The sequence below is a fragment of the Trifolium pratense genome, linkage group LG3 (genome assembly GCF_020283565.1).
Source record: "Trifolium pratense cultivar HEN17-A07 linkage group LG3, ARS_RC_1.1, whole genome shotgun sequence".
Lineage (NCBI taxonomy): Eukaryota > Viridiplantae > Streptophyta > Magnoliopsida > Fabales > Fabaceae > Trifolium > Trifolium pratense.
Window position 1 is genome coordinate 45,119,608 of NC_060061.1, and position 72,089 is coordinate 45,191,696.

Genomic DNA, 72,089 nt, shown 5'->3' on the forward strand with positions numbered 1-72,089 from the left:
GGAGGGTATCCCAAGAAGACACAAGGGGTGGAACGAGCTTGTAGTTTATTTATTGTGTTGGAGGGAAATAGAGGATAACATAGACATCCAAAAACTCGTAAGTGTGTGTAAGAGGGATTTTGTTTATAAAGAAAATGAGTTGGTGAAAGATTTGAGAGTAGTTTGCATGTGAGAATGTTTAAGAGGTATGTTGATGTTTGGAGGGCATGATGCCAAAGTGACGGGGGCATGGAGGAGTGAGCAAGAAGAGTTCTGATTAAGTTATTGATTGTTCTTATTTTACGTTCTGCTTTTCCATTTTGGGGAGATGTGTGAGGGCAAGAAAACCGAAATACCATGCCATTAAGTTGACAAAATTGCTTGAAAGATTCGTTATCAAATTCTTTTTCATTATCACACTGAAAACTTTTAATGTTTTGTTCAAATTGGGTTCGAATAAAAGCACTAAAGGACAAAAAAATGGAATAAACTTGGGATTTTCTTCCAATCGGGAATGTCCACAAAAAATTAGTGTAATCATCCAAAAGAACTAGATAATACTTATGACCTGCTGAACTTAAATTTGGTGATGTCCACAAATCACTATGTATTATATCAAAAGGCTTAGTAGTGTGAGATTTGGAAAGCGAAAATGGTAATTTAATATGTTTCCCAAAAATGCAAGATTGACAAATAGAACGACATGAAGATTGTTTATAATCAATAAACTTATTATTTCTAAGAAAACTTAAAACATGTGCTCCCGGGTGTCCCAAACGACCATGCCATAAGACGGAAGAGATAGCTGCAAATGTTGATGGAGAGGTGGAAGGATGTCCGGTGGTTTTTGTGATAGGATATAGATCTCCGGTGCTATTACATCTCATTAGTGGCATCCCTGTCTGAATATCCTTCACAGAAAAACCAAAAGGGTCAAACTTAATAGATACATTATTATCAATGGTGAAACGACGCACAGAGATTAAGTTTTTAATGAGTTTTGGGGCATGCATGACATTGTTTAGAGTTAAAGGTGGGTGAGGTGGGGAAAAACAAGTTTGTCTGTAACCATGAATTGGAATTTCCTGTCCACTACCAACAACAATATTTTTATTAGTGCTCATATTAAAATAAGATGAGAGAGTACCATGAGATGAGGTCATGTGTGAGGTTGCGCCAGTATCCATGTACCAATTGTCATCGGGAACATTGAGGGACATATTCTGCATCGCCGTATCAATGTCGGTAGGTGCATAATTTGGTGCTTGGGCACTGTATACCTGTGGTGGGCGATTGCTGGGATTCCCGGCTTGACGAGTAGGAGGTGGACGAGCCCATGGTGAGGTGGGGTAGGGACAAGGAGGAGCAGCCCATGTATGTTGTCCCCAATACTCCCACGGTGGGTAAGAAGCCCATGGATATGGTTTTTCTTGTTGTTGCCATGGATTTTGTTGTTGCTACCACGGACGATGTTGTCCACCATGTTGCGATCCTCTGCCGTGGTTGTTGCCTCCACGACCTCGTCCTCTGTTGTCGCCATTCTTTCCTCGATTACTGTTGCGGTTTTGGTTGCGTTTCTGTCCAGTGTTGCTGTGATTTGCTGAGATGGAATTATTTCCATAACTGGATGCATCAGTGTTGGTGGTGAGGAGGGCTGTGCCTGCGGCGTTTACGGCGATTGCTGCTTGTTTAGTTTTGCGGGTTTCTTCAGGTATTAACTTGGACCGTGCTTCGTAAAAGTGCGGCAAAGAATCATGCTGCTGAATGAGTGTAGCAACACCATCATAGTTCTCATTTAGACCTGCAATCAATTGAAGAACGAACCTGTGCTCTAAAACTGGTGAACCAACGCTGGCTAGTTGGTCGGCAAGCATTTTTACTTCTTGGCAATAAGCCGAGATGTTGGGAAAATCGTTCATATTGACGTTAGCGAATTGGTTTTCCAGGTACACAGCCCGAGAATTCTTATTATCCTGAAAAATGTTTTCCAATCGCTCCCAAGCTTGCTGTGCAGTGGAATTCGGTTCCAAGATGGTGTGCAAAAGATCGGTAGAGATCGTACCGTAAATCCATTGAAGGACAATCGCATCCAAGCGTAATATTGCTGCGTTTGAGAGCATTCATATGGCCATCCTTTGGGTCATGCATATGTAAACAAACTTGTTGTACATCATATGATATGTCTGGTCTCGTGAAGGTAAGATATTGCAATGCTCCTGCTAAACTGCGATAATGTGTAGGATCTTTGAATGGAGATCCACATGAGACACTTAATTTTGCTTTAGTATTCACATGTAGGTAATTTTTGGAGTGAATTGGACAAACAAATTTATTGTGCTTTGGTTTGATTGTGGATTTGCTTCACACATGGTTCTAGATTTGTTCTCGGTTGATTTTACTTTCGCTTAATAAGTTGTTTAGTTTGGTTGTCCTTTGTTATTTGTTCATATTTCTTGTTTGATTCACAACAAGAGTGTTTGAATTTAACACAAGTGGTGCCGTATAATCAAAACAAATCTTTCAAGTGAGTATCATAATTACTAAATGGAGAATTGAAGGTTGAATCGTTCTTATCTTAGTATGATTACTTGAAAATAGTAGTGGAGCAGTTTAGGATGCATGAAGTTAAGACCGTTAGTACTCTTTTGGTTTATCACACAAAGCTTATAGAAGCTCCTAAATCAAAAGAAGAGGAAGATGGAGAGTACTACTATGCTATTAGGGTATGAAACATCATATATGAAAGTATTTAGTCTAGTTGTTAAGATGTAAATTTTAGTTTGTTATCACTATATTGTCTATCGAAAGTTTTAAATGTATTTTTAGTGAGTATTTAGGTATTCATCTCTTACATTGAGTTGATGAAATTTACTTTTTTTTTTGACACAAGTTGATGAAATTTACTTAAAACCAAAATATTAGGGAAAAAAATGCCTTGGAGGCTCTAATTGGGTTTTAACCTAACAATGTCTTTCCTTTATCGATTGGAGAAAAGATCATCATATCATCTTGTCGTTGGGTTGCAGTCTCTTATGCAATTTGCAATGCATCACATGAAGCCATAAATCCATTTAGCCGCATGTCATCACTCACTATGAGGCAAATGTAATTGAGAAATTAATCAAATTTAACATGTAGATCACGTGTGGTCATGGATTCATATGGGTGTGACACATCATTGATTTGAAGGTGTTAATATCTTGCTACCTCAGCTAAGGTATTATATTAAACCATATCGGTCAGAGATCAGTGGGTTGCTTTTTGTGTATCCTATTCGTGGTTGGTGCTCTTAATCTTTGTTTCCATGCTTGCTTATAGATATGCATGTTTCAAAGTTTTAAGATTTGCTTCCATTGTGTCGGTGCCTTCTTATTATTTGTATCAAATCCTTGTGATTGATTTCAGATTATTTGCATGGAGTGGATGATACGTGAACATCTTTCTGTATTGACGGTCGATTTATTCATCATCCGGACCGAGATGACTTTATTTAGGGGTCGTTTTAGATTACATATATATATATATATATATATATATATATATTAATTTATAATCGAGCTGAGGATCGAATCCAGAATCTCTAGCATACTATTCAAACTCATCACCACTGGATCAATCCTCTAGCATACTATTCAAACCCATCACCACCAGATCAAACATAGTTTTTTTTTTTTTTCTCTTTTAAGGGTTAGGTTTGATCTCTCTCTTTCATTTTTTTTTAAAAAAATAAAAAATAAATGAACACACTCTTAGTTAAAAAAAAAAAAGAAGAATGAATTAAATTTTTTTTATCGTTAAAAAGAAAAGAAGAAAAAAGAAAGGGCTAAAAAAGTCTAAGCTTCGCCGACCTCAACGGCTAGTTGTTTGAATTCCCTACGCTGTCCCCACCCCTCAATAATGCTCTCTCTATAATTTCTCATGGAGCGTTTTACTTTTCATTTGTTGTTTTGTTCTTCTATTTATTATGACTAAGCAAGTAGTACTAATTTTAAAAAAGTTATTTTTAATTTGGAGTGGCGATTTTGAATTAAAAAAAGTTATTTTTATTTTGTAAAAAAAAATATTTTTATTTTCTTTCACATAAAAGAGAAAAGGCTCATGCACCTAAGCTAAAATAAGATTTAAATTGGTTTCTAGTCTTGCAAATATACTATTTTTTTTTTGTTAATACTATTTTTAAATTTTAATCCTTGTAAAAGTATTTTTTGTTTTGGTCCTTAATATTTTGTTTTAAAGGCAACATACAAAAATTAAGTACACAAATAAAAAAAATACATCTCATGAAATCATTCAAACAACCAATAATCAAATGTTCTACTCAACTAGGCAGTAGTGTATATTTAATTTGAGATTTTTTTTCTAACAAGAGAGAAATTTAGAATGTGAGATTATCTTTAAGTGTGTTTGATCAGCTAAAAAATGAGGGATTGAATATGATAATTTTACCTGTACTGTATTTGATTTTAAAATTGTCATAGGACTGAACAAACAGGAGGCCAAAAGATTGGACAAAAACAAAAATTATTGTCCTCAACTAAAGCATGAGACAATTTTTTTATCCTCTGCGCAAATTTTCTAAAATATCAAAATAACCTTTTGTCACCAAACTTCGTACAAGATAAAATTTGTTTAATATCGTAAATATTAGTCTTGTGTTTTCTCTCCTAGATTGTTCAATTCAGTACATAGATTTTGCACATCAAACATATCATTTATTTTTTTGTCAAATAGCCTAGTAACTAGAAATTTCACCCTTAAAGTGGAGAAGTGGAATGACCGGAATTCGAACCCCGACTCCCTGCATATATAATGCAATGTCCTGCCAAACTGAGCTAAGTTTACGGGACCATTTAAATACTAGTTTTTATTTTTTATGTGAAAATTTGCTTGTAATTTTTTTTTGAATTTTCATTTTTTTAAATTTATTTGGTCAAATTATCTAGTAACTATTTATTTATTTGGTAAAATAATTTAGTGACTATAATAAGGAGATTCAAACTCAAGTATTACGTTCCTACATCCAACCAACTAAGCCCACAATTTTTTTTATTAAATTTAATTTATTTGTGAGGAACAAAAACATTATCAAACTTCCTTCAAAAAAAAAAAAAAACATTATCAAACTTAGCTAAACTTTGTTTATTAAACTTTATTTTATGTATTTAGATAGAAACAATATTTATTTTTTGACTAAAAAAAGAACAAATTTAGAATTTCAAATAAAACTTTCATAACGTTCATCTCACTTCAACAGCTGCAAAAACACTCTTCTTCTTCCTCTTCCCTCTCTTTCCAACGTTTGAATCTCTCTCTCTCTCTCTCTCTCTCTCTCTCTCTCTCTCTCTCTCTCTCTCTAACAATGAACATGAAGCAAAAGAACAACAACAACGTAGATAATGGTTTCTTCGGAACCTTCACTTCCACTTCAATCAAAAACCTTCTTCCAATTTCATCCTTCCGCAAAACCATTTCTTCAAACCCAAAATCCAATCTTGAAAACATTCCCCCAATCAATTCAAACATACCCAAAATTCAACCAAACCCTAAAACCCCATTTTCTCATAACAACCCTCATGTCAAGGCAAGTTCAAATTTTTAGTTTCCAATTTAGTTTCATTTCAATTTTCAATGTCCAATTTATACTGATTTGTGTTGTTTTCGAACAGGTTGTGGTGAGAATTAGACCTAAAGAGGGTGATTGTGTAATTAACAAGGTTTCTTCTGATGCTTTGTGTGTTGGTGATAGACAGTTCAATTTTGATCAAGTTTTTTATGCTGACTCAAATCAGGTAGTAGATAGAGAACTTAGCTTAGATTTACAGTGTGTGTGTGTGTGTGTATAATTGAGATCTTCAATGATTTTTACATGATTTTGAGTAAAGGGCATGGTTATTAATTCGAGATTCAAATTGTGAATTCCGAATTGTGAATCGGATCTTATTATGAATAGTAAATTAACTTACTGATAAAAATGGCATTTTTCAGTAAGAAAAAACAATAGCAAACCTACAAGCTTCATTAGAATGAATCAATTGAGGAAAAATGCAGTTGGCTAGACTAAGTTTAGTTTGTGAATTCATCATAGTGAATCGGGATTCAAAATAAAGTTGATGTCCAAAATCGATACAACATAGAGATTGATATCAATCAGGTCCAATTTTGTATTGAATTGAGATAGGACTTAGATGTTTCGTAAGATATTGATAACCATGGTAAAGGGTAATTGGAAATTTATTGAATTTGCTGTTAAAATGAAGTAATAAGTAAATTGATTCATTTGGTTTAATTTTGTTGCTTCATATACATCAGAGAAGATCAACCATTAATGTGATTTATGGGCTGTTGTTTGTTCAGGAAGATGTTTTTCAGTCAGTGGGTGTTCCCTTGGTTCGAAATGCTTTAGCTGGTTACAATACTTCAATTCTGTCATATGGCCAGGTACATTTGATGCATTGCTTGATGTATTTTTGAATTTTCTAGTGAACAAATGGGTGGCATTTTTTATGAAATATTAAGGTTAATGGTTATCTCCCCCTCCACTTGTACCGTACTTTTTTGCTAGTCTGGAAGCGGAAAGACTTATACAATGTGGGGTCCGCCGAGTGCCATGGCTGAGGATCCTTCGCGTAATAGCCACGAGGGAATTGCTCCTCGGATCTTCCAATTGTTATTCTCTGAGCTTGAAAGAGTATGTAGTACTTCCTACATTAATTGTTAATGTTAGTAAATTTATTTATGCATTATGGTTTTTTAAATTTATTAATGCTTTTTGCTAAATTAGGAGAGACTTGTGTCGGACCAGAAGCAGTTCACATATAAATGCCGTTGTTCTTTTCTTGAGGTAAGTTTGAACTTGAATTTCATTACAAAGCTCCCAAATGTAGTAGTGAGCTTGTCCCTTAGAGTTGCTAATGCATATTTCTGCTCTTTTTTTCCCCTTGTTTTGTAACAGATATATAACGATCAAATTGGGAATTTACTCAATCCAAGTCAGAGGAATCTTGAGGTAGGTGTTTACTGCCATCTTTTGTGGTACAATTTTAATAAGTACCTTTGGCATTTTTCACATATATTAAGAAAAGTACCTTTGGTATTGGTCCGTATTGTATTGCAGATGAAGGATGACTCCAAAAATGGACTATATGTTGAGAATCTGATTGAGGAATATGTCACATGCTACGATGACGTGGCACAAATTCTGATTAAGGTAGAGAAGAATCCATGTATTTACTGTTGAAAGTCAGACTTCTCTGTGCTACTTATAAGAAGCTGAATACTTGTTTATGTTAGCTGATGTATTTTTCAACCAATTGTATGCATTTGCCTTTGTTTTTTTGTTTAATTTATTTGTTCAAATCTTGATCAGCTATATTGATTCGTGCTGCAGGGACTTTCAAGCAGAAAAATTGGAGCAACAAGCTTAAATTTTAATAGCTCTAGATCACATATCATTTTCACTTTTGTCATTGAGTCTTTGTGTAAGGTAATGCCATTTTTTATAACAATTCTACCTAACTATGGTTATGACGCTAAATATGATTTTCATCAACTGATGCTTCAGGGGACCACAAAGGGTTTCAGTAGTTTAAAAGCTAGCAGAATCAGCCTTATTGATCTTGCCGGATTGGATGTGGGTAGTGTTGACGATGGAAGAAGACATGTACAGAAATCATTATCTCAGCTTGGGTAAGATGCCATGACTAAATGACTTCTTAGTTTGTATTTATATATCTTCTACTACAACCTATTTCAATGGGTTTGTCAATAGGTTCAAACCTAGAAGTAATGCATTATCTTAGTTTACTATGTCAAACTGTTACTTGGCTAGTCATATATAAGTATCTTTTTTGTTCTTCTTTGAAATTGAAGAGTAGTGTCCTGCTACCTGTGAATTAGTTGCTTATATCACTACTCACTAGTTAATAACCATGTACATGACCATGATTGTTTTCTATTTGTAATGAGTGTTATATTTGATTGGTGTAGGCATTTAGTGGATGCTCTTGCTGACAAATCCCTGTCTGGAGAAAATGAAGAAATTCCACCAAGAAACTCATCTTTAACTCAATTGCTACAAGAATCACTTGGTGGAAATGCCAAACTCTCAGCAATATGTTCCATCTCCCCTGATAACAAGTACTACATCCGTCACTTTTTATAAGTACCTTTGGCGTTTTTCGCATCTATTAAGAAAAGTTATTAGTGTAATTAATGTGTATATGTGTTACTAAATTATGAAATTGCCCTTTGTGATATGTGTTAAATTCTGTCTTTCCATCTTCCAAGACAAATTACTAAATTGCCCTTCTAATAAATGTATCTATTACAGACAAAGGTAGTATTTACCTAGATCAAAGAGCATAATTTGTTTGTCTATGGAGTAATAGGAAAGTGTTGAGTTCTAGCGATAAAGATTCAGCTTTTTGATTGTAGGAACATTGATGAAACACTCTGCACACTCAGATTTGGGGAGAAAGTAAGATCCGTCAGAAACAATCCAATTATTAATGTTATAAAGGAGGCCGACGATTTGAGTGGTAAAATCCGACACTTGAAGGTAAACTCCTGAACTTTTACTTGAAACAGATTTAGAAGGATTAGACTGATCACCGATGCAAGTCTGTGTTTTTTCTTTGGTTCAGGAAGAACTTGTTAGAGTAAAGGCTGGTGATGCTCATAGCTCAGTTGGGGGTAACAATGGATGCTTCCAAGGACATAATGTGCGGGAAAGCCTTAATCAGTTGAGAGTCAACTTAAACCGTTCTCTACTCCTATCTAACTTAGATAATAATACCGATAAAGCTGTAAATGTCGGCGAGGATGACATAAGGCAATTACGCCAGCAAATTGATGAATATAGTTCATGTGAAGGGAATCTGAAATACATTTCTGTCAGTGAAGATCATGTCCAGTTTGATTCTTTTGATGAAAATTATGATGATGCAGACACAACCATAGGTGAAGAAAATTCTGTTGGTGATAGCATTTCAGTCATTTCATGCAGCAAATCTCCAATACTTAACGGACCAGAGTTGTCCGAGTCTCCAAAATTCAGCAAGAACCAAAGGAAAAGCGTGGCTTTTTCATCGAGTTATCTAGGAAGTAGGAACAACATTTCAGATAGTTCAACTTTTGGGAATGACCTTTCAGGAAAATCAGTTAAACAGGGTGAGCATATGCAGACTTCATTACAGTTAGGCAAAGTTGAGTCCTTGGCAGAAAGTCTGCAGAAGGGATTACAGATAATTGATTATCACCAACAGAACTCCGCATTGAACAAATCTTCAAGTTCCTTCTCCTTTGGCCGTTTAACTTTGACACCTTGTCCAGAAATCAACAAGGTTGAACCTTATGATCAAACAATACAGCATAACATTTCTAGTGATGAAGTCACTTCCTCATTCCTTTGTGCAACTTGTTGCACAGATTTAACAGATGAAGCTCCAAAGGTACGTTTCTACTTAATCTCTACAAATTTCTCTTTTAAAAGTGCTTTTCTATTGACGTTATTTTTCCTTTTTTCTCTCTTAAAGCATTTGGAAAATGTATTGGAAAAAAGCAAGATGAGAGAGAAGGAGCTTGAGAATGTTTGTAAGGAGCAAGCAGCAAGAATTGAGCAACTAAATCAATTGGTATTAAAATTCAGCCTTCCTGATTTATGTTTGCGATTGGTTTTTACATTTACTGACAATGTGGATTTGTCTCCAGGTTGAGAAATTGAAAGGAGAGAATAATCTGAACTCTGTCTCAGGCACTTCCGCAAATGGTGACACACCATATATCATAGAGGAAAAATGTGAAATTAAAGAAGTCCAAGAAGAGTTAGCTCAGAGAGACATCTTTTCTGATTCAACTGAGAAGGAGTCACTTCTCTTGGAAATTCAGAGTCTAAGGAGAAAGCTCCAATTATATAATGATGGATCAGTCAAAATGTCTACAGACAAACTTCGATCTTCTTTGATGTCTAGATCCATGCAACTGCAAAAAAGTGGTATATTTTCTCGTGATAGTAGTAATGAGGATCTGGAAAATGAAAGACAGAGATGGACAGAAATGGAAAGTGATTGGATTTGCCTTACTGATGAACTTAGAGCTGACCTTGAGTCGTACCGCCGGCGTGCAGAGAAGTTGGAAACTGAATTGGATTTAGAGAAGAAAGGCACAGAAGAGATGGATGATGCACTAAAAAGAGCTGTTAATGGTCATGCTAGAATGGTAGAACACTATTCCGATCTCCAAGAAAAATACAACAACTTGGCTTGTAAGCATGATGCTATGATGGAAGGGATAGCAGAGGTGAAGAAGGCAGTGGCAAAAGCCTCGAAAAAAGGTAAAGCACGCTTTGCCAAATCTCTTTCTGCTGAGCTTTCTGCCTTGAGGTTGGAAAGGGAAAGGGAGTCGAAATTATTGAAAAAGGAGAACCAGTGTTTGAAAATTCAACTTCGAGACACTGCTGAGGCTGTTCAAGCTGCCGGGGAACTACTTGTTAGACTAAGAGAAGCTGAACAAGCAGCATCTGTTGCAGAGGTAAATTATATCTTACAAAGAGGATCTTCAATCAACGCATCATAATATGCGCGTGTTAATTTTGATTCATTATATTGCCGAAAGTATATTCCGTTGAGAATATTCAATAAATTTTCTATTGAATGTTTCTGATTCATTTTTTTATTATTACATTTCTTATGTTATACAGGAAAACTTTGCAAATGTGCGACGAGATAATGAAGAGTTAAAAATGCAAGTGGAGAAGCTGAATAGAAAACACAAGACAGAGATTAATACCATGAAGCAGTACCTTACAGAGAGCAAATTGCCAGAGTCTGCATTGAAGCCACTGTATCAAGAGAATTCTGACACAACACACAATGATACAACTTCTTCCTATGCTTATGATGATCAAGCATGGAGAGCAGAATTCGGAGCTATATATCAGGACCATTACTAATTCACGTTGTTAGTATGATTAGCAAATGATCAGTTTGACATCTGATATTGTTCATAAGATCATACTACAACCACCAGTTTGTCTGGAAGTCGATCCTGCTTGGATCGAAAGGAACCCGTAAAAGTAATTTTTAAGTTGTGATCTATCAATCAGCACTGTCTATGGGAATTTTAACTCTGTGTGATGTATACTAATACTATAAGGTAATATAGTAGTACCATTGAATTCTTTTTACCACCTTGAATTTTCTTGTGTAAGTAAAGCTTTCTTCTTAGAAATGCTACAACTACAAGATGTGAACAGAAAGTTCTGATTTTTTTCTGATTCAGTGAGTAAGGAGTGATTACAAATCATATATATGCATGTAATCCAATTTAGTAATTACTAGAGTTGAACATATCATATCTAATCATATGCAATTCGTCCTTCTACTATCTTGTCTTCTCCCCTTTGTCTTTGTTGCAATTATGAAGTTCTATGTTATACGCCTTGTCTAAGTGAAAGCATTATATAAGCAACTAAATTACAGGAATATTTTTTTGTCCTTATTTCAAAATGAAGTACATTTTTATTCATGAAAGAGAAATTATCATAACATGATGCAAACATTATATTTTACAAAGGAATCAAATATCAAAAAGCAAAATGTCTCGAATCACTTTCATTTGTCAAGAGATTTCATGATGCTCTTTTTTTGAAGATTGAATCACCAAAGCAGAAACTTAAATATGCAATGTAATCTTTGTTAAAGGCAGCAAGGAGAATCTGAATTAGCACCATGTGTTCCTACATATTCAAAGCACAAATATTATCAATAATATAGAGCATTACAAAGGAGAGACTGTTATTTATTTATTTTTTGACAAAAAGGAGACTGTTATTAATTATATATAAAAGGAAACAAGTTTAATTTTGATTCATTGTCAGTGCTAAATATTTTACTCTGTCAACAAATCACAATCAACCATACATTTAACTTTAGAAGTTGTCAAACATTTTTAATGATATGATGAATATGATTGAGTGACAATAATTTTTTTTATACCGGCAGTGTATATATTCAAACTGAAAAAACACATACCTTTAATTATCAAACAAGTTACACATTTTCTGGTGCCCAACTTCTATCAACTATTCCTACAAATGGAACGGTCTCTATGATCCATTGTTGTTGTCCTCTAACACGATCAACACTTTGCTCAAATTCGTCAGGCATGTTTATAATATGACAAAGTTGAAGCTTTGGCAAGTTGTAGACACCAGAAGGTACCTCCATCAGTTGAGAAGACAATGCTCCTTCACCAATTTTGATGGAATTCAAATTATACAACCTCCTAAGTACTAGTTGCTTGAGGCTCTTAAAACCTTTATCAGGAAAATGTAAATTTTCACTTTCATATGCACAATAGAGCATACTAAGGTACAACAAATTTGGAAGATCTTTCAATGATTTCAATGGATCATGTGTTAACATGGAGTTTGAGAAGGACAACTTAACAAGGTTTTGAAGCTCTCTAATCCAATATGGAAACCTCTCTAACTTCCCTACAAGGCGAAACTTCTGAAGTTTATGTAATGATACATCAAAATCCAAATCAATGACTTCATGTTCATTTATTGCAGCAATGTAAAGTTTCTCCAAATGTTGCTTCTCACTAATTGAAGAACATATAGCTCTTGTGTATTCCTTCTTAACATTAGTCAACCCCAACATTTTTAACTGCTTCAGCCTCTCAAGTTCTGTAATCAGGTTGACTCCACCATGATCTGCTTCGACTTCGCGTAGTGTCTGTAGGGAAGCTATGTCTCCAATTCCATGATTCATTTGAATTCCATATCCAACACCTTTAAACATATCATAAGCTAGAAGGTGTCTTAACTTTGTAAGCTTATTAATCTCTTTTGGTATCTCACACACCAAAGTCCGCCTTAAATCTAAGGTCTCTAGGTTGTGAAGCTTACCAATAGATCCAGGAAGATTCCTTACTTTTGTATTTCTAAAGCTTAAATATCTCAAATGGAATAAATCCCCTAAATTTTTTGGAACGTAATGATGCAGTGCAACATCTTCAAAATCAAGTACTTTTAGTAAATTGTACTTCGAAGGGATACTTGTTACAAAGGAATCTGGTAACTCTTCATTTCGGAAAACATGCAGTGACCGAATGTTCGAGCATTCAGCATTTCTTGACTGTAAAGTGCTGGAACTGGATGATATTGTTAGGCGACGAGTCATCCAACCTAGAACTGATTGGTCATCATTTTCTCGAGCAAAGTGGCAAAAAACTAGATCCTGAATTTTATCAAGGATCATTTGTCGTATTAAATCATGAACACGACAACTTCTATTTTTTCCATTACTTGCAAAAGAAGATACATGAACCAAACTTCTTCCACTGTTTTTCCTGGTTCCTCTTTGACAAATCCCTCAGCTACCCATTGCTTAATTAGTCTCATGGTGTTAACTTCACAGTCCTCGGGATATATTCCGAAGTATAAGAAGCATTTTTTGAGAGTGTAAGGTAAATCATGAAAACTAAAGCCTAAAATCTTTGTTACAACATTTAAACGGGATTGTTGTCCAAGCCTCAACTTAAATTTTCACTATAACATTCCCATTCAAGTGAATCTCTTTCTTTAGTAGATAAATGACCACCAATAGCCCACAATTGCTAGCGGCAAACCCTTACACTTCTCAACAATTTCAGAAGCTACATTCATAAGATTTTCAGGACACAGTCCATTCAAGTCAAAGAATGCCTTCTTAGAAAAAAGCTCCAAAGATATTCATGATTCAAAGGTCTCAACTCATGCACTTGAACCAAAGAAGATCTCCTGCAAGATGTGGCAACATTGATCTTTCTAGTTGTGATTAGTATCCTACTTCCTTTTTTACTATCAATCAAACAATATTCAAACTCATTCCAAAAGTTTCCATCCCACGCATCATCAAACAAGATGAAATACCTTTTATTTTGCAAGAAGCACCTTACTTCATCAATCAACGAATCTCGATCCATTTCAGAAATACTTGGAGGAGGATTGTCCCCTTTTTGTTTGTAAAACTTTTGCAACATGTCCCTCAACAACCCATCAACCGTGTATGATTGAGACACTGTGATCCATAGACGACAAACACCAAAGTGTCCAATGACTTTCTCGCTATCAAAAACTTTCTTGGCAAGAGTTGTTTTACCTTGCCCTCCCATTTCCACCACAGATACGACAGTGCGCTCTTCTCTCCCCCTTACCAACCAACTAATCAAGTCTTCTCTCGGGGCTTCAAACTCCACAACTTCTTCAATGTAAAATGGAGCCTTTCTAAGGTTATTCAGTGTTGTTTTTCGATTTGCTGCAGAACTACTCGATCCTTCACTCGGAAAAGATTGAATTTGAAAACCATGACCTTTTCCAGTAGTATCCTCCATTGCATTAACTAGTGACTTAACATTCTGAATCTTGTAAGCTATTTGTAGACGAGCACTCATGGTTTTGAGAAAGTCGCCGGTCTTGGGAAGTAAAGCTGCACATCCAGGATCATGAGGTTGTTCTCCCTCACATATGATATATTCATCAATGACATCTTGTATGCGAAAACAGGTTCTCTTAGCTGTTTGACCTTTGCTAATTTGATTCCACCATGTGTGTTATCTTCTTCAGCTTCTGCCATTCTATCTGCACAGTTGATGAATTCTTCAATTTCTTTTAGTTCATTTTTCATTTCTGCAACTTCTTTGGGGACACCTCTTATCATATTGGTTGCTTCCTTTAACAGTGGAAACAAATGAATCACGAGCTATCGGAAGCAACTGATAACGAGCAAAAGAAAGCACAGTGTCACACGTCTCTCCATCTCCTTGTCGATTTCAATCTCGTTATCGACAGCGGTTCTTTGCAAAACAGATTTTTGCTTCAACTTTTGCCCGTTCTCCCCAAGCTCAGGAGAGTAACCAGAGCTACCATGGACGTCACCATCCTCCCTCCCCTTAGTCGGCGATCGAACATGTTTTGAAAGTTCTTTGATATAACGCTTGATCATGTCAGTGTTACATACATCCATGCTATCAAGACAGATGTTGAGGTTCTAAAATAATAAAATGATTTACTTAGTTTTTTTTTTTTTTTTGATAAACAAAAATTAAATTATAAGGAGTACAAGGGGTACCCAATCCTTACAATTCTTATAGCAACCATTACATGCTAATAATGCAATTTAAAGGATCCTTACACCAATCTGAAAAAACACAAGAAGACTTACTAGCTATTTTACCTATAAACCAAAACCATGAAATATAAATAATCTTGTCTTCTAAGGCTTTCCAATTAATAGCTTATCCTCTAAAAACCACATTGTTACGCGCACGCCATGTACACCAAGTGGTGGCCAACCAAATAACGTGACGAGCTTTTTCATATTTCTTATTTTTCAATTCTACATATTTACTTAGTTCTTTTTCAATTCTACATATTTACTTATAAAGACACAAAAATGGATTGAATGAAAACACACAAAAATGATTTACTTTGTTCTTTTTGGATGCTACGTATTCATTTATAAAGACACACAAAAATGGATTCAACGAAAACAACTTTTGATAAACAGATTTGTACCTCTATAGCATCCATTATGTCCCTGAGAGTGATGTCTGTCGTAGATCCAGCATGTGCAATATCTTCAGTAACATGAATCCTCACGCTCATAAACCACCTGTAACAAAAGTTTATTAAAATTTGTGAAACTCGTGATATTTCAAAAAGATGACCTTGATTAATCACTAGAACTTTTGATTTAATCGCTAGAACCTTTGATTTAATTACTAGAACTTATTATACGGCCATTACATTGTCATCCATAGGTTCAGTTGAGGAAATATGCATGACCAAGCCAGTACCATCGTTTTGAGGGTGGATGCTACACAAACACTTTTTTTTTTTTTGAGGGTTGAGAGCTTTCAATAACCCACAAATACATTACCGAGACTTAAAAACTTTGGTACAATCTCCTTGTCAGAAGACATAGCTGAAGGATCCAAAGTGAATAAAAGAACAATTAGTAAAGAAACTTTTGTTCGCACCGAGACACAACCAAAGAGGGCGAACAAACACGTAGGGTATTTATCAAATCCAGTGAATGAGGATGATCTCACAAAAGCTAACGATGATAGTCAAACTTACCAACCATTCAACAGTGACTACCGGAGACGTGGCAATGACAAGGTAAAAAACATTTGCATGATTAAGTAATGAATGTAAATTAGCATGTAGATAGTACATAAAAGTTTGCTTGATGTTTAATGTTATATTTACAAATTTAAATTATTGATGAAGGGCACAACACTGAGAAGTGCAACGACAATGCCGAGAAGACTGAGTTTTACAACGACAATGCCGAGAAGGCTGAGTTTTACACCTAGTGAATGCTCAATGTAACAACCCAATATTTTACATATGCTTGATTTTCTTAATCTATTATTTGTTCAACTATTTATTTTGTATATAAAGAATTTAGATTTAATTATTTGATAAGCACCTTAATTTTATTTATTTTCATTTTAACTATTTATTGAGTATATGTAATTTGACAAATTTATATTGCGACTATAATTAAAAGGTTATTCTTTACATTGACTTATTCTTATCACTTGATGATTCATTAATTAATTGAGTAATCATTTTTATACTTATCATTCGGTGATTTGTTTTATTTGAAGCAATTGTCAATTTATTGTCAATTGAGTAATCATTTTTATACTTATCATTTGGTGATTTGTTTTAAATGTTTTCTCTATGAGCTACATATTGATCCCATTGATCAATGAAATTTACGGAGCAATTCACTTTGGGAAAGCACACTGCAATAAGCTACATCTCATCCATTGATTAAATCCGGCCGTTAAAATTTTTGTTGTGTATCGGTGCGAGACTGATTTTGCCTGCGCACCGTAGTCGGATCATATTATTCAATTATAAAATTTGATAAATCAAACCGATATACTAAATCTAAGAAGTTACAACCCTGTTATTTAATCATTGAAAATTAGTAACAGAGTCTTATAATTATGGACGGAGCCGGAGGCAACAATAGATCAAAATAAAAGTTTTGACTAAGTTGTGTAATCATGTGTGGGGTGCGTTGGGTATAGGGCGGGTATAAGTGCATTAAATGTGAGTGTTAGTTTTGATTGATTTAATGCTTTCAATTGCATACTTAACTAAGCATAGTAGGGAAAAATGCTACTTGACTTTATAACACAAAAGAAGGAGCAGAGCAAACCATAGTACTATATCTGTTATTCATCGTTTCCACCAGCTTTTCTTCTTCCATCCTCCAACAATGGATCTCAACAACAAATACATTCTGGTCTCCAGCCCTGCAAGAGGAAGCAATTCGTAAATTCATAACCAACTTTAACTTTCATTTACACGATTTAAAGTTGATAACTTTATCTATATTCCATGATATTAATAAAGAAAAATGTGTTTGTGTAGCATCCACCCTCAAAACGATGGTACCGGCTCGGTCATGCATATTTCCTCAACTGAGCCTATGGATGACAATGTAATGGCTGTATAATAAGTTCTAGTAATTAAATCAAAGGTTCTAGCAATTAAATCAAAAGTTCTAATGATTAATCAAGGTCGTGTTTATGAAATATCACGAGTTTCACAAATTTTAATAAACTTTTGTTACAGGTGGTTCATGAGCGTGGGGTTCATGTTACTGAAGATGTTGCACATGCTGGATCTACGACAGACATCACTCTCAGGGATATAATGGATGCTATAGAGGTACAAATCTGTTTTATCAAAAGTTGTTTTCGTTGAATCCATTTTTGTGTGTATTTATAAATAAATACGTAACATCCAAAAAGAACAAAGTAAATCATTTTTGTGTGTTTTCATTCAATCCATTTTTGTGTCTTTATAAGTAAATATGTAGAATAAAAAAGAACTAAGTAAATCATTTTATTATTTTAGAACTTCAACATCCGTCTTGATAGCATGGATGTATGTAACACTGACATGATCAAGCATTATATCAAAGATCTTTCAAAACATGTTGTTCGATCACCGACTAAGGGGAGGGAGGATGGTGATGTCCACAGTAGCTCTGGTTACTCTCCTGAGCTTGGGGGAGAATGGGCAAAAGCTGAAGCAAAAATTTGTTTTGCAAAGAACCGCTGTCGATAACGAGATCGAAATCGACAAGGAGATGGAGAGACTTAAAAACTCTGGTACAATCTCCTTGTCAGAAGACATAGCTGAAGGATCCAAAGTGAAGAAAAAAACAATTAGTAAAGAATCTTTTGTTCGCACCGAGACACAACCAAAGAGGGCGAACAAACGCGTAGGGTATTTTTCAAATCCAGTGAATGAGGATGATCTCGCGAAAGCTAACAATGATAGTCAAACTTACCAACCATTCAACAGTGACTACCGGAGATGTGGCAATGACAAGGTAAAAAACATTTGCATGATTAAGTAATGAATGTAAATTAGCATGTAGATAGTACATAAAAATTTGCTTGATGTTTAATGTTATATTTACAAATTTAAATTGTTGATGAAGGGAACAACACTAAGAAGTGCAACGACGATGCCGAGAAGACTGAGTTTTACACCTGATGAATGCTCAATGTAACAACCCAATATTTTACATACTTGATTTTCTTAATCTATTATTTGTTCAACTATTTATTTTGTATATAAAGAATTTAGATTTAATTATTTGATAAGCACCTTAATTTTATTTATTTTCATTTTAACTATTTATTGAGTATATGTAATTTGACAAATTTATATGCGACTATAATTAAAAGGTTATTCTTTACATTGACTTATTCTTATCACTTGATGATTCATTAATTAATTGAGTAATCATTTTTATACTTATCATTCGGTGATTTGTTTTATTTGAAACAATTGTCAATTTATTGGCTATAGGAATATATAACATTAGATTAGATTTAGAGATAAATCTTCCCTTGGCCTTCTGATCGTGTGTCTTGCAAAGTTGACTTTCAATCCAATGTTTACTCCAATACTATGTTGAATCATTCATTGTCACAATTCATTACAATTAATTCTATGATTCTCTCATTATCTCCCTAATCATATTTTTATTTCTTACACACATTCATATCCGTCTTTTTATTCCATCTAAAATATATTCTCTAAGTTCCCCAAGTAATCGTCTCTCGGTACCGACAATTGTTCTTAGTACAACCATTAGTCTCAAAGAAACAATAAGTACTCGATCGTTCGGTTGACCGTAGGATATCGAGAGTCAGCATCGTTGAAAGGAAGTTCTTCAAGTAAGGGTTTTATTCCCATACATTCATGCTACTTTTTCCTGTCACAATGTTCGTTCCATCCCATCCAAACCTTGTCACAATAAGCTAGTAACATTAGTCCAGTGACACCAAGTTAAGATAATAAAAAAGTAGTAATTTTATATCGAAAACAACACTTTGACTCTGTTCGGTAAAAAATAGTGGATGATTAATAAGCTAACTTATAGCGGATGAGTTTATGGTGGATAACTTATAAGTATGAAATGACATAAAAAATAAATATTTAATTAATATTTAATTTTTTCAAGTAAGATTGTACGGGTAAAATTGGGAGAAAATATGATAAGCGATAGGTTATAAGCTACTTGAAATAGCGTTTGGAAAATAAACTATAAACTAGTAAAATAAGCTATAAACTCTTTAAAAAATTGTTACTAAATAGAACTTATAAGTTATAAGCTCAATATTTCGCCTTACTAAACAAAACAGAGTCTTTAAAAACAAAGTTTGAAATAGATTTAGAATAGATTTACTATTTAGTGTACCTTTTTTGCTGATGAAGAACAGGATGAAGATGAATTGGTAGATTCAGATTTTTTTTTTTTTTTCTTTCTTTCTAATAGCGCAGGGGCACAGCGATAAATACAGTGGAAAGAAGATTGATTGATGGCTCATCACAGAGCAGAAAACTTTTTCTCTTAGCCTTGGGAGTATACAAGCCATCAATACACTGTCTACCAAATCTCCTCTGTGGGATACGTTGCAGCAGTAAACCCAATCCTTTGTTGGACTTTGTAATTAAAATTCAAATTAACAGCAAAAGGACCATCATAACAAAGTACTATAATTAATAGACTAATGGTTCACCGTGATCAAGTGATATAACGAATACGAATTTTATAAAAAAAAAATTGTTGGATTGAAAGTTTATATCATATAGATAATCCATAAAAAAATTAGAAAAATTAAAAATCATTTGATATGTTATTGAGATCCATCAAGATTTCGGTATTTAATAAACTGTTAATCTTGTGACAATATCCTATAATTTGTATCATTGTGGAATATAACAATATTTAATAATATTGGGTCTCTATTTATTTAGAATATAATATTTAAAACTTTGTTAAAATATAAATGATATTGTTTTCTTTCTTGTAAACTTTATTAAATTATTTTTTTATTATTAAAGTTATTGTCCGTGTGTGATTTTTGTAATAAAAATGTGTCAAGAAACGCATAAATAATAACAATATTTTTTTTTGTCCGCTAGTTCAAATAAATTATATTACATTTTTTCGCGCGCCCTATTTTTACTTATGTGTGCTACCTACAAATTTTCCGCACGCTTATTTTTACTCATACTCGCGCGCCCTATTTTAACACATCCGCTGCCGACAAATTTCTTGCGCGCTCTATTTTTACTCACTTACTAGTCCACTACTTACAAATTTCTCGCGCGCCCTAAATATAATGTGTAGTAACTTATCGTACGTCCTATTTTTACTCATTCGCTACCGATAAATTTCTTGCGTGCCTTTTTTTATCGCACCCCCTATAAAAGCACAGTTGTTTAGCTAATATGTGTATGTGCAGTACAAACTTAAGTGTTTGTTTAGCTATTTGTGGTGAGGCGATTAGCTAGATGCTACGCTGTTTATCTTGCTTTACCTAATACCTATCATATATTTGGGTTGTAACACTTATGTTTCGATTTGAGTATTTTAAACTGTTTAGGACATTGCTAATATTTATGTCTTTTGGAACTTAATATGATTATGGATTATTATGTAAGTGATGTACTTTTGGAGATCTATATGTGATCTATGATGTACTTAAAAATATTTTTTTAAAAAAATTTCTTAAAAGTTTGATTCCGCTAATGGCCATACGATCCTGTTGACCTGGATGAATCCAGATGGAATATGGCACGTTTTATCGAAAGTAATTAAGATGGAGGGTCCAGATTGCTAGTCAACCTTGTGTGTATGGGAATAACACCGATTGAAATCCATTCAATCATCTTCGCTAAAAGAACAACAATCCATTCAATCTGATAGAACCCTGTGTGCATTCTTCGACAGCGTGATCGGAACCCTACGTTAACCCTAGGGTGTGCAACTGCACACCCTCAAATTTGATAAATGCACCTATATATTATACTTCATTTATTTTTGCACCCCTGAAAAATTGGCGTTGCACCCTACACTGCACCCTTCCTCATTATTATCACTCTCATTTGAACCATTAAGCTATGGCAATGAAAGATGAAACACATTGCACATTTGAACTATATATATATATTTACCACACTATAATTTAAATATTTATATTTTATTTTACTTTTGACTAAATTTATGTTTTAAATTACTGTTATACATAATTTTAGTTCTAATAAAATTAAAGAATTTTAGTTTTGGTTCATAATATTAAAATTAAAATGAACATAAATTAGTCATTATGGACTAAAAAAATAACCGAACAAAATTTAGGAATGAAAAACATGAGATTTTTCATAAGGACGAAAAAATTTGCACCCCCTGACCTAGAGTCCTGGATCCGCCACTGATTGGAACGACGGCCTGCAAAACGAAAGCGGGTTGAGGCAGCGGGTCAAATTTGTGATATGGGTTTTGGATTTGTGAATCGGGTACTGATTTGCTTAAGAAATAAATGATTAACAGGTGTCAAGGATGTGATTAATCTAATGGTTAAAATTGAGTCAAAGTTATGTCACATAATCTGATCCCTCATAAAAACCAGTAAACTGATTTGAACTCTAGACTGACTGATTTGCAAATTGCTATCACAGAAAGCAAGCATGGGAAAGGAAAACAAAATTATTAGACTGACTGATCTGATACCTCCGTCCTACTTTTTCATTTGCCTTTTTATAATGTGTATTTTGCCCTTTTAATGCAAATGAATTCATTTTTCAAGTTTTGAACTCACAAATGTTTTAATTAAGTGTCATGCTAAACAGTGCTCTCGGGCACTCAGCCATACTGTTTGAGTAGCACAACTGGTTGCTGCTATATATTCTGCTTCTGCCGTAGAAAGTGCGACAACTGGTTGTTTCTTTGAAGACCACGAAATTGCTCCAGTACCCAGATGAAATGCATACCCTGGCGTGCTTTTTCTTGTTTCTAAATCTCCAGCCCAATCACTATTGGTATATCCAACAAGCTTCACATCACTATTACTACCATAAAATATTCCTTCGGTCAGAGTACCTTTGATGTAACGAAGAATCCGCTTAGCTCCTTGTAAGTGACTAACACGCAGCTCCTCCATGTATCTACTGAGCAAACCAACTCCATATACTATATCTGGCCTTGTTGCTGTCAAATATCTCAAACTTCCAATCAAACTTTTATAATAAGTTGAATCTACTCTTTTTCCATCATTCTTTCTTGTCAGCTTCAACTTTTCTTCAACTGGCGTGGAAATTGGCTTTGAATGCTCCATCTTGAATTTCTTCAAAATATTAGTTGCATACTTTTTCTGAGAAATAAATATCCCATCATTTTGTTGAACGACCTCAATGCAGAGGAAATAGGACATTAGGCCCAAGTCTGTCATTTCAAATCGTCTAATCATAGCCTCCCTGAATTCTGCAATCATCTTTGAATTATTTCCGGTGAAGATTAAATCATCAACGTAAAGGCATACAATAAGAACATCTCCGGGATCAATGAATTTGATATAGAGTGTGTGCTCAAACGGACATCTCTGAAAACCATTCTGCAGAAAATAAGAATCAATCTTCTTGTACCATGCTCTCGGTGCCTGCTTCAAGCCATACAATGCTTTCTTTAATCTATAGACTTTATCTTCTTTTCCTCGAACTACATAACCTGCATACTGCTCAACATACACTTCTTCTTCCAAAGTACCATTAAGAAATGCAGACTTAACATCCATTTGATGTATTTTCCAATTATTTTAAGCTGAGAGTGAAATAAGCATGCGAATTGTATCTAACCTTGCAACAGGAGCAAATACCTCAAAATAATCAATACCTGGTTTTTGTTTGTAGCCTTTAGCCACCAACCTCGCTTTGAAGCGATCAATCTCACCACTAGGTTTGTACTTCGTTTTGTACACCCACTTCACTCCAATAGGCCTTTTGTTTGCTGGTAATTCTGTCAGCTCCCATGTTTTATTTTTCTCAATTGCATTGATTTCTTCATCCATTGCTTTTATCCAATTTTCATCACCCGAGGCTTCTTCAAAATTCAATGGCTCACAATCTGCAAATAAAGCAAAGTTGATAATCTCTTCATCCGATGGGTCGTTATCGTTCCCCAAAACACAATCTTGCAGTCTGGCTAGTAATCTCCGCTGCCTTTGTAGTCTATTAGATGTTTCTGGCTCATCGGGTGTTGGATCTACATGTTCAGTCTCTTGCTCGTTCTCCTCTTCGAAATCATTTGATGTTACTACCGGCTCTTTTTGTGACTTTGAGGACAAATTCCACATTCCTCCTTCATCAAAAGTCACATCTCGACTGATAATCACCTTCTTTGTCTCTGGGTTGTAAAGTTTGTAGGCTTTTGAGTTTGGACTATATCCAAAAAAGATACATCTTTCACCTTTATCATCTAACTTCTTTCTGAGTTGATCAGGTACGTGAGCATATGCTATACATCCAAAAACTCTGAGGTGCCGGATCGAAGGTCTTCTTCCACTCCATGCTTCTTCGGGAGTCTTTTCTCGAACAGTTTTTCTTGGACACCTATTCAAAATATATATTGCGGTAGCAACTGCTTCTGCCCAAAATTCTTTCGGTATTTGTTTTGCTTTGAGCATGCATCTCACCATATCCATGATTGTCCTAGTATCTATGGTTTCTGTTATTTAATGGTGAGATGATTGATGAGGAGATAAACTATCTCATATGTCATTCAAGTTCTCAATATAGTGTTAAGTCCATGGGAGAGGAAGACATTTTTGCTCTGTCACTCATATATATTGAGCAACTTGAAATCTTTCAAAGTTACACAAGATAAAATACTTTTTGTTTGGTTGAGAAAAAAAGACAATTCTTTAAACTTTTATTATTGAAAATGGTGATATGTTGTCCACATTTTTTGATTCCTTTGTTAATGATGAGTTTTGTTTGATTGTAAGTTGTAATTAATTTACATTCATCTCCACCATTCCAACATATATTGAGGCCTAAGATGAATTTTAAGGATAGTTAAAGTCATAATATAGTATTTTAGTAAACTTATTGTATTTTTGACTTAAAATTTAAGATCAATTATTTAATTATTGAGGTAGTTTTCTTAACATTTACTTTTCAATCAATAATATAGTCAATTCATTAAATCTGTGGAGACAATGTTTATTTTAAATAAAGATTTTATTAGTTTTAGTTAAAACATAATAGAATGCAGAATGATACCTTCTGGTTAAGTAATTTCTTTTAAACCATGACGCTACTGCCTTGGTCGCCAAGCCGTTGGGCCGCCAATATTGTTGTGCTTGTTAGGACTTTGAACTAAGAATTGTCAATGTGAGCACACACGCCGCGCGCACACACACTTTAACCACTATTCATATAACACTTTATAGATAACTCATTTCCTTTAATCACTATTCATATTACAGTATGTGACTATGGAAAGAATCTGAAGTTTTTATGCAATTAGCAGTAGCACTTGCTACTACTACACATGTCAAAATTCAACCATAAGGCTTGGTTTTATTACAACAATTTAGGTATCTACAGTTCAAGCTTTGTTGAGAAAGACAATAATTATCAAAAGGGTGAATCATGTGCGCTATGCAATTTAGTTTCATTCTTTTGACTTGCGTCACCGGAAGAAGTGCGGTAGAAATCTTCCAGGTAAGCTAAAGCTTCTGAGTTGTTGTTACAAACCTTCCACAGTGATGCAACCTCTCCTTTAGAGACAGTTCCCCAATCCTCACAAACATCTAAAAAGTCGAGCAGTTTTGAATAAAACAAATCGTAGTTCATCAACAGGAAGGGAACAGGAAGCTTTGATCCAATCCGTTCTAGCTGAATTAATGCCAGCATCTCGAACACCTCATCTAGAGTACCAATCCCACCTGGAAGAGCAACAACAGCAGTTTTATCGAATGAATTGTTCCTCACTACAGCATCAACCAGCCCGTGCTTCCTTGCAGAGAAAAACCTGAACTTAAACACAGTGTGAGCAGTCAAATTTATTTTGGATCACCAATTTGAATGTAACGATATGATCATGGGTTGTACACGGGTTGGGTCAGGTTTGACGAAAAAACATGCGAAACCAAGGGTGGTGGATCACCTGCAAGTAAGGTAATTTTCTGATGGTAAGTATGGATGAAAGTTGGATGCTGTCCATTCTCCAGCTTCTTTTCCTATCTTGAATCCACCAACCGGTTTCTCCGCTAGCAAAGCGCCTTGAGTAACAGCGTCCATTAGTCCTGGTCCAGCCCCTGACCATGTAGTGCAGTCCAAAAGATTTGCTATCTGCGAAGAAACTTCAGGAGAAAAAAAATAAGAATAACTTATAAAGAACTTTTTCACTGTCTCAATTGTTTGTGCCAGGAAAAACATTATTGGTTAATAAAAAGTATGAGTTCATAACAGAAGCTATTGTAAGAATTTACTTGCCTCTTTAGCCAATTCTTGTGCTTGCACATAATGTGAATGGCCCGAGCCCATCCTAGAAGAACCTAGATATACAACTCCTCTTCCTATTCTGTTTATGAGTTCATAACATTGTTTGATCTCTTCTTTAACCTGCAATGTAATATAAATAAAAGAAAAAACTGAGAACTAAATAATTATTTGTATATAGTTAGATGCAATCATGCAAAGGAATTGGTTAGATAGAACTCCCCGCAGAAAGAATTTTCTAGAGAACCGATGTTATAAGGTCAATTACGAGCAAAGTTTTGAGCTATGATTTCGTTTTCGCTTCCTTTAGTGTTGTTGAATATCGGCCATGGCAGATTGTTTGACACCTGCCATGGCCAATTTGCAAAGGTATGGCATTCTATGGTGCTTTAAAATGGCGGATTTTTGGCTTTTCTCCATGTCCGCCATCAGCGACCAAAAACATTGCTCAAAACTAAATATAATACACCCTAGGTCCCGTAACACTGTCCATCATAAATTGCATCTTGCATTGCTGAAAAAAACTTCACCAAAATTCCAAATGTGGTTTATCCATGGCATTGACTATCATCAATACCACCAAGTGCAATGTAAAAAAAGCACAACATGAAAATGAAAATAAATTTCAGAAACAATACATTTCATAGCATAAAATTATCATATGAATCCTAGAAGCCCGTAACTATTTCAAGCCCTATTAAAAGAAATTAAGTTTCACAACTAATCAATAAGAAATGAACCCTTGTATAAATGTGTCTTATCTTAGGTTACTCTATAAATAATTTTAGCAGATATCAGTTCCCACTAGAGGGAAGATTATATGTAAGATTTCTAGACAGGATGAAGATTTGTGTTTATATACACAACTTCTAATTAAATATTATCATATGAGTACGATTTTTCAAAAATTAGGTCCAAGATAAGGTGAAGAAAAATGCTAAAGTCTCGTCACAAATTGGCCATCTCATTAAAATTCACCAACTATTATCATTTCTAGCTTCCACAAAAGAAACCTCAGCAAAGACCCCACTATCATCTTCACAGATTTTGATTGCAACTACTTCCTCAACGATCTAAGTTCAATTGCACAACCTTACTCATTACAATGCCAAAACCCACACACTATTTTGTCACTTGTTTCAGCTTCCCTAACCGAAAATCTTAACACATGCACACTAACTAAAAAAAAAAAGAATATCCACTGCAAATGTAATCAGGGATGGGGTGTTAGCTATATTGTTCATTTCTGTTTTCTTTTCTTTAATTCATTCAATATAGGTACTAGTTTACATCATATACATATCCTTTGCAAGGTTTTAATTAACAACAATTGTGATCGTGTTGCAATTCTTGGTATTACAGAGAATTACAGGCAAATATAGTTGGTGCAGACTCAGTGGTGGTTGCAGCTTAACTTAGGAGACATAAAAAATCATTACGGTGCTGCCATCACGGTGAAGGAGCTTTATTCATTCAAAACCCTATTTCAATGCACTAAAAGTTAAAACACAATATAGCTAACAGTTTAGTTTACATTGATTTCGCCTCCAAAATTGATTCTACTTGAAACTAGAAATTGTAGCTTCTCATTCTAGAATTGATTTTTACACTCAAATTTATTGTTCAACACACTTTTATATAAATGTATTGAAACATAAATCACTTTACCTTCAACTCAATTTTAGTCGAAATCAATTTTACAGAACCCATTCACTCAAAATCAATTTTTTCTCACCGCAGAACCAAACATACACGCAGCTAGCTACTCTTGAGTCAGTCCAACAAAACACAAACAAATGGGTTTCCACATTCACAATTCTCATCACACATAAGCAAAAAAGTAGTAATCTTTTTAGCAACTGTATGAAAAAAAATATAATTATAAAAATGGGTGTGTTAGTGTTACCTCATTTGGGCTCTTTCTCTCATCGAACTCAATTGATTCTTGCTTGCTAACAAAAATTGCTGTGTGATTGGTCTTTTGGTTTGAGAGGTTGAAACCGACGCTGTTCTTGTGTTGTGTTTTGCAGAATAATAATTTGGAGTTGATTAATCTACTGGTTTGATTATGAGTGGCTCTGAGCACAATATCTGAACCAAATGAAACTGTTAAAGAGAATCCCATAGTTGATATTCTCGAAAGGGTCAAACAATGTTACTTTACAAGGTTTGTGTCTTCTTCTGTGAACTCAGACAACACATGAATCATACTGAGGTTTTGGAGAAAGTAGGCATAATTAGTGTATTGGTCCCTTAAATCATACTGAGGTTTTGGAGAAAGTAGGCATAATTAATGTATTGGTCCGTTAAAGATATTTTAGATTTTACAATGGTCTCTTAAAGGTAAAAAGGTCCGGATTGGTCCCTTAAAGAAAAAAAAAAGGCCCGAATTGATCCCTTAAAGACATATAAGTTTGCCATATTGATCATTTTTGTTAAATTTTAACTCCAAATATAAAAAAAAATTCCAATTGTTAAAATTTTAAAAATTAATAAGGTTTTTGGTGGACCGCTTAGACTTAACGACATCCACAATTCAGTCAACTAAAACTAACGTTTTTTGTGAAAAATTGACGGAAAGGACCAATGTGAGAAGCGGATGTGTCTTTAAGGGACCAATCCGGACCTTTTTTTCTTTAAGGGACCATTGTAAAACCTAAAATGTCTTTAAGGGACCAATAAACTAATTAAGCCGAGAAAGTATATGTTTGCAATAACAAGGTTGTTTTATTTTATATTTTCTCTTTAGTCACTTCATTATCTTTTATACCTCTAAATATTCCAATTTTGTAATTGATAAAAATTTCGGTTCGCAGAAACTGAAGTTTTTTCTAATTCAAATTCAGGAAAAATTCGGTTAATAGAAACCGGATTTTTTTTTCAAGGCAAAAAAAATTCGGATCGTAAAAACCGAAATTTTTATTGAAGGGCAAAAAAGTAAAATCCAAAGGGAAAAAAGAACCATGAGAACCTAAAGAGAAAACATTGAATTTTTTTTCTTCATTTTCTAATGGGCTTTTATTAATTGAAGGTCCATTGAGATTTGGGGCTCATGTTGGCCCATGCTGAATAACCCAGATTTTTTTTGTATCTAAGATGGTTTGGAAGATACAATTTGAAAACGCTTAATTTTAGAACGTACGTTCTAAAATTAGTTAATTTTAGATTGTAACTTCCGAAATATAAAAAATTGAAAATAAAAAGACCATTTCGGAACGTAAGTTCCGAAATTAGTTAATTTCGAATTCTACAATCCAAAATTAGTTCATTTTGGAATGTACGTTCCAAAATTAATTAATTTCGGAATGTAACTTCCGAAATATATAAAAAATAAAAAATTGGAAAAAAGTCATTTCGGAACGTACATTCCAAAATTAGTAACTTCCGAAATTTCATATTTTTTTTTTTGAAAAAAAGTCATTTCGAAACGCAAGTTCCAAAACTAACTAAGAGTAATTTGGTCAAAAAAGGGGACCTTAGAGCAACATAGGGGGCCGAGAGAGCAATTTTCCCATGCTGATACCACAGTAATGAAGAAATTAGCTAGCTTCTCTTCCAGCCCCACGATTCTTTTTTCCCCCAAAAATAACAATTTTTCCCTTGAATAAAAATTTCGGAACGCGTTTTTCGAAGTTTTTATAGTTCAAATTTGGAAAAAATTTGGAAAACACATTCTGAAGTTTTTATTCAAGGCAAAAATAATTCGAAAAAGGCGTTCCGAAGTTTTTTCGCAAAGGCAAAAAAGGAAATTTAGATATGTCCAAAATGTTTGTTACGCTATAGCCACTGGCTAATGAGCTTCACTAGCTATGCCAATTTCTCAGGACAGATAATTAATGCTTCAAAATCTACCATCTTTGCTGGGAGCATATCTCAATCCAGACTGGGCTAAAATTATACTTCAAGATCCTTAATTAAGCTTAACGAGGCCTCAAATTTAAAGATTTGTTGGTAATTACTTCATTGTGAAGCTAGCTGGGATAAAATTATGTTTGATAGAGAGCTCAGAAATGGTAGGCAGATAAATCATCATATATCATCCTATATTTGGAGTAGCATAAATGCTGCGTTCAATGTCATTTTGGAGAATTCTAGCTGACAACTCAAAGAATGGGAGGATTCTTGGTGTGGTGAGCCACTCAAAGAATGACTTCAAATCAATGAATCGTTGTTAAGAGATCTACCTGTTAAAGTGTGTGACATTATGCATAACCGGTCTTGGCTTATTCCTCAAAATTTAGATGTTATGTTTCATAACTTAAAGGACTTGGTTCAAAAAGTTAATATTCTTTTAGAAGACTTACTGACAAGCTTATTTGGAACAGCTCCCCTAGTGGAGATTTGTCTATGAAAACTGCTTATGAGTTCAAGAGGCACAAAGCTCAAAACAAAAATTAGGCTAAGATCATTTGGTGTAAGGATGTTCCCCTTTCCATGTCCCTATTGTCGGAACAAAATTGGTTCTGACAAACTCCTTAATGATTTTAAAGGTTTTGATGATAACAAAGTATTAAATGTGCAATTGGTGTTACTAAAAATTGTTCTAGTGTGCAGGATCACAAGATAAAATTTTCTGATTACTCTGAACAATAATATAGAAAAGATAAGTTGAAGTTCTGGAACCAAGCTCTGAAAACTCTCAGAGGCTCTCAAGTTTTTGAAGCAGAAGAACCTCAAAGGATAACTTACTCAGACTCGGAATCACAAGTTGCTAGCAATTGTCAGAGGATGTCACCTGGGTTTAATGATTGAAGAATAATCATCTGGACTTCTGACAATACAAATGATTAAAGAATAATCATAGTACATCTGTTAGAATATGATGCACATTTCTAGAATTTACTAGAATTCATTAGTAAGTTGTAGAATAATTAATAGTTATTAAGTGATGTTGTAAACTTGTAGAACTTTCTAGATTACTTGAGTAGTTAGTAGAATAAGTAAGTACTAGGACATATCATGAATGATCTAGAATAAAGGATCTAGAATATGCCATCCACACACCTATAAATATGTAACCATGACTCATTTGTAATGCATCCAAGTGGAGAGCAATTCAATATATTCTTGCTCTAAGTGATCCTCACACTACTTGCTACTACTATTCAACTATCAACTAAGCATTCTACACTATCTAACTATTTTCTAAACTATCACTACTACCTCAACTACTAACAGTGGTATCAGAGCTACGTTCGATCATACATTGGGCGTAGAAATTTCATTCAAATATTTCCAACCAAACCCTCCTTATATCTACATCATTTCTAAATTTTCCCCTAAGACATGGCTAATACCATTCAACCATCATCTATGACTATCCCTATTTTCAATGGTGAAAACTATGACTTTTGGAGCATTAAAATGAAGACATTTTTTTGCTCTCAAGATTTATGGGATATTGTAGATGAAGGATTTACTATTCCAGAAGACCTTTCAACTCTCAATGCTAGTCAGAAAAAAGAGTTGAAAGAAAATAAACAAAAAGATTCAAAGGCACTATTCTTTCTACAACAAGCGGTAGAAGATAGTATCTTTCCAAGAATAATGGGAGCTACAAGTGCCAAAGATGCGTGGGGTACATTGAAGGAGGAGTTTCAAGGAAGTGACAAGGTACGTGCTATTAAACTTCAAACTCTAAGGCGTGAGTTTGAATTAATAAAAATGAAAGAGTCTGAGATTGTAAAAGACTACTATACTAAAATAAAAGAATTAGTGAGTCAAATGAGATCATACAGGGATAATATTCTCGACAAAAGAATTGTTGAGAAAATTCTAATTTCCATTCCTCGTAAGTATGATGCAATCGTGACTACGATTGAACAAACCAAAGATCTATCTACTATGTCGGTGACAGAATTAATAGGCTCACTAGAAGCTTATGAACAAAGATTGAGTAGGCATGATGACAATACATTTGAAAATGCCTTTCAATCAAAGCTCAAATTACGGTCTCATGATGATAGAAGATATGGAGGAAAGAAAAATCAAGATGAGTATCCTCCATGTGACATATGCAAGAGGACAAATCACGCCGAGAAATATTGTCGATGGCGCGGGAAAGAGAATGTCAACACTGTAAGAAATTTGGACATGTGGAGAAAAATTGTTACAACAAAAATAAGTATCAAGCAAATTTCGTTGAAGAGCACGAGTGTGAGAATGATCAACATGACTATGAGCAATATCTTTTCTATGCTACACAAGGTTCCAATGATGAATTGAGCAAAAATTGGTACTTGGATAGCGGTTGCAGCAATCATATGGCCAAAGACGAGAGCATCTTCAAGGATATTGATGACTCCGTCAAAGTAAAAGTTCGATTGGGAAATGGCACCGTCGTGGAATCTAAAGGCAAAGGCACTGTGATGGTGGAGACTAATAAAGGTACGAGATTCATCAAAGATGTCCTGCTGGTTCCCAATCTCAAAGAAAATCTTTTGAGTATTGGACAAATGATGGAGAAAGGCTATATTCTTCATTTTGAAGGAGACACATGTTCAATATATGACAATAGTCACAAAAGACATGAGATAGCCAGAGTAAAAATGGACAAAAGGAATAGAAACTTTCCAATAAACTTCAAATATACTCCAATACAACAATCAGACATAGGGGATATGGAACACGCAATAGAAGAACCAGGTACGCTACCTTCACCTTCACAACAAGAAATTTCTTCACCAGAATCTACTCCAACGCGGGTAAAATCACCGGAGGATATATCTGAAACCTGCAACTTTTCCATGCTTGATTCTAAAAGTTATCAAGTGGCGTCAAAACAACAACTATGGACAAAAGACAATCAAGAAAAACTTCCAAGACTAAGAAAACCTTTATATGGACTCAAGAAAGCTCATCGAGAATGGTACAATAGAATTGATCACTGTCTCATCAAACAAGGATTCGGATAGAACAAGTTTTGAGCAACGATGAACTATGGTTAGAGTTACCGAAATATGCATCAAGGAGGAGTGTTAGAATATGATGCACATTTCTAGAATTTACTAGAATTCATTAGTAAGTTGTAGAATAATTAATAGTTATTAATTGATGTTGTAAACTTGTAGAACTTTCTAGATTACTTGAGTAGTTAGTAGAATAAGTAAGTACTAGGACATATCATGAATGATCTAGAATAAAGGATCTAGAATATGCCATCCACACCTATAAATATGTAACCATGACTCATTTGTAATGCATCCAAGTGGAGAGCAATTCAATATATTCTTGCTCTAAGTGATCCTCACACTACTTGCTACTACTATTCAACTATCAACTAAGCATTCTACACTATCTAACTATTTTCTAAACTATCACTACTACCTCAACTACTAACAACATCATTCTTATCCTTATTCTTATCCTTAAATGGAGCGTATTGTACTATTGTACTATCTTACTTTAAATGGTAGAGCTTATCCTTCAAGGACAAGGTAGTGGAATTTTATTACTCCTTATGACAAAAAATTGAAAATTACACTACAAGGATTGCACTATTCTAGCTGGCAATCAAATGCTTTTGTGCTTGAGCATAGGAAGTCTCTTGTTAGTGAACTTGAGCAAAGGAAGTCAATTGCTCTGTGCTTGACCACTTGTAATCTTTAGTGATTATAGTGAACTCCCTTGGAAATGCAAGGAGACTGGAGTATCCTCGGATTGTGAGGGGTGTTGGAAAATCGTTTTATAAAACACTTTTATAAACGCAGCGGAATTTTAAAATTACGATTTCCCATCAATGGATTCTTGTGAATGAGCATGATCAGGTCTAGAATATTACCTTTGAAGAACAAATCTGTGGCCGCCTTTATCGATCACAAGCACCGCACTTGCAGCACCTCCACTTAGTCCACACGAACAGGAACCTTCGATCTCACAGTGCTAGCTGTTCTTGGATGAAGGCTGAGGGAATTTTGTGCGGTTTAGGGTTTAGAGAAATTCAGAATTTTTCTAAACTCAGTTAGGGTTTCAAAAGTGTAACTTCTGAACTTCATAAGGCTCTATTTATAGAGTTTCTTATGAGGTCTTTAGTTTACACGAAATTGGGCTTCTCAAGCCCAATAACCGTTTTTCACTAACTGCACCCCCACAATAAGTCTTACTTATTTTTCCCTTCTTAACTGTCCTTATGTGTGTGACCCTGTAGGTTCTTATGACGTTGGCAATAATATTAATCGTAATATTATAAACAGTGAGCGGTATCTAGCAACACATCACTGTTACCCAAGTCATAGGAATGTCACGTGATCTGACTAACCTTTCCGTGATAAATATCTTGTGCACAATTACCCTTTTGTCCTCATGTCTATATTGAACACAAGGCATAGTATGTCATCCTTGTCTAGTTCAATATTGGGCCCATAGACATATCTCCCGTTATGTAGGAGGGACAAATTCCATCTAGGTCACTCATGTCCCTCAGCATGATTCGTGGGATACCCATCAACCATCTTTATAATTATCCAGTTACGGATAACGTTTGAATGACAACAAGGTATTACACTCCTGCATCTAGGGTACATAGTGGTTTCAGGTCGAAGGGTGGAATACACCTTTTATCACTATGAGAAAACTTATGACATTTCATAACACTCTATGTAGTATTCTCATGGTGGGTCAATCCGATATAAAGTTACCCTTAACATTTATATCTATGTGAAGACTTGATAACTCATTATCCATGATCAGTGAGATATGATCATCAGTCTACCAACATAATAGTCTTTATGCTTTATCGTTATCCCATTTCACAATAAAACTTGACTATGGATATGTTTAAGAATAGTGTTCTTATATTTAATGGAATCTCACGATTAAGTCATACTTAACGTTCCATAAGTGAACTGACTATTCTAGGGACTTTATCATTTTAACATATATAAAATTAATAAAGAAAAGCCTTTTATTTGATAAGTAAATTATTCAATACATTTATTATTCAATTATAAATAATTGGCCTCTAGGGCTTACACCAACAATCTCCCACTAGCACTAGAGCCAATCAGGCATACTCCTAATACCTATGCCCCTAGTGTGGCCCTCATGCTTCGGCTGAGCAAGAGGCTTTGTAAGTGGATCAGCAGCATTGTCAAGTGTTGGTACTCTGCATATTTTCACATCTCCTCTATCAATTATTTCTCGAATAAGATGATAGCGCCTGAGTATGTGTTTGGACTTTTGGTGAGATCTAGGTTCCTTAGCTTGTGCGATTGCACCATTGTTGTCACAAAATAATTCAATGGGATCCACAATGCTAGGGAATATGCCAAGTTCAGTAATGAACTTCTTTATCCAAACAGCTTCCTTTGCTGCATTTGATGCAGCGATGTACTCAGCTTCGGTTGTAGAATCAGCAACTGTATCTTGCTTTGAACTCTTCCAGCTCACAGCGCCACCATTTATGCAAAACACATAGCCTGATTGCGACCTAAAGTCATCCCTATCTGTTTGGAAGCTAGCATCAGTGTAACCAATTACATTTAGCTCTTCTTGGCCTCCATATATTAGGAATGAGTCTTTAGTCCTCCTTAAGTATTTAAGGATGTTCTTGACAGCCACCCAATGAGCCTCACCAGGATCAGACTGATAACGGCTTGTTGCGCTTAAGGCATATGAAACATCTGGTCGAGTACATATCATGGCATACATGATAGATCCTATAGCCGATGCATAAGGGATCTTACTCATGCGGTCTCTTTCTTCTTTAGATGAAGGAGACTGTGTCTTTGAAAGACATAGGCCATGTTGCATAGGAATGAATCCTTTCTTGGAATCATGCATATTAAAGCGTCTTAACACTTTATCTATGTATGTACTCTGGCTCAGGCCAAGCAGTTTTTGTGATCTATCTCTATAGATTCTTATTCCTAATATATAGGCTGCTTTACCCAGATCTTTCATAGAAAAGCAATTCCCTAACCAAGTTTTAATTTGTTGCAAGGTAGGGATGTCGTTTCCTATTAGTAATATGTCATCTACATATAATACTAGGAATGCGACTACGCTCCCACTAACCTTCTTGTAAACACAAGGCTCATCTTCATTTTGAATGAATCCGTACTGTTTTACAGTTTCATCAAAACGAAGATTCCAACTTCTGGAAGCTTGCTTCAATCCGTAGATTGATCGCTGTAATTTGCATATCTTTTTGGCTTCTCCTGGAATGCAAAAGCCTTCAGGTTGTGTCATATACACATCCTCAAGGAGACTCCCATTAAGGAAGGCAGTTTTTACATCCATCTGCCAGATTTCATAATCATAGTATGCAGCGATGGCAAGTAAGATCCGAATGGACTTGATCATCGCAACTGGTGAAAATGTTTCATCATAGTCTACCCCATGAATTTGTTTGAAACCTTTAGCAACCAATCGCGCTTTGTAGGTCTGTACCTTTCCATCCATGTCAGTCTTCTTCTTGAAGACCCACTTGCATCCTATGGGTTTAATCCCATCAGGAGCTTCCACCAAGTTCCAAACTTGATTTGTGTACATGGAATCCATTTCAGATTTCATGGCTTCAAGCCACTTCTCAGATTCAGGGCCAGTGATGGCCTCTTGGTAAGTCACAGGCTCATCTTGATCCATGAGTAATACATCACCTTGTTCCGATATGAAATATCCATATCTTTCAGGTTCTTGACGTATCCTGTTGGACCTACGTGGTTCTTGTGTTACATGAGCAGGATTTTCTGTCACAACATCTTGTGCATCCTGCTCTTGTTCCTCCATTGGTGTGTCACTACCTTGTGGATCGTGAATTTCTTCAAGATCTACTTTCCTCCCACTGATTCCTTTGGAAACAAAGTCCTTTTCTAGGAATACTCCTGTTCGAGCGACAAACACTTTGCCCTCAGAAGGATTGTAGAAGTGATATCCTTTTGTCTCTTTTGGATATCCCACAAAGAAGCACTTGTCAGATTTAGGTTCAAGTTTAGTAGAAATTTGACGTTTTACATAAACTTCGCAACCCCAAATCTTTAAGTAAGACATATGTGGTTTCTTGCCACTCCATATCTCATATGGTGTCTTTTCAACCGTTTTAGAAGGAACACGGTTAAGTGTATAAGCTGCTGTTAATAGGGCGTGTCCCCAAAAGGAGTTTGGAAGATCAGCGTGACTCATCATAGACCGCACCATGTCCAACAAGGTTCGGTTTCTTCTCTCAGACACACCATTCCATTGTGGTGTTCCAGGAGGAGTGAGTTGGGATAAGATCCCACACTCTTTTAGATGGTCATCAAACTCTAGGCTTAAATACTCACCTCCTCGATCTGATCGAAGGATTTTGATTTTCTTTCCTAGTTGGTTTTGTACTTCATTTTTAAATTCTTTGAACTTTTCAAAGGATTCGGATTTGTGCTTCATTAGATACACATATCCATATCTACTGTAGTCATCAGTAAATGTGATGAAGTATTGAAAACCTCCTCTAGCATGTGTGTTCAATGGTCCACATACATCAGTATGTATGAGAGCCAAAAGATCACTTGCCCTTTCACCTTTACCAGTGAATGGGGTCTTTGTCATTTTTCCCAATAAGCAAGATCTGCATGTTTCAAAAGATTCATAATCAAATGAATCCAAGAGCCCATCTTTATGGAGCTTGGAAATGCGTTTCTCATTTATATGGCCTAAACGACAGTGCCAAAGGTATGTAGGATTTAACTCATTAGGTTTAATCCTTTTTGTATCAATGTTATATATTGGCATTTCAAGATCAAGAATATATAATCCATTACTCATTTGTGCTGTGGCATAAAAAATATCATTTAAATAAATGGAGCAACAATTGTTCTTTATTGTAAATGAAAAGCCAAGTTTATCCAAACAAGAAACAGAAATAATATTCCTGCTAATGGCAGGTACATAAAAACAGTTCTCTAACTGTATTATTAAACCAGAAGGTAAAGTCAAATTATAAACTCCTACAGCTAATGCGGCAACTCTTGCTCCATTTCCCACTCGTAGGTCGACTTCACCTTTAGCCAATCCTCTACTCCTTTGCAGCCCCTGCACATTAGTACAAATGTGAGAACCACATCCGGTATCTAATACCCATGTAGAAGAAGTAGATAAATTAATTTCAATAACAAAGATACCTGCTGAATTAGAGCTCTCTACTCCATTCCTTTTATCTTCCAGGTATTTTGGGCAGTTCCTCTTCCAATGTCCAGTCTTGTTACAGTGGAAGCACCTACCCTCCTTTGCAACTCCCCCAGTGGGCTTCAAGGCTTTAGGGGTAGGTTTGGGTTTGGCAACTTCCTTGCCCTTCCCTTTGACTCCCTTCCCTTTGTTGCCCTTCCCTTTGTTTCCATTGCCAATCATAAGAACATGGTTGGACTTCCCTTTTGTTTTCATATTCTGCTCAGCTTGCCTCAACATGCCTAGCAGTTGTGGCAGAGTCTTCTCCATGTCCGACATGGTGAAGTTCAGAACAAACTGATTAAAACTCTCCGGCAACGATTGCAAGATCAGATCAGTTGCAAGCTCATTTCCAAGTGGAAATCCCAATTTTTCTAAGTTCCCCACGTACCCAATCATCTTGAGCACATGTGGACTTACTAGAGATCCCTCAGATAGCTTGGCTGAAAACAGGGCTTTGGAAACCTCAAACCTCTCAATCCTGGCTTGCTCTTGATAGAGCGTTTTCAAGTGTTCGATCATATCGAACGCATTCATGTCCTCATGTTGCTTCTGAAGCTCAGAGGTCATGGTAGCCAGCATGAGGCACTTTGCATCCATGGCATCATCAAGACGCTTCTGATAAGCATCCCTTTGTGCCTTTGGAGCATTGGCGGCAGGTTCATCCTCAGGGTTAGGTTGGGGTTCCTCAATAGCATACAGCTTTTTCTCGTGCATGAGGACTATCCTCAAGTTACGATGCCAATCAAGAAAATTTGTCCCAGACAATTTCTCTTTGTCAAGAATGCTTCGCAAAATGTTGTTCGAAGTATTGGTGTTTGACATGGTGATCTACAATTATAAAAGTGAAAATATAAGTATTGAACAATTTTTAATACACATTTAATTAGGCCTTTAATTAAACATGCTCTCTCACTATTTTACTCAAAACAAATGACCCTCGACATTTGATTCGGAAAATCCCGTTGGAAGATTTTCTAGTGAGAATGAGATCCATATTTCACTTCGTTTTAAGTCAGCGTTGGGCTGATTACACAAAACTTAGTTATTTAGGTAGGAAACTCCTTTCCAATTGTATCTCATACAACTCTCATATCCTTTCTATTGGGTGAATAACACTTATTCTAATCCATCACATGGAATAACCCAATACTTGCTTCTAAAGTTATATAATCTTATTATACTTTCTTTAGTTAAGTTAGACCCATTAAATAGCGATCGGATAAATAAATTACCTCACCGCAACTTATCAATATTGACAATGCACTTCGCGTTGGCAAAACCTACATTGATCGATATTGATCTTGAAGGGCGCTATTCGTTGGAAAGCAATAAAACTTAATATTAATTCCTTTGAGGGCTTTTATAATTAATTTGATCTCACCTTACCACGGCTTACATACAATGACGTCACTCCATTCATAACATGCATCAATATACATAATATAATAAAATGATATGGTTATGGCCCCTAGCGTAATTGTTCCCTCAAGCCATTGAGAGAACCTATGCTATATCTAAGAATGACCTATACTTCTCCAAGATAGATCTTCATTGATGTCCTTCCTGTCCTATTTGCTAATCTTATATTACATCACTACAAGAAACTCGTGTTCATACGAGGGAGTGAGATGAGAAAAGAAATTACATCAAGAAAATATAAGAGAGGCACGACACGCAGGCCGTATTTAAAATCCCAAATAAAACGAAAAAGAACTAAGGCCATAACCATTCATCATGCAACTTTAATAACAATAAACACACAATTTATTATTATTACATTAGTCCAATTAATAAAATACTATGATTGATCACCTTACGCAGAGTTAGCCGGGGGTTCCGCTGTACTCTGTTTGTATAACGACACAACCCTTGTATTGTTACAGTAATCATTCATCAAAACGTTTCAGGATTTTGTTCACCATAGACGATTGGATATATGATGCTTCACCAGTTATCGGTTCCGAAGCTCACGCTCACAATCATTCATGCTCACGACAATCACTTAAAACTTTCAATGAACAATATGTTCTGTTTATATAACAACACAACACTTGTATTGTTATAAACCCTAATACAACCACCATTCATCAAAACGTTTCAGGACTGCTAGTTCTAGATGAACGATCGGATATATGATGCTTCACCATAAACGGTTCCGAAGCTCACGCTCACAATCATCCAAATTAAACGCCAATCACTCAAACATTCGAATGAATGACACGATCAATGTATCACATACACTGATGCGTCGTATCAGAAATATATATCACATATATATTTTAAACCGATCAATCAAATTTTATTAATCCTTGTTGTTCTTATTATTAATACCGATTCAAAATCATATTAATAAAACAGTAATAAAACAGCAAACCGATTCATGGTTTCACAAGTGGCTCTGATACCACTGTTGGAAAATCGTTTTATAAAACACTTTTATAAACGCAGCGGAATTTTAAAATTACGATTTCCCATCAATGGATTCTTGTGAATGAGCATGATCAGGTCTAGAATATTACCTTTGAAGAACAAATCTGTGGCCGCCTTTATCGATCACAAGCACCGCACTTGCAGCACCTCCACTTAGTCCACACGAACAGGAACCTTCGATCTCACAGTGCTAGCTGTTCTTGGATGAAGGCTGAGGGAATTTTGTGCGGTTTAGGGTTTAGAGAAATTCAGAATTTTTCTAAACTCAGTTAGGGTTTCAAAAGTGTAACTTCTGAACTTCATAAGGCTCTATTTATAGAGTTTCTTATGAGGTCTTTAGTTTACACGAAATTGGGCTTCTCAAGCCCAATAACCGTTTTTCACTAACTGCACCCCCACAATAAGTCTTACTTATTTTTCCCTTCTTAACTGTCCTTATGTGTGTGACCCTGTAGGTTCTTATGACGTTGGCAATAATATTAATCGTAATATTATAAACAGTGAGCGGTATCTAGCAACACATCACTGTTACCCAAGTCATAGGAATGTCACGTGATCTGACTAACCTTTCCGTGATAAATATCTTGTGCACAATTACCCTTTTGTCCTCATGTCTATATTGAACACAAGGCATAGTATGTCATCCTTGTCTAGTTCAATATTGGGCCCATAGACATATCTCCCGTTATGTAGGAGGGACAAATTCCATCTAGGTCACTCATGTCCCTCAGCATGATTCGTGGGATACCCATCAACCATCTTTATAATTATCCAGTTACGGATAACGTTTGAATGACAACAAGGTATTACACTCCTGCATCTAGGGTACATAGTGGTTTCAGGTCGAAGGGTGGAATACACCTTTTATCACTATGAGAAAACTTATGACATTTCATAACACTCTATGTAGTATTCTCATGGTGGGTCAATCCGATATAAAGTTACCCTTAACATTTATATCTATGTGAAGACTTGATAACTCATTATCCATGATCAGTGAGATATGATCATCAGTCTACCAACATAATAGTCTTTATGCTTTATCGTTATCCCATTTCACAATAAAACTTGACTATGGATATGTTTAAGAATAGTGTTCTTATATTTAATGGAATCTCACGATTAAGTCATACTTAACGTTCCATAAGTGAACTGACTATTCTAGGGACTTTATCATTTTAACATATATAAAATTAATAAAGAAAAGCCTTTTATTTGATAAGTAAATTATTCAATACATTTATTATTCAATTATAAATAATTGGCCTCTAGGGCTTACACCAACAAGGGGAACCAGGATAAATTCTTGTGTGTTGTCTCTCTCTCTGATTGTGTTTATTATCCGCTGCATAACTCTTTTAAGCCTCGAACACTTGAAAAAGTTTTTAGAAACCAAAACACAATTCAACCCCCCTTATTGTGTTTTTCCATCTTCACCTATTAGTTTGGAGATTGATGTTGGACAAGGTTCCTACAGATGATATGCTTATGGCTAGAAGATGCAGCACAGACTCAATGTGTCCTATATGTCACTCTTATACTGAATCAACATTTCGTTTGTTCTTTAACTGCAAGTTTGCTTTCAAACTTTGGTGCTGGCTAGCTACTTTGTTGAGTTCTACTTCACTTTCAGTCTACGGAAGCCATTTGTAGGTTATATGAGAAACCTTGGTTTCCTCAGTGTAAACTTGTTATTAAGTTTGCTATTATTAATATCATTAATGCTATATGGATGGCTAGAAATAATGCTAGATTCAATAATAGACAAACTCATTGGAAGTGCTATTGTTTGGATTTCTTCAAACACTGCACCTGCAGGAAACAAAACTTCATTATGTAATTTATGTTCCTCTTCTTGTATGTCAGACTTCACCATTCTTAAAGGTTTAAATGTCAACATTCATCCTTCCAAGTCCCCAGTTATCAAAGAAATATTTTGGAAGCCTCCTCCTGACCTTTGGATGAAGTGTAACAAAGATGGAGCTGCTACATCAAGAGTTTCTACATGTGGTGGTTATTTTTAGAAACAATCATGGTGATTTTGTCTCTTGCTTTGCTGACAGGTTTGGAATCTGCATTCCATGCTGAATTATGTGGTGCTTTGAGAGCAATCAAAATTTCTGAATTGAAAGGATTGGTTAAATATCTGGTTAGAAACTGATTCCACTCTTGTGGTTCAAGCTTTCAAATCTACTTCTTTGGTGCCTTGGAGACTAAGGAACTTAATTATGGTTCAATTTCTCTATTCTCATTAGAAGAATGAATTTGGTTGTCTCTGAAATTTATAGAGAGGGTAACACTTGTGCTGATGGCTTTGCCAACTTAGGGCTCAGTTTAGATTTGACGACAATTTGGTATACTTTGCCTCATGCTATTAGGGATAGTTTCATTTCCAGGGTAGACCCAATTATCGGTTTGTTACCTTTTAAGGAGGTCTTGGCCTAGTCCCCCTCCTTATTTTGTACTATATATATATATATATATATATATATATATATATATATATATATATATATATATATGAGAATGAATTGTAGTCATTAGATTTAAATGAAGGAGTAGGATTAGAACATACATTTTTGTAATTAACTGTACAAATTATAAACGAGACAAATGCTATCGCATGTACACTAACATACATTTTTGTTACCCAAGGGAAATACATATAAAATAGTATTGATTACAAGGGTATTGCGCTAGTTACTTATTAAAGAAGACATGGAAAAAAAGAATAACACAGAAGAGAGAGAAAAAGAAGCTAAGATAAGGGTAGGATGAAAAATACAACAGAAAATGCTGAAAAGAATTCTTATGCTTTGTCAAGTCCGAGTTTCCAATAACTTCCCCATCTTTGGTATGAATTTCTACATTTGGCACATGCTCCATGATCCAATTCCAATCCTCAGTAGTAGAAATGTGCTGCACAAATTCAGCTTCCATTCTAGAAATATAGAGAACTTCAAGCTTCTTTAAGTGTTGGATGCCGGTGGGTATATTCTTCTCTAAATGTAGTTTTTGTAGAGAAGGCAGTGCTCCTTTGTCAATAACAGTATTGATATCCCCATGTCCAAGTCCAAGTGCAACATAAAGTTCTTTTAGTTTCTGAAACCATCCATTTTGAAAATGCAAATGTGAACCTTGATAAGCATCATCACCTATAGAGAGGATCAACAAGCTGTGTTGCAAACTTTGTAGGGATTCCATTAGATCTTCAGTTAACTTGGATTTTGACAATTTCAACACAACAAGATTTTGAAGCTCTAATATCGACTTTGGTAACTTCTGTAGCTTCCCATGTAGTTGAAGTTTTCGAAGCTTAGTTGGCGGTGAAATCAAATTCAAATCAATGAATGTATGTATATCAAATGATGAAACAGATAGTTTTTCTATGCGTTTCATTTCATCGATTGCGGAAGATAGAATGCTTACATCTTCTGTATGAACATTAACCAACACCAAATCCCTTATTTGCTTCAGCTTTCCTAACTCTTTAATTACCTCTGCTCCACCCTTTCCTAAATCAACAGAGCATAGTGTTTGTAGGGATGTCATCTTTCCAATACCATCCTTTAATTGAATTAAAGACAATCTATATCCAATAAGGTGCCTTAGCTTTCTAAGCTTGCTAATTTCCTTTGGCAACTCACGGGTAGTTGTATCCCCTACATCCAATGTCTCTAGGTTTTGGAACATACCAATTGATTTTGAGACATGATTTGAACTCCTGAAGCTTAAATACTTCAAGTGGATCAAATCTCCCAAATTCTTAGGAACATTCAACATTGGAGCAGATTCAAAATCAAGAACCTTCAATAACTTGAATTTTTCAGGGATTGTCGGTTCATGGCATACATATTCATCTTCATCTTGGAAAACATGTAGTGACCGAACATACGAGCTTTCAATACGATCCATTAAATAAACGGAAGTGGTTGATATTGATAAGTGCCGAATTATTCCAACTGAGGATGACTGTCCATCTTCACTAATAGGCTTGCAAAAATTGAAATCCTCAAATTTTTCGCGGATCATGTCGCGTATTTGATCATGAACACGACAACCTTTAACTTTACCATCAATTTTAACGGAAGATACCTGCACCAAGCTTCTATGGATCAACTCAATTAAATATCCTTCTGCAACTTCTTCTAAAGTCTTCCCCTTTTCCTCCTTCACAAACCCTTCAGCTATCCACTGTCGAATCACCCTCTTTGATTTAATTTCATAAACTTTTGGATATAATCCAAAATACAACAAGCATGCCTTGAGATAGTAAGGCAAATCATCATAACTTAAACCTAAAATTTTTTTTATGCCAATTAAATGTGTATCATTTCTTAGAGCTAAACTTAGATTATCTCTAAATTGCTCCCACTCAGACACATTTTTCTCTCTTGTAGACAAAAGACCACCAATGGCAACAATTGCTAGTGGTAAACCATTGCATTGTTCAACAATTTCATAAGCTATATCATTGAGCTTTTTTGAATCATTGTTAATTTTGAATGCCTTTTTATTGAACAACTCTCGAGACTGTTTTGGAGTTAAAGGTTGCAATTCATGCTTTTTTACAATGAAAGAAGATTTACTACAAGACACCAGAACATTGGCGTTCCTTGTTGTGATTAATATTTTACTTCCATTTTTATTATCAATTAAAGCAAATTCAACATCATCCCAGAAATGTTCATTCCAAACATCATCAAACACAACAACGTACCTCTTATTCTGCAAGTAGTTTTTCACTTCATCAGTCAACATTGACTCTTGATACTTTTCAAAAATCCTCGGAGGAGGAACCTCGTCGTTTTCTTTATAAAGCTTTACCAGCATGTTCCTCAACAAACCTTCAACAGTATATGATTGAGACACTGTGATAAAAACATGACAATCAAAGTGTCCAATAATATCCTTGTTGTCAAAAACAATCTTGGCAAGGGTGGTTTTTCCTTGCCCTCCCATTCCTACTATTGAGATGACAGTAGGCTCTTTTCCCTTTACCATCCAATTAATCAATCTTTGTTTGGGCACCTCAAAGCCCACAACATCAGCTTCCACAATGTTAAGAGCAGCCACTCGAGGGTCGTGCCATTGGTTATTCCGGCTTCCTCTGTAATCTCTTGACCCTTGATTCAAAGAACGTTGGAAACCATATCTTTCACTTCTTTCCTTGATCCTAGACACCGATGACTTGATGTCCTGAATTCCAGACGCTATTTGATGGCGTTGTTTCGAAGTTATAAAATTGTTGATTAAAGCTGCACATCCGGGATTACGCGGTTGTTGTCCCACATACATCATATAGTTATCAATGATGTCTTCTATCCGAAAAGCTGCTTCCGTAACCTGTTTCACCCAGGTTTTGACTCCTTCACTATTGTTGTCTCCATCAGCTGCAGCAGCTCTTCTATCAGCATCCTTAAGGAAGGCTTGGATGCTTTCCAGTTCATCTTTAATGTCTGTAAATTCCTTGTGAACACCTTTAAGCAGTTTCACTTCTTTTTTTAACAATGGAAGTAATTGGTCAATAGCCAACTTCACAGCTATTTCTGCCATTCTAAAAGGAAAAAAAACAAAATTATTTTCTGTGAGATGACAAACTACACTGTTAGAATGATACTACGATTTACTCCTAATGGAGACTTTATATATATGTACCTAATTTTATATATACAATAATCAAACTATACAATAATGATGATTAATTTTACATATAACAGAACTAATTTCATGCTATACGATAAGCACATTACAATAAAAAAATATCGCGGCAGCATTGCAACCCGTGCTTACGTATTATGATAGTTTCTAAATAAATAAACAAAGTGTCGTATCAAAACAACATTAAAAAAGACCATTCATCTCAGTACCAACATGATAAAAAAAATTGATCATGTTTGTCTTATTGATTACTGGTGTGTATAAATAAATGAATACGTTTTTGTTAATTTGGTTCTACAAGAGGCCGGCTAAGCAAGTTGTTATTCATGTGATTTTTTTAACGGACATGGTAATTTAGAGTAAGTGATTTTCACATATTCTTGAGTTCGTTTGAGATTTTCATTTTGTGATTTATTTGTCTGGTGTTATTTGTTTTGAGTCCCGTCTTGGTACGGTGTTTGTTTTGAGTCCCGTCTTAGTACAGTGTTTGTCCCGTTTCAGTACGGTGTTTGTTTTGTTCATTTTTGCAGATTTGCTTCGATCCATATCCAATACAGATTCAATGACTCTAGCGTCTTCAACGTTGCAGATCCGGGAGCATCACTATTCTGGACACTTGTATTTCGTCATATCAATTGTAGGTTTAGAGATAAAACCGTTTTATGCTATTAACTCGGATGCTGTGAGCTTGTTCGCAGATTCATCGTTTTAATTTTTAGCGATTTTGAATATGTAATGATTTTGATTGATGTACTATCTACCAATATGAATGAATGAATACTGTTTTTGTTTGTAAAAAAAAAAAAAAGAATTACGACCTTAAATTTCCTATCTTCAAAGTTTCTAATTAACTAATGAAGATATTGGACTTAACTGATTAATAAGCTTATTTTAATGTCTTTTTGAATAAGTCTAGGCTAAGTACTATGAATTGTAAAGGTAAATTGGATATAAAATAAATTGAGTTTCATACCTCAATTGAGATTTCAGCCATGTAAGAAGTTATCCTTATGTGTTTTGTGCGTTAGCGTGTGGATGTGTTTCTCCTTTAGAGATAGAGATTCATTTCTTATGAGATATTGAGCTGGGGGTTCTATTTTTAATTTTGATTGGGTTACAACTTTGTTACTTTGTTTTCAAGATCTAAATTGTTTTGTAACCTGGGTATACTGAAGCATAACATCATCTAGATTTTATCTTTTGTGTTGTAATTAAAAATCTGTATAAAACATTTTTTATGGTGAATGTTTTAGATTAAACTTCAATAGGAATTTGGGGATGTTCTATTCAATGTTGTTAATGTCAATTATTTGAGGGGGAAAAATCAGGAAGCTCATTTGCAGAAGTTTACAAAGTGTTTGTTAATTTAATTTAGGTTAAAAAAACTTCTACAGCAAAGTGGAATTTTCCAGAACGTGAAAGGTTGAGACAGCAGCCATGGTGAAGTGTTGAGTAGCGAAGATGAAAAGTTAAAACCCACATATAAAAAATAAAATGTTACACTCTTTTAAAATGTAACCGGTAGGTAAATAACTTAATAAAATAGATGACGTGGCTAATTATTAGTGGAGTTTGTTAAAAAAGTGTTAATGAGCGTGTCTCTAGCATTACTCGAAAAGAGTAATAAACTCTGTTAAACAGCCTATAAGATTCTGCTATTTATAAGTAAATTCGAGAAGTTGGATAACTTCCATAGATCCTTGCATGGATGTCACATGCAGGACAACTGTCCTTCGCAACCGTTTGTTCCAATATTCTCTTGCCGCTTTAATTTGAATTTTGGGGGGAAACTCCTTCTTTGGTGCGCTTGCTTCTATATTTTGAATCTCCCATTCATTTTCAAACTTACTTATAGTTTGAAATCTAGCTGATTTTCGAATTACTTGTAAAATTTCACATATAGGATATATAATAGTGATAATTTACATATAGGAATATATAATAGTGATAATTTATTTTTAGAGAGAGAATTTGTTTATGTTTTATCATAATGTGTATACATAAAATAAGAGATGACCCCACACGCCTGTAAATGTGTACGTTAAGACTATAAAAGTAATTAAGCCACTAGGTTTGGTCTAGTGGTGAGAAACTTGGATAATATGCATGAGGTCCTGAGTTCGATCCTCACTTGCTTCATTGTAAAACAAAAAAAAAACTATAAAAGTAATTAAACGATACTATTAGTTAGTTGGTTAGTTTTGTTCAAGCTGATATATAGTATACTGAAACAAATTATAAAAACGTGGATTATGTCATATTATATTATATTGTAAAAGACATTGACTTTTAGTTTTGCTTCATGTCATTGTTTTCTGTTTTATTGAGCAACTTGTGATCTGTCTTAATTCATGGTTGTTAGTTGCATATTTATATTGGAGTTTTGCTTCCTGTCGTAGTTAGATTGACATTGTCTTTGGGTTTGTTTACTAATATTATCCATTTGTACCAAAATGAAGAGTTTTTTTTTTTTGTTTTCTTTATTGAGTTTGGTGAATTGTCGACTACACTTGAGATGTAGAATAAAACAGTTATTGACTTTGAGTTTTGCTTTGTTTTATCTATTTGTCTTACAATGAAGAGTTCTTTTTGGTTTTCTTTATTGAGGTTGGTGATCTGTCGTCTACGCTTGAGATGTAGAATAAAACAGTTATTGACTTTGAGTTTTGCTTTGTCTTATCAATTTGTACTAAAATGAAGAGTTCCTTTTAATTTTCTTTACTGCGGTTGGTGATCCGTCGTCTACGCTTGAGATGTACGTAGAATAAGATTTATTGACTTTGACTTTTTCTATGTTTTATCAAGGTGTGGGTGGACTATGTACTCACACCTTGACATGGTAACACTACTCTATGAATATATGAATGAAAACAAGAACAAAAACAGAAAATGAACAAGAGAACTTTTATTTGATAATATGAGTATTACAATGCTTGCTCGATCATTTTGCAAGTGAAATAGGGCCTTTATATAGGCTTAATTACAAATTAAAAAGCTTTAGTGCTAAAAGCTTTAAACTATTAACAAATTAAAAATCAAAGAGTAATTACATAATTCAGTGAAATTTATATCTATATAGCTATACTGGAAAGTCTTTAGCAAGAGATTGTTACTCCTTTCTGGTCTGCTGGACTAATATCTTTAGATTTAATGGGTTATTTCAGTGGAATGAATTATACTACTGCATTTATTCAACACTATCAGTAGCAATTGTTAATTTAACCAATCAGTACCAGTTACTGTGACACTACATCATTGATATGGGTGCATAAGCCTACTTTCATTTATTGACAATAATTGGGGCCTGTTTGAATTATTTCAACAATGCTAGGATATTGATCGAGGTCGATATTACTCAAGAACTGTCCAAGGAGATTACCATTACCGACTCAGAAGGGGGAAAAATGAAACAGCCGGTGGAATATGAATGGAAACCAACTTTCTATAATAAATGTCAAAAGTTTGGGCACGAATGTGGAGTAAAGAAGAATCTAGTGAAAAATTGGGTACCCAAGGCCATGACAAAGTAAGTGACCGAAGAGCACAAAATTGCAACTCCGAAGGTGATAACGCCTACCCAGCCAAGAACTAAAACCTCTACAGTAGGCATGGCAATAAAACTCATACTCGTAGGTATCCGCCCAAACCCTACCCATTTTGACGGGAAAAACCCGAGTTGACTGAGTTTGAGTTCGGGTTTGAGTTTTCCCCGATTTTAAAAAATATTGTTGAAACAAAATAATTTTGGACATTTAACTTTTTTTTTTTGATAAAAAAATACTAAAATACAATTCAAATTCATGTGAAAAGATGCGTAACGGGGATATCCGAACCCCGATGGGGATACCCGATCCCCGTTGAGTATGGGTTTGGGGTTATACATTTTATCCCCGCTCGAAATTGGGATGAGTTTGGGGAAACCCGAACCTTTATGGGTTTGGGTTTGGGGAGGCCAATATCCGTCCCCGCCCCATTGCCATGTCTACTCTACAGACACTGACCTAAATAATGGTGAATGGACGAAGGTGAGCAAAGGTGGACGAGACAGGGGAAAAAACCAACATCAACATCAGCAGTCATATGTGGCAATGGGTTTGAAAGACTTGGTATGAATGCCATAGTGTTTCATGAAGACGTTCCATGATTATAGCCTGGAATGTGCGGGGGCTCAATAAAATGGGGAACGAGATTGAAGCTTCGAGCTAAGTATTTAGATAATTACAATAAACATGCTAATGGTAGAAATCATCATTAGTAACGAGAATATCATTGTTGACGAGTTCAGATTCTCAGCAGTACAGTGAGTTAGTAATACAAGATACGGTTTTGAGAAGAAAAAAAAAAATCTTCCTAACCGCGAGATAAAAATGCATGCGGTTCGGTTTGGTTCGGTTGGTTTTTAAAAAGTCATCCAAACCAAACCAATACGGTTAGGGTTGGTTCGGTTTGTGCTCACGATATAAAAAATATGACAATATTTCCAACTTATTACAAAATAAACATAGGAAATTTTAAGGGAGACCGGATGTTTTGTTGACAGCTATCTACACACACAATAAACTAGAGCAAACAAAAAGGTTATGGAATGACATTGAAACTATCCATAACCAACAACAGGGTCCTTGGTTTTTTATGGGCGATTTCAACGATGTGTTGAAGAGTCGGGACAGAATTGGTGGTAGACCTGTCACTGAATCTGAATATCATGACCTAAGCGCTATGATGAACAATACTAATCTTTACGAGATGGACAACAGGGGGGACCATTATACATGGTCTAATAAACAAAGTGACTGTGCTATTTACTCCAGAATTGACAGAGTGATTGGTAATATAGATTGGTTTCAGAAGGACTACACCCTTACTGATATGCACCCTAGTGTTTCTGACCATGCACTGTTTTGTCTGGAAAGTGTTGGAGGTACTCATAGAAGAAGAAAAACCCAGTTTAAGTTTCTTAATGCTTTTGCTGACTTGGATTGTTTTCTGCAAGCAGTGGCTACTAGTGAAGACAAAGGAAAACCAATATTCTTGTCAAATACGACATTCAAAGTATTTGTTGTATCAGATGCATTAGCTAGCCTTCTTTTGCTCAATGACTTCTCTTCTGATGTTTTTATCAGCCATAAATGGACGCTACGCCGAAGGAGACTTTATACTGACTTTATACTTGGATTGCTTCTGATGTTTTGTTAGCTTTTCACTCTGTTAGTGCTTTGTTTGGTTTGGATTTTCTGTCCTTTGCAGCAATGGCAACAATGGTAGCATTTATTACAGCTCTGTCTATATATCTAGAGGGGAAATTTAAATATTTTACACTTCATTTCTTTACTTGCTTATTCCCCGAAGGACTATGTTTGAACAATAAGCTAGAAAAGCAGAATGAAAATTACATAAAACTTTCATTTTTATTGCACCAAAACAAAGGAAATCAACAGAAAAATAAGGTCTCACAATTCTTGAAAGGGAATCCCTCATAATATGTTGTATACATGATATACTACAATTACATATAACTCAAACATCAAACTCAAAAGAACAACAAATCAAACATATAACTTTTTTATTGAAGAACAACAAAAGTTCCAAAGTGTTGCAGTAGAAGTCCCTGTGGAGATTCAGAGTTGCCATTGCACTTGAAATTGAACCCAACACCTAACAAATCACATCAAAATGAATTAATTAGACTCTTTCAAATGAGCATAATTGGTAGTGCTAAGTTAAAATAATAGAGCATATTACAGTGCTTGTATTTTGATGACTGGATTTATTTTAAACACTCTAATACCTATAAAAATAAAATAAAAGGTAAATATTAAACTTTAGGAAGAAAAAACACACCTTTTGTCTCCTTGATTATGGTAAATCATGATTTCTAAGTCCTTGGGATTAGAATACGCACTCCATACCAGTTAAAAAAGTCTACAAGGGGCACATGCTGAATCGAATTCCAATCTTCAGTAGAAATGTTCTGAAGTTCATACGATGCAAAATAAATACCGAGAACTTCAAGCTTCTCCAAGTGTTGGATACCGGTGGGAATATTATTCGTCAGTCTATGAACTCCATGTAGACCCAGCTTTTTCAAAGAAGACAATGCTCCTTTGTCGATAATAATATCTCTCAGTTCATCTGAATATTCAACATGCAGTTCCTTTAGTTTCTGAAACCATCCATCTTCAAAATGCAAACACAAACCTTCAAAAGCAGATTTCTTTATCGAGAGGAACAACAAGTGTTGCAAACTTTTTAGTGATTTCAATGGATCTTCAGTTAAACGGGAGTAGCACAACGTCAACTGAACAAGATTTTGAAGCTTTGGAATCCATTCGGGAAACTTCTGTAGAATCCCACTTAGCGTAAGCTTTCGAAGCTTAGTTGGCAATGAAATCAAATTCAAATCAATGACTTCATAAGAGCGCTCTTCATGTCTTGATACAACAACTAGTCTTTCCAAGTGTTGCATTTCATTGATTGACGAAGATAGAATGATTCCATCTTTTCTACGAACATTAACCAACCCCAAATCCCTTATCTGCTTCAGCTTTCCTAACCCTGTAATCATCTTTTCTGCTCCCTGCATATGTAAATCAACATTACGTAGCGTTTGTAGGGATGTCATCTCTTCAATACCATCCTCTAATTCAATCAAATACAGGTGCATGCCAGTAAGATGTCTTAGCTTACCAAGTTTATTAATCTCTTTGGGCAACATAGCTCTTGTACTCTCTATATTGAAGGTCTCTAGGTTACGGAGCATCGCAATAGATTTTGGGATTCCAAATACTATCACTAAAGACTTTCCCAAGCTTAAATACTTCAAGTGGATAAAATTTCCTAAATTCTCAGGAACACTCGTCAATGAATCAGAGTTACAATCAAGAACCCTCAACAGCTTGAAATTTTTAGGGATTTTACCCTCAAAAAATATTTTTGATTCTTTATCTGTGATAACAAGCAGTGATCGAACATGTGAGCTTTCAATACATTGAGTTAAATTATTAGAAGTGGTTATTATTGATAAACGCCGAATTATTCCATTTAAGGATGACTTGCCATCTTCACTAATTTGAGTACAAAAGTTTAAATCCTCAAACTTTTCAAGGATCATCTCACGTATTTGATCATGAACACAACAACCTTTAGCTTTACCATCTTTTCTAATTGAAGATACTTGCACCAAGCTTCTATGGATCAACTCTGTTAAATATCCTTCTGCCACTTCTTCCAAAGTCTTCCCGGTTTCCTCTTTCACAAACCCTTCAGCTATCCATTGTCGAATCACTCTATTTGATTTAACTTCATAATCTTCTGGATACATTCCAAAATACAACAAACATGACTTGAGATAGTAAGGCAAATCCTTGTAACTTAAACCTATGATTTCTTTTATCCCAATTAGATGTGTATCTTTCTTTAGCTCTGAACTTAAATTTTCTCTAAATCTCTGCCACTCAAACCCCTTTTTCACTCTTGTAGACAAAAGACCCCCAATGGCCACAATTGCAAGTGGTAAACCCTTGCATTTATTAACAATCTCAATAGTTATACCACTGAGCTCTTTTGGACAACATCCACCGGAGTCAAATTTGAATGCCTTCTTATTGAACAACTCCAATGATTGTTCTTGAGTTAAAGGCTGCAACTCAAGGACCTCAATGAAAGAAGATTTTTTACAAGATACCACAACATCTAGGTTCCTTGTTGTTATCAAAATCTTACTTCCATTTTTATTATCAATTACAACAAATTCAATATCATCCCAAAAATGCACATTCCAAACATCATCAAACACGACAACGTACCTCTTTTGCTGCAAGTAGTTTCTCACTTCATTTGTCAATGACTCTCGATCCATTTTATAAATACTATCAGGAGGATTGCTGCCTTTTTGTTTGTAAAACTTTAGCAACATGTCCTTCAACAACCCTTCAACATTGTATGATTGAGACACCGTGATCCATACTACAAAATCAAAGTGACCAATGACATCCTTGTTGTCAAGAACTGTCTTTGCTAGAGTTGTTTTACCTTGCCCGCCCATTCCTACCACAGAAATGACAGTGCGCTCTTTTCTTCCCTTTACCATCCAATCAATCAATCTTTTTCTAGGCGCTTCAAAGCCCACAACATCGGCTTCATCAATGTAAAGAGCAGCCACTCGAGGGTCGTGCCATTTGGCATTTTTGCTTCCTCTAGAATTGCTCGATCCTTGATCCAAAGAACGTTGGAAACCGTATCTTTCACTTCTTTCCTTGATCCCACGCACCAATGTTTTAATGTCTTGAATTCCAGACGCTATTTGGTGGCGTTGTTTCAAAGTTTTGAACAAGTGAGAAAAATTGTTGAGTAAAGCTGCACATCCGGGATTACGAGGCTGTTGTTCCACATGCATCATATAGTTATCAATGATGTCTTCTATCCGAAAAGCTGCTTCCCTAAGCTGTTTCACCCAGATTTTGACTCCTTCATCAGTGTTGTCTGCATCAGCTGCAGCTCTTCTATCAGCATCCTTAAGGAAGGCTTGGATGCTTTCCAGTTCATCCTTAATTTCTGCAAATTCCTTGTGAACACCTTTGAGCAGTTTCACTTCTTCTATTAACAATGGAAGCAGTTTGTCAATAGCAAATGACACTGCCATTTCTGCCATTTTAAGATTTTTTTTGTTTTATTTTGAGATCTGTGTGTGTGTGTGTGAGATGTATACTACACTGTGTGAGATGAGTGTATGGATAGGGATTATCTTTTATTTTAGAGATAAATAATTTCGTATCCAAAACAACATAAAGGAAGACCTTGCATGTCTGTAAAAGACCCTCTTGTGAATATGGCTTATCTATAAAAGTAGATGGCATTTAAGGCACAAAAGTTATGAAAGTAAGTTTATGTTAGCCCCTACCCATTGACCCTGACTTTTGCTCACTGTCACTGATATTTATTGAGCAACTTGAGATCTGTCAAAGTAGTTGCAAAAAATAAATCTTTTTGTTTGGTTTAGAAAAAAAAAAGACAATTCTTTACTCCCTTGATCACTATTATAAGTAAAAAAATCATTTTTTAGGTTTATTGAAAAACTGATATATATGGTCCATATTATAAAACAGATATATCAACTTTAACATAAACCTAAAAAGTGTTTTTTTTTTATTTTATTTTTATAATAGTGGCTGGAGGATGTATACTGTTATATATTATTGAAAATGGTGATATGTTGTCCACACTTCTTGACTCATTTGTCATGATAAGTTTTGTTAGGTTGTAAGTTGTAACTAATTTACATTCATCTCCACACTTAAGTCATGATTTGTACGGTTGAGTTAGGCCCGATACTCAATTCTAAAATATATATTTCATTTCTTATATAAGGAAGGCAAATGAGTGTTATTGTGCATATTTTCCTTAGCTTCTGCAGCTTTTAAGCACCCATTTGAATTAGTTTTCAGCTTCAAGAAGACCGCTGTCACTGAGTTCGGTATGATCTTTATTTCTTAATTTTCTTCACAAAACAACTATGGATTAGTAGAAACAGAATCATGTTTTGGATTATGATTAAAGTACCAAGTTTTTAAGAGAATTTGAAGGCAATCTCCTTAGTTGAAAATTTTAATACCAAGTTATAACTTAGCTATTCATTGTTAGTGAAAACAACAAATAAACTTAGCTATTCATTGAACTTCATATGTAAATTTAAACTTGATTCAGAAAACAGCTTCTACATTTTCCAATCACTTTAAAAACACATAATGCATTTTTATGAGTTTAGAACTACTGTAGTAGTTATGATTAAAAATGTTCTAGTTATATTTTCCTACTTTAATAAAAACTCATGTTGTTACAAATATTATTGCCAAAATTTGCTCGACGATTTGACCACAGTTACTATCAACCACTTCACTTGGCAATACTAAAAGGTGATTGAAAATCAACAAAGGCTTTTCTTGAGAACGATCCAAGCGCATTGACAGCAAAGGTTACAATACATGGCAGGACTGCACTTCATGTGGCAGCTGTAGGAGCTCAGTGGAAAATTGTTGAGAAGTTGGTGCAACATCAACATAATTGGATTTGATGGGATGCACTTGCCATCACTATGTTCGAAAGTGTAAATACTGCAAAGGCATTGGTGGCTATATATAAATCATTCTCTTACACAAGTTACTGATTTTAAAGGATTTACACCACTCATCTATAGCATCACATCTACAAGATGTAAAGAGATGATTAAGGGGTCAAATTTCTTATTAGCTTCACTCAGCACAGAAAAAGCAAACAAAAAGAAATTAACTTCTTGAGCGCTAGGAGAGGGACCGCCAGATTAAGGAGTCAAATTTCTTATTACACCAAAATAGAAAGCAAATCAACAGAAAAATAACGTCTCACAATACTTGAAAGGGAAGCTCTCATAATATGTTGCATACATGATATACTACAATTACAAATAACTCAGACATCAAATCAAAAGAAAAACAAATTAAACATATAACTTTTTATTGAGGAACAACAAAAGTTCCAAAGTGTGCGGTAGAAGTCCCGGTGGAGAATCTGAGTTGCCATTGCACTTGAAATTGAAACCCAACACCTACCAAATCACATAAAATTGAATTAATTAGACTCTTCCAAATGATATGATTACAAAAAAATAGCTTTTGGGGATCCAAAATATAATTGGCAGTGCTGAGTTAAAAATAATAAAGCATATTACAGTGAAAATAAAGCTTGTATTTTTATGACTGAATTTATTTTAAATACTCTAATGCATAGTAGAAATTAATAAATAAAAAGGTAAATATTAAGTTTTAGGAAGAAAAAGCACACCTTTTTTCTCCCTGAGTATGGTAAAGCATGATTTCTAACTCCTTGGATGTGGAATAAGAATTCCATCACTGCCAGAAATTTGTAAAAGGGGCACATGCTGCATTGAATTCCAATCCTCAGTAGAAATGTTCTGCACCAATTCATCTGATATATAAGAAATACGGAGAACTTCAAGCTTCTCCAAGTGTTGGATGCCAGTGGGTATATTCTCCAGTCCGAGGAGCCTGTCAAACTTTAGCTTTTTCAGAGAAAGCAGTGCTCCTTTGTCAATAATAACTTCTCTCAATTCTTTGGTATATCCAACATTCAGTTTTTTAAGTTTTTGAAACCATCCATCTTCAAAATGCAAACACAAACCTTTAAAAGCACAATGCCGTATATTGAGGGACAACAAGTGTTGCAAACAGATTACTGATTTGAATGGATCTTCCGGTAAATTGGAGTTCCACAATCTCAACTCAACCAGATTTTGAAGCTTTGGAATCCATTCGGGAAACTTCTGTAAAATCCCAATTAGTCTAAGTTTTCGAAGCTTAGTTGGCAATGAGATCAAATCCAAATCAATGATTTCATAACCCTCGTCACCACATCTTGATCCAACAACTAGTATTTCCAAGTGTTGCATTTCATTGATCGACGAAGATAGAATGGTTCCATGTTCTCTACGAACAGTAATCAATCTCAAATCCCTCATCTGATTCAGCTTTCCTAACCCTTTAATTATCTTTTCCGCTCCATCCGAATCTAAATTAACATAGCGCAGCGTTTGAAGGGATGTCAGCTCACCAATACCATCCTCTAATTGAATCAAAGACAGTCTAGAGCCGATAAGATGTCTTAGCTTTATAAGCTTGCTAATCTCTTTGGGCAAATCACCAACACCAGTAGCCTTTAGATCCAAGGTCTCTAGGCTATGGAGCTTTCCAATATATTTTAGGATTTTACATTCCCCAATAAACCTCAAGCTTAAATATTTCAAGTGGATAAAACTTCCCAAATTCTCAGGAACTAAAGCAGATTTGCAATCAAGAACTCTCAACAGCCTGTAATTTTTAGGGATTCTATTCCCAGAAAATAATTTTGATTCTATATTTGTAAAAACAAGCAATGACCGAACATGCGAGCTTTCAATACACGGCGTTAAATCATTGGACGTGGTTGTTATTGACAAGCGCCGAATTATTCCACTTAAGGATGACTTACCATCTTCACTAGTTTGCCTGCAAAAGTTCAAATCCTCAAACTTTTCAAGGATCATCTCACGTATTTGATCATGAACACAACAACCTTTAGCTTTACCATCTTTTCTAATTGAAGACACTTGCACCAAGCTTCTATGGATCAACTCTGTTAAATATCCGTCTGCAACTTCTTCCAAAGTCTTCCCCCTTTCTTCTTTCACAAACCCTTCAGCTATCCAGTGTCGAATCACTCTATTTGGTTTAACTTGATAATCTTCTGGATACATTCCAAAATACAACAAACATGACTTGAGATAGTAAGGCAAATCATCATAACTTAAAGCTACAATTTCTTTTATCCCAATTAGATTTGTATCTTTCTTTAGCTCTAAACTTAAATTTTCTCTAAATCTCTGCAACTCAAACCCAGTTTTCGCTCTTGTAGACAAAAGACCACCAATGGCAACAAGTGCAAGTGGTAAACCCTTGCATTTATTAACAATTTCAACAGCTATACAACTGAGTTCTTTTGGACAACATCCACCATAGTCAAATTTGAATGCCTTCTTGTTGAACAACTCCAGTGATTGTTCTTGAGTTAAAGGTTGCAACTCAAGCAACTCAGTGAAAGAAGATTTTTTACAGGACCCCACAACATTTAGGTTCCTTGTTGTTATCAATATCCTACTTCCACTTTCATTATCAATTACAGCTAGTTCAATTTCATCCCAAAATTGTACACTCCAAACATCATCAAGCACAACAACATACCTCTTTTGCTGCAAGTAGTTTCTCACCTCATCGGTCAACGACCTTTGATCCATTTGATTAATATTCTGAGGTGGATTTTCTTCTTTTTGTTTGTAAATTTTTAGCAACATGTCCCTCAACAAGTCTTTAACATCGTATGTTTGAGACACTGTAATCCATACAAGACAATCAAAGTGTGCAATGACATCTTTGTTTTCAAGAACTTTCTTGACTAGAGTGGTTTTGCCTTGTCCTGCCATTCCTACCACAGAGATGACAGTACGCTCTTTTCTTCCTTTTACCATCCAATCAATCAATACTTTTTTTGGCGCTTCAAAGCCCACAACGTCAGCTTCATCAATGTAAAGAGCAGCCTCTCGAAGGGGGTGCAGTTTGGATTTCTGGATTCCATTAGAACTGCTTGAACCTTGTTCAAAAGAAGGTTTGAAATCATAACTTTTACTTCTTTCCTTGATCCCACACATCAATGACTTAATGTCCTGAATCTCAGACGCTATTTGATGGTGTTGTTTCAAAGTTTTGAACGGGTGAGTGATCATCTGGAGTAAAGCTGCACATCCGGGATCTTGAGGTTGGTGCTCTAAAGAAAGCAAATATTCATCGACTATGTCTTCTATGCGAAAAGCTACTTCTCTAACTTGCTTCACCCATATTTTCTCCATTTCACTGATATTGGGTGCTTGAGCTGCAGCTCTTTTATCAGCATCCTTAAGGAAGGCTTGGATGCTCTCCAGTTCTTCTTTAATGTCTGCAAATTCCTTGTGAACACCTGTGAGCAGATTGACTTGTACTGATAACAATGGAAGCAGTTTGTCAATAGCAAAAGACACTGCTATTTCTGCCATTTTGAGATTCTTTGTTTTTCTGTGCAAAGTGATTTGAGTGTAGATATTCACATAGAAGTCATGTGCACCAGAACTTTGTGGAAATGTGTCGGATATAAAGAGACGTATACTACGCACTTGGTGCCAAAGTCACGTGCACCAGATTTTGCCACATGTTATATATAATAATTTACTCATTAGTATTTGAATTTTTGATCCCTGGATGCGCATTGCGCATTTCATTGTCATTAGTAATCTCTGACTCTCATGAAAATCTAAAATAGTTTCGGATTCTTCAATTCGTTAGTCATATTAGTTTTTAACGTCTATTTCTAGCGTTAACTAGTTATATTAAGGTAGTTTATTTGATATTTAAATTGTCATTATATTTTAATAGAAAATTTAGTTAGAATACAATATTTAAAAATTTGTTTTAAAATATTGTATAAATATAAGTGAAACTATTGTGTTATTTGTTTAAAACTTATTAAATAAATAAATTTGTTTTATTAAAACTATTGTGAAATTATAATTAATATGTTCTAATTATTTGAATTTTATTTAGAAAATATTCAAAAGTTAATAAACTTAACTTATTATTCATATGTGATAAACATATGTCTAGTGATTTTTGTTTTAAATTATAATTATTAATGACAATTTTTTTTAAATGGGAAATATATATATTATATTATATAAATATAAAAAATGAAAAATGTACAAGAGAAAGTTGAGAAAAACAAAGAGTACCAGAAATACACTATACTAGAACCTAATAATCTCTTAGGTAAGATAAAAAAACAAACAAAAAAAATAAAGCGGCACACACTAACAAAGTAGAACTCCTCAAATTATTAATTAATGACAAATGTTTATTCATTTTCTTTTGTGTATCAATGAGAACTAATTCTTCTGTTACTTAACAAATATTTGAAATACACATTGTTGTAATATTTGAAATACGCTATTTTTCAGACCGGAGTTGGTGCTTGAAAACCGTAATAGTTTGTTAGGATTAATCAGGTAGATTCAATTTGTGCTGATTCTATATTTGTATCACCCGTTTGGGTTGACATGCACTTTTGTGAGATTTTACTGGGTCAGGTTATATGTCCCCCCGGTTTTATCTCTTTGTAATTTTTTTTCTTCTTTCTTTTAATTATTAGATATTATTATGAGAATATGGTAGACGATGAGGGTTTTTGAGAGCACCCTTATGGGTACTTTTAAAAATCTTCTGATATTCGCTATTCTCTTAACTTAGCATAAAATACACATTGTACGTCGTTATTTTTTTTTTATATTAAATTTGATATTATATTAAAGTAGAGAGTAGCTTACTTATACTAATCTTTCTTCTTTTTACAAAGATTGTATGCACACCATTACCATTGATCATGACATCGATGATAAATTCATTTGGAGTAGTTCCTCTAATGGTATATATTAGGCCGGTTATGGTTACCGGTTGATGGATCTGGCTTCAATTCAACAGGATGTACCCACTACTTCTTGGAGTTGGATTTGGCGATTACCAATTGTTGTAAACTAAAGGCATTTTTGTTGGGTAGTGATGCATGGTTGTCTTCCTACTAATACTTTTAGAGGCTTACATCATCTTACCTCCAACACTTCTATTCATAGGCGCAATGCGAATATGGAAACTGATATGCATACTCTTCGTGGTTGTTCCAATGCAATGTCAATTTGGAGGTATTTTCGTCCCAGTTATCCTAATGATTTTTACATGCAAGATTGTTAGAGTTTGTTCAAGCACCATGCTACTACTGAGGCGGGTTATATGTTTATATATATCTTTGAGATTTAGCGTAATAGAAATGAAGAGACTTTTCAAAATGTGAAAAAGGATAATTGGGCTTCAGTCCATTTTTTCGAGACATTTTGTTATGATCCCACTCGTTTTTCTTGAATCATGTTTTCATCGTGTAAGACCTTAATTTTGATTGAGTCTCATGTTTTACCTTCATGCATGATACCTCTATGGCTCTATTACAAAACATATATATATATATATAGTGACGGAGCCAGAAATTTTAGTTTGTGGGGGCGATAGAGTTAAACACAACAAAAAAAATTCATAATATGACACTTGAACAAAAGTAAAGACACTAGCCCCCATGACACTAGTTAAGAAAGTAAATATAGTAAAATATCTTAAAATTTGTGTAGTCAAATTCTTAAAAGTATAAAACGTATTGTTTTCAATATAAATTTCACTTTTTAATTTTTTAACCAGTGCTCCAAAGAGACTAGTTAGCATAATCTTTAAATTTTAATCATTTAGAATTTTATATGTTAGATATATAGGTGGTTGTAATAAGTTGAACTAGTATGAATGTTGCAAATTTCATAGAGTGTGCATATGTTGCGTGGGAGTATTGGCATATAGTATATACATTGCAATTTCAAATTATACCGGTGTAACATTTGAGTAATGTTATACTGCTAAATAACGCTTTAACGAATACAAATTTTACAAAATACACCGTTGGATTGAAAACTTATATCGTATAGATCATCTATGTTGAATTTTATAAAAATCTAAAATTGTTTGATATGTTATTGAGATCGATGAAGATTAATGGTTTATGCATTTTTATTGAATACCGTTAATCTTGATCTATCTCAAAAACATATCAAACGATTTTAGATTTTTATACAATTCAACATGGATGATCTATACGATATAAGCTTTCAATCCAACGGTGGATTTTGTAAAATTTGTATTCGTTAAAGTGTTATTCAGCAGTGTAACATTACTCAAATGTTACACCGGTGTAATTTGATCTCTCCATATATATATATATATATATATATATATATATATATATATATATATATATATGAGTGGATTTATACATCATTTTAGCTCATATATCATTTCTTCTTATAATACCCGACTATGTTCCTAATCAATTTATGCATATTACTCACATCTTATTACCATCACATTAATTCTTTAATCTTCCTAGCTACCAACTAATTCAAAACAACCAAATCAAACTTTGTCCTCCAAAGGCTCATATTAAAAGAGAACAAAGCTATATAACAATACCTACGACATTCTATAATCTCTTTTGTCACAACACAAAGGCGACCTCTTTTGTGTTCCTACACAATCTGTCCAAACAAGGTGGAATGCTCACCCAAGATGTGAAAAAGAAAAGAAATGACAAAAAGGAACATAGAAGATGACAGTAGCATGCTCATGCGACGGAGAGAGAGCGTGATAGAGGGAGAAGTGGCATAGGGAAATACGCGATCGAGATTGTGTTGGGAAAAACAGGGATAAAGAAAATAAAAGAATACAATCAACAACAAAAGAATATAACAGACATAGAGAAAATAAAAGAATACAATCAACAACACAAGAATATAACTTGAAAACTTTAAAACAAGAGAAAAAACCACGGCGGTTGTCTAAACCGACAACCAGAGAATAAATACTATGTGAAAATTGTTACAACACATAGACTTCTCACTCTCAACCACCTCATGCTCCAGTACACTCACACTCTCCAAAGTAAATATTTGAACTACATTTCAAATACTCTTAAACTAGAGCATAAGAGAAAAGAAAAAAGACACAAATATAAACTTAAATTGTTTAAGTGTTACTGCTTGGTATATTGAAACAAGAAATTTGGGATATTGAGCTCCTTCACTCTTCACTTTTCTAAGCAACGTGATATTCTCAAATATAATTTCATTGACATTTTTTCTTTCATTAGCAATGTGAGACTTATATTGCAATCAACCCTAACAGATTGAACATAGAGAAAGAAGTTACAGCCACGAATCGGAGATTCACTGAATGATAGGATTATTTTTTGTTCTTTCTCTCCTTTCTCCAGAATAAGCAACAACAATGAAGGATTTCTTTCTTTGTTGTTTATATTTAATTTGTTTTATTTTCTTTCTCAAAACAAAAGAAAGAAGGCACTAATAGTAACTAGAACATCGACCCGTGCGGTGCACGGGTCTAATTAGCTGTAAGATATATAATGATTAAATAATATATGATAATTCCAATAATGTAAGGTATATGAAAAAAGTTGAGTAACATTAAACGATAGTTCAATAATTTTGGATAAATATTCATACAAAGAAAATTATGTTATATTACGAAAGACTTCCTTATAGACCACATTCGAAGTCTTAGTCGTATCTTCACCGTCGTCATCGATGATCAATATTTTTAATCATTTTCTAGAAGTAACTCTTGAAATTGCAACATACAACTGACCATGTGAAAACACTGGCGATGAAAGATATATCCCAACATGCTTTAAAGATTGCCTCTGACTCTTATTAATAGTCATCGCAAAAGAAATCATTATAGGAAATTGTCTCCGTTGAAATTTAAAAGGAATTATCACGTCAGATGGTGTCAGAGAAAATCTAGGTATGAAAACCTGATTACCAATATTACTTCTTGAAATAAATTTTCCTTCAAGAGCACGTTTTCCCAATGTCGTAATAATAAATATTGTTCCATTGCATAATCCTAATTTTTAATTCAAATTCCTTAATAACATAACTGGAACTCCAACTTTAAGTCTCAACTTGTGATTTAGAAGTCCCGACGTAGAAATCGTGTTAAAAAAATCGGGAGTATGAACATCATCCACTGTTTGACCGTCAACATTTTGTGTGAGTGTAGTATCATAACTCAAGTATGTTTTTTCTTCACCAGAAATTAAATCCAACATATAATCATTTATTGTGTCGACTATTGAATTTTTAGGAGCTAGTATAGCTCTATTTTGGAAATACGTTATATCGTTCATGTTTTGTAAAAATTTGGGATATGTGCTTTCAACGATAGAAGCAAGAGGATCACCTGAATTTGGAATCAATAAATCTGATGGAATGTCAAGTTCTAAATCATCGTCGTTTTCATCTCCAATTTCCCCATCGCCAACACCCAAAACCCATTCAGAAAACAATTTTCTTTGTTCAACGTCTGCACTCGAAATACCACCGAGAAGCCTCTTGTTTTTACTTAATGTTAAAACTTCACAAAAAATTTTTAAGAACCGAAGAATTAATAGTAGCATGAACAACTTCTGGCCTTGTACCTTTGGGTATTACTGGTAGAATTTGTCTAAAATCTCTGCCAAAAACAACTTTTCAACCGAAGGGAATGTGTTTATTGTTTTTTATCAACAGACTTGAGAATATCTTTTAAAGTTCGATCAACAGCTTCGAAACAGTGTTTGTGCATCATTGGTGCTTCATCCCATATAATGAGGTTTGCTTTTTGTATTAATAGCGCCAAAGGGCTTTTAGGAACTATGATACATGTTGAAAACTCGTCAACATTTAGAGGAATACAAAATCTTGAATGTGTTGTTCTACCGCCAGGTATAAGCAATGTAGCGATCCCACTTGAGGCAACTGTTAAAACTATCTCACCTTTTGAGCGTAATGCGACTGACATGACCCTCCAAATAAATGTCTTCCTTGTACCGCCATAACCACAAAGAAAAAACACACCATGTTTGTTTTCGTTAAATCTTGTCATGATTGTGTCATATACTTTATGTTGCTTTGAAGTCATAGTTGACATCAATCTAACATGTTCCTCAGCTAATGATTGTTTGTTATAATTCAATTCGTCGTGTATTAAACTATTTTGTATATCAGGAACTAATGATGTGTCTGCTCTAGGCATTAGAGGATAATCTTTTAAACTCTTCCCACAACTACGTAACATCATCTCAATATCTCTTAGTGCATATTGTATCAATTGATCATCGGTTAATATTAAATCTGCAATATTAAAATCAAAATAATGAATGTGATTAGTGACATGACTATGATTGTGTTTGGTTGTATTGCAAAAAAATTGATTTAGCAGAATTGAGTTTGATAGATTTGATTTTGGTTAAAAGTGAGTTAAACAGAATTGATTTATGTTTGGATACATTAACGTAAAAATAAAGGGTATTTATAAAAAATATCAATTCTTTTTCCATTAATCTTTTTTGACAAAATTCTTTTTCCAATTTTAAAAAACTACAATTTAATAAACTGCATAATAAATAATTTAAAAAGTGATATAAGTAAGGTTACATGAGACATTGAAATGTGAAAGATGGTTTTTTTTTTAATAGATTTAAATATTGTTGAAGGTGTTATAGTATGAGAATATATATATAACTTTTCAAATCACACGTGATAATAACTTTCCAAATCTCACATGATAATTATTCTCTAAATTTATGATCCAGTAGAAAAAAAATCATTGATCAGGAAAGACATAAAAATATTTCGTGATGAATAATATAGTCAACAATAATTTTGATATGATATACTTTTAAAATTGATGGTGCTTATCAATTATTGCACATAATTTTAATCACAATTGGTATACTTGTCATAGTGGTTAGAAATATTGCCTTGCATTGAAGGATTGTGGGTTCGAATCCTAGTCAAGACAAAATTGTATTATTTTTTAATAAAAATTGCATTATAAAATGGAGGGAAAATGAGAAAAACAAATTAGGGTTTAGAATTTGCTTATGTATACAAGCTTATAATATAAAAGATAGCTAAGCCCGCACGAAAGACGAATAAAAGAAACACGCTTTTTATAATTTATCTGATGCACCACCGCGAATAGCTTTATACCTGCAGCAGGTAGTAATTGTGTTGAAACAACCACATCAAATAGCCTTACAACGGCCACAATACTATTGCGGCACTTCTGTTAACCGTCACAATTAGCTACTCTAGGGGTTGTTCTGTGTCACCAGTTGCTAGGAGACAAGTTTCTTGTAGTGTTAAGATGAGATTCAGGCACGGTGAAATGTTGAGTCCAAATCAAAGAAAGTTAACAACGGCTAGTATCAAGCACCGGTAATTTGTTTATAATTTGTGTTGGATTGGTACACTACAACGAACACAAAAATAATACTATTAATTAATTAATTACTTTTAAGATAATTTAAATGCCTAAAGCACATCCATAACAACTTGTGTTATATAACAGAGTGACAACAAAGTCTTCTTCTCTGTATAGAGCCAAATGAAAAACGAATTCATTTATTCACACAAGATATTAATGGGTCATCTTTTAACTTATTTTTTTTATACAACCAACTTGAAAACATAACTATACTAATATTGTTTAATCAAATTTAGATACATGCAGTGTCAAGTTTTTAATCTTATTTTGGTAAGATATTTTTTTAATATAAATAATATAATCTCAACTTTGCTAAATTAATATTAAAGAATGACTACAAAGTCTTCATCTCTAGATCTCTGTAGAACAACAATATTTATTTTTATGTGACAGTGTAATTTTATTGTAAGAAAAATTGTTATTATTCATAAATGGCATCTATTTTAACTCTTATATACTAAAGGAGGAATTCTTAGTTGAGTCTTCACCTAAACATTAATGACTTTTGAGAATAAGACTTGACAATAATATAACCCATAAATGTATGATCACATAGTCCATATATGCTCTTATTTGCAAAACGGTGCTGACACATAATACAACACATATATAATCAAGTTATCCAAAAACCTTTCCTTTGATTCTTTTGATATATTGAAATATATATTCTTTCCACCGTAACCTTTAAAAATGATTTTAAAATAAATTTCTCAGAAAAAATTATTTGTAAAAACTATTCTGTGAGTTTTAATGAGAGCTTTTTCTACTTACACAAAGTCACTAAAAAAATTATGGATTATAAAACTAATTTTATAGTCCACATCTTTAAGCGCGGGGAATCTTTTGACCGCTTTTCGTGTATAATATTTTCTTTATCCATCGTCAAAATATAATAATCATGTCAAGGCAGATATTCACATATTTAATTTACTAAAAGTTCTCTAATTATAATTAAATTATTTATTTTCACTATACCGTCTCCTCTACTCTAAATTCTCATTAATTAATTGGTTCGACATATATTTCTACTGAAATTAATTAAATAATAACGAAATAACTATTCCTAAACTTCGGGACGTTACGAGGGTCGCCTTACCTCCTCCCATGGTCTCATCTTTGTCAACCTTTTATTATCATAATATTTTTTTTGACTAAAAGTTCTTTCAAATTGAAACATACATAGATCATTATAAATTCAAGATCGCTAAAAACTGAAGAAGAAAAAAAGTGAATCTATAAACAATCTTGCAGCACCTATGTTAGTAGCATACAACGGCATCATGAAAGTGCCTACACATATGACAAAATAAATGTAACCGGAATATTCATACTCCCGGATCTATAACGTTGATGTCCAAGTCTTCATTAGATCTGGAATGAGTTGAGGTGGATATGTCAATTTGAATCAACGAACCACGTACCAAAACGAAAAATCCACAAACACTGCACAAGACGACGACAAACCCAACGCCGCACAAGACGACTACAAACACAACGCCGAATAAGACGACGACAAAAAGAAAATCACGCAAAAAATTAAATAGATGTGAAATCACTTATATTTGAATAAAAAGAAAAAAAATAAAAATCAGAGAGGGGTGATTTTGGGTCAGACCCTAAAACCACTCCTCTTTTAGTGGATGAAGAAGAAAAGAAACTAGGGGTTGATGAAAATTGGGGCGGCCGTGACAGAGATGCATAAATATATAAGTTTTTCATAATATTTTTTAAAACTCTACGTTTTCATAATTTTTTGTGAAGACTTGCTGATTCAAATGTCAGAAATTATAAACAAATCATGTTTTAAGTTTTTTTTTTTTTTTTGATAAAATCATGTTTTAAGTTGTTGCATGTTTTATTTTTTTACTTGATTCAACTATTTTGACTCACCTTTTTCTTTCTACTCAAACAAAGTTTCTTCTTTTTCATTTCAATGGTTGATTAACTGATATTTTGTTATTAACAAGAAGTTGAATGAATGTTTAGTTTGTTGAATGAAGCACCAACTTATTCTACTTCAAATAATACACGAGGCACCAATACCACTAAATACTCATAGATAAGTTAGTTAAACTTAATTTATGATTGATAATAATAAATAGAAGCAATATAATCCAAGTGTTATTTACAAGAGTAGAAATATCAACAAGTTTTATTCATGAACTATATTCTTATTATTTATCATGCCATGCAACTTTCTTAATTAGGGAATACTATATTCTTCCAATAGAAATATGTTGTGCAACAAAACAACCAATGTAAAGCTTAATTGACATTTAAGAGATTATTTTTATATTTTTATGTTTTCTTATTTGTGGTATATGACATCTAGGAGCTTAATGATGTTGTTTTGCCTCAATCTTATATTCATATGTACTATAATATGATATTTTTTGCCATATAGTTTTAAAATAATTGAAAGAAAGATCCATTTCTTAAATTATTAGTACATTAAATAACAAATAACACTTCAAATATTTTTTTTTTGGTACAATAGCTAAAAGAGGAAAAAAATAAATAAATAAAATAAAATCAAGAACGAGGGTGAAGCACCCTTAAAATCAGGTTTTGGATTCTCTCAAGTGAAGTGAGAGGTCCGATGAAATCATGACCTTCCAAATTAAAAAAATTAGGCTTAATTAATAAAATGGTCCCTTAAAGACATTTTTGGTTTCAGATTGGTCCCTTAAAGAAAAAAAAGTCCAAATAGGTCCCTTAAAGAAAAAAAAGTCCGAATAGGTCCCTTAAAGACATCTCCGTTAATCAGTTTGATCCCTAAAAAGAGGTCTAAATAGGACCAAACTGATTAACGGATATGTCTTTAAGGGACCTATTCGGACCTTTTTTTCTTTAAGGGACCTATTTAGACCTTTTTTTCTTTAAGGGACCAATATGAAACCAAAAATGTCTTTAAGGGACCATTTTATTAATTAAGCCAAAAAATTAATATTAAAGTTAAAAAGGTAAAAATTGAAGGATGTGGATTAAAAACTTGAGAAAACTTCACGGAAGGTAATCCACTCCCATAAAATCAAGCCGGTCTCTGAACTTCAAATATATTTTGATATAATATAATTGTATTATTTTATAATATTTTAATATCATATAATTTTTTTTTTGAGAAAATATCATATAGTTAATAACACATGTATATAACAATATAAACATTACTATCTAATATAATTGAATGATTGTCTCCGTGCATTCTGGCTAAAATGCCTAGTTGAAAATCTAATGACAGCAATACCAGGCAATTTCCAAAAAGCTTTTGTCCCCAACTAACACACGCGTAAAGACTGCAACCCAAAGGACCTTTTTTTTTGGTTACAACAACCCAAAGGACCTGCTAAAATACATTTTTAATCTTCATGAGCAAGTTGAGATTATATTCTTTATAATAAAGAAAGACCCTGGTATTAATTATATCAACTTAATAAATGAATTACACAGAGGAGAAAGACTCTATTGGTCATTGTTTAAGAATACCGTGTGTACACGGGAAAAATTCTTTTTGAATTAAATTAAAGCAGAAGATGGATCTTTAAAAAATATTTGTTTTATTTTATTTAATTAATTATGTGGAAATTGATGTTTTTTAATAAATAAAAATTATAATAAAATTAAAAAGACACCTAGGCTGCCACATCAGCAAAAATGAATATTCCAAATACAAGTGTCCAATAAAGGGTTAAAATGAGAGAATCTTCATATTGCAAACGGAAATTGCAATATTTATTTTTACGGTGAGTAAACCAAAACTCGCTCATATTGTAGAGATAAAGACCTATTAGCCCTTTAATAATTTATTTACTATCTTTGCAACCTTCATATAAGGAAGAGCCTTGGATAACATGGACAATTCACAATCACACTCATCTGAAAAGTGATTTTAAAGACTAACTTGACAAATTACTACCCCCATTTCAACTCTTATAAAAGGAAGAGTGATAGAGTGTTGAAGCTCTATCAAGCTATACTAAGCTAAACCTAGGAAAGCAATAAAGAAATGCAAATAAATAAAGATAAATAAAAGACTTCATTTTCATTCATTGATTCCAAATTGATAAGAACACTACATATATATATAAGACTCTTAATGGGCCTAGAGGATAAAACTCAACCAAACAAAACCCAATAACATAGATGATCAACTAATAATATAAATACTATCTAAATTATTTAATAAACTACTACCTAATAATTATTTAATTAACTACTATTAATCTTCTATCATTACCGCCGGGTTCACTTGAACCTTGTCCTCAAGGTTCGGATATGAGTCGGGACGTTTACGAGCCGGACGAATGTGGAGCAGATCAACTGAAATGAGTTGTGGTGAGGCATGTAACACATGATTTTTGTCCATGAAGATTTGTGCATAGCAAAAAGATTGGGCCATTGTTTGGCGACCCAAAATTGTTTCGGTGGAGACTAATTGTTTGCACATCACTTGAATTTTGTCCTTGCAAATTGGATTGTGAAAAGGTGGAAATCCAAACGCGTGGGAAGTTGTGAATGGGTTAGTACTAATAGTGTCACATAAGGATGGGGTGGATTTGAAATCCTGCAAAAGGACAACAACTGGCGCATGGAAAATGGATATAGGCAGAAACACCAGTACTCCTAGTCCTACATCACGTGCTTGGGTGAAGGTGGGAGACAAACAATTGGACACGTGGCAACTCGCTGTTGGTGGAGAAGGCTGCAAGCGAATTGTGATTTGTATGCACGGCTGAGATTCATTTGTTGAAGCTCCCTGTTGATCGGACAGTGCAAAAACTCTCTGGGTGTCACGATGGAGAAAGGACAATAAGCAGTATTTGTGTTTAACCATTGGCATAATAAGTTGCAATTCAACGCCTGACTTTAAATCCGGTGGCTTTGCTGGCGGTCTCAATAACGACGGTGACGAATTAGGTGGTTGTGATAGAGTTTGGTTGGTAAACGGTGGCTTCAATGACCGCGGAGGCGCCAGAGTTAGAGAAGAAACATTTTCCGGTGGCCGTGGTAGTGAGTTGATGAGCGGTGACTTTGAGAAGCACAGTGGTGTTCGAAGATGAGACTGAGATATGAGAAAACTCGGTGATGGATCTGGCGGTTTCAACGGCGGCCGAATCGCCGGAGGCGGAGCTGAGAAGCGTTCTGACGGAAACTGTAGGTCTGGTGGTTTCGGAGGTGGAGGAAGCATGATGAAGAAGCTATTCTCCGGCGGATTTGGTTCCGGCGATTTTGGCGATGGAAGATCAGAGACCGTGAAAACCACAATTTCTGGTGGTATTGGAGAAAGATTATTTTCTTTTTCACTTTCTGTTTTCACCTTTTCTTCATCTTTCACTTGCTTTTCTTCTTCAAGTGGTTCTAGAACTTCTTTACTTTCTGTTGGGTCTTTTGCATCTTCTTCTTCACCATCAATGGGTAAAATGGGTATCCATTCAGGCTTGAATTGCCGAAGTAATCCACATGTGAATGAATCC

At 34.4% G+C, this 72,089-nt stretch overlaps 5 protein-coding genes, 1 long non-coding RNA gene and 2 pseudogenes across 7 annotated transcripts; 1 reads left to right on the forward strand and 7 right to left on the reverse strand.

Moving 5' to 3' along the window:
* Nucleotides 1-5,197: 5,197 nt before the first annotated feature.
* Nucleotides 5,198-11,358, forward strand: LOC123918906 (kinesin-like protein KIN-12F). Of its 2 annotated transcripts, XM_045971082.1 has the most exons (16): nt 5,304-5,560; nt 5,646-5,768; nt 6,334-6,417; nt 6,542-6,667; nt 6,761-6,820; nt 6,932-6,985; nt 7,094-7,186; nt 7,367-7,462; nt 7,541-7,665; nt 7,966-8,115; nt 8,413-8,536; nt 8,622-9,428; nt 9,513-9,611; nt 9,688-10,002; nt 10,033-10,506; nt 10,676-11,358. In XM_045971082.1, exons 1-16 carry the CDS (start codon nt 5,339-5,341, stop codon nt 10,925-10,927), a joined length of 3,204 nt encoding a protein of 1,067 aa, XP_045827038.1. In that variant the 5' UTR covers nt 5,304-5,338; the 3' UTR covers nt 10,928-11,358. The 2 variants fall into 2 exon arrangements, with proteins under 2 accessions (XP_045827037.1, XP_045827038.1); XM_045971081.1 differs by having other exon boundaries at nt 5,198-5,560; nt 9,688-10,506.
* Nucleotides 11,359-11,595: 237 nt separating this feature from the next.
* LOC123915215 lies at nt 11,596-14,790 on the reverse strand (annotated as a pseudogene).
* Nucleotides 14,791-19,257: 4,467 nt separating this feature from the next.
* Nucleotides 19,258-20,029, reverse strand: LOC123918916. The gene is made up of 2 exons (XR_006812990.1): nt 19,767-20,029; nt 19,258-19,312 (listed from the first exon to the last, which is right to left on the reverse strand). It is a non-coding gene; the product is annotated as an uncharacterized LOC123918916 (long non-coding RNA).
* Nucleotides 20,030-24,788: 4,759 nt separating this feature from the next.
* Nucleotides 24,789-28,077, reverse strand: LOC123918913. Its single transcript, XM_045971089.1, has 4 exons — nt 27,762-28,077; nt 25,850-25,978; nt 25,521-25,705; nt 24,789-25,385 (listed from the first exon to the last, which is right to left on the reverse strand). The coding sequence occupies exons 1-4, from the start codon at nt 27,978-27,980 to the stop codon at nt 24,989-24,991; spliced, it is 930 nt and encodes a 309-aa protein (XP_045827045.1). The 5' UTR covers nt 27,981-28,077; the 3' UTR covers nt 24,789-24,988.
* A 14,928-nt stretch (nt 28,078-43,005) lies between these two features.
* On the reverse strand, nt 43,006-46,292 carry LOC123918907 (disease resistance protein RPM1-like). The gene has a single exon (XM_045971083.1). The coding sequence runs from the start codon at nt 45,983-45,985 to the stop codon at nt 43,130-43,132; it is 2,856 nt and encodes a 951-aa protein (XP_045827039.1). The 5' UTR covers nt 45,986-46,292; the 3' UTR covers nt 43,006-43,129.
* A 5,187-nt stretch (nt 46,293-51,479) lies between these two features.
* LOC123918908 (disease resistance protein RPM1-like) lies at nt 51,480-54,983 on the reverse strand. Its single transcript, XM_045971084.1, has 2 exons — nt 51,932-54,983; nt 51,480-51,745 (listed from the first exon to the last, which is right to left on the reverse strand). Exon 1 carries the CDS (start codon nt 54,738-54,740, stop codon nt 51,966-51,968), a length of 2,775 nt encoding a protein of 924 aa, XP_045827040.1. The 5' UTR covers nt 54,741-54,983; the 3' UTR covers nt 51,480-51,745; nt 51,932-51,965.
* A 1,956-nt stretch (nt 54,984-56,939) lies between these two features.
* LOC123918909 (disease resistance protein RPM1-like) lies at nt 56,940-59,702 on the reverse strand. The gene has a single exon (XM_045971085.1). The coding sequence runs from the start codon at nt 59,700-59,702 to the stop codon at nt 56,940-56,942; it is 2,763 nt and encodes a 920-aa protein (XP_045827041.1).
* Nucleotides 59,703-63,826: 4,124 nt separating this feature from the next.
* LOC123915216 lies at nt 63,827-65,145 on the reverse strand (annotated as a pseudogene).
* Between the last annotated feature and the right edge of the window lie 6,944 nt (nt 65,146-72,089).

Excerpts from the sequence above, each read along its gene's own strand:
- LOC123918907 (XM_045971083.1), bottom strand. The coding sequence starts at position 45,985 with ATGGCAGAAATAGCTGTGAAGTTGGCTATTGACCAATTACTTCCATTG.
- LOC123918906 (XM_045971081.1), top strand. The coding sequence starts at position 5,339 with ATGAACATGAAGCAAAAGAACAACAACAACGTAGATAATGGTTTCTTC. Across the intron at positions 5,561-5,645 it reads ATAACAACCCTCATGTCAAG|GTTGTGGTGAGAATTAGACC; the intron begins GCAAGTTCAAAT and ends GTTTTCGAACAG. Across the intron at positions 5,769-6,333 it reads TTTATGCTGACTCAAATCAG|GAAGATGTTTTTCAGTCAGT; the intron begins GTAGTAGATAGA and ends TTGTTTGTTCAG.
- LOC123918909 (XM_045971085.1), bottom strand. The coding sequence starts at position 59,702 with ATGGCAGAAATAGCAGTGTCTTTTGCTATTGACAAACTGCTTCCATTG.
- LOC123918913 (XM_045971089.1), bottom strand. The coding sequence starts at position 27,980 with ATGGGATTCTCTTTAACAGTTTCATTTGGTTCAGATATTGTGCTCAGA. Across the intron at positions 25,706-25,849 it reads CACAAGAATTGGCTAAAGAG|ATAGCAAATCTTTTGGACTG; the intron begins GCAAGTAAATTC and ends GTTTCTTCGCAG. Across the intron at positions 25,386-25,520 it reads GAAAATTACCTTACTTGCAG|GTTTTTCTCTGCAAGGAAGC; the intron begins GTGATCCACCAC and ends GTTTAAGTTCAG.
- LOC123918908 (XM_045971084.1), bottom strand. The coding sequence starts at position 54,740 with ATGGCAGAAATGGCAGTGTCATTTGCTATTGACAAACTGCTTCCATTG.